This window comes from Bufo gargarizans, chromosome 1, assembly GCF_014858855.1.
Source record: "Bufo gargarizans isolate SCDJY-AF-19 chromosome 1, ASM1485885v1, whole genome shotgun sequence".
Lineage (NCBI taxonomy): Eukaryota > Metazoa > Chordata > Amphibia > Anura > Bufonidae > Bufo > Bufo gargarizans.
The window spans coordinates 490371038-490443126 of NC_058080.1; the positions used below are offsets into that span (position 1 = coordinate 490371038).

The 72089-nt window shown below is 45.0% G+C and overlaps 1 protein-coding gene across 4 annotated transcripts; it reads right to left on the reverse strand.

Moving 5' to 3' along the window:
• Positions 1-1559: 1559 nt before the first annotated feature.
• GCNT1 (glucosaminyl (N-acetyl) transferase 1) lies at positions 1560-25405 on the reverse strand. Of its 4 annotated transcripts, XM_044273889.1 has the most exons (3): positions 25131-25390; positions 15612-15680; positions 1560-3631 (listed from the first exon to the last, which is right to left on the reverse strand). In XM_044273889.1, the coding sequence occupies exon 3, from the start codon at positions 3515-3517 to the stop codon at positions 2231-2233; it is 1287 nt and encodes a 428-aa protein (XP_044129824.1). In that variant the 5' UTR covers positions 3518-3631; positions 15612-15680; positions 25131-25390; the 3' UTR covers positions 1560-2230. The 4 variants fall into 4 exon arrangements, 3 of the variants coding, with proteins under 3 accessions (XP_044129824.1, XP_044129817.1, XP_044129809.1); XM_044273882.1 differs by lacking the exon at positions 15612-15680; XM_044273874.1 differs by lacking the exons at positions 15612-15680; positions 25131-25390 and adding an exon at positions 23121-23223.
• Between the last annotated feature and the right edge of the window lie 46684 nt (positions 25406-72089).

The window sequence follows — 72089 nt, forward strand, 5'->3', positions numbered from 1 at the left end:
ATGCCCCAAGAAAATAAATTCTTCATGTTACTCAATAACATGAACCTCTGCGCAGGGGAGGCTTGCTCTATTAAAATGGATTCTTATCTTAAAAATAAGTTAAACAGTAATTTACATTTTAAATAGAAGTTCTTCTCATACAAGTCTAACATATTCCTGTTTTTCACTTCTCCAAATAGAAATGAACTGTGATTGAAATAGATTAAATAGTATCACACAACATAGGACAACACAAAGAATGACTCCGCCCGTCTTAGGCTACTTTCACACCTGCGTTTGGTGCGGATCCATCTTGTATCTTCACAGACGGAGTCACACCAATAATGCAAACGCTTGTATCCGTTCAGAAAGGATCCGTTTGCATTATATCAAGACTAATCAGTCTTGACTTACATTGAAAGTCAATGGGGGACGGATCCGGTTTCAATTGCACCATATTGTGTCAGTGAAAAACGGATCCGTCCCCATTACCTTACATTGTAAGTCAGGACGGATCCGTTTGGCTCCGCATTGTCAGACGGTCACCAAAACACTGCAAGCTGAGTTGGAGCCAACTCTGCAAATGGAGCCAAACTGATGCATTCTGAACAGATCCTTATACATTCAGAATGCATTGGGGCTGAACTGATCCTGAAACGGATCTCACAAGCGGACCCAGAATCGCCAGTGTGAAAGTAGCCTTACAGGCTAGGGCCGCGCTAAAGCCTGCCCATTAGTGCCGGTGACATCAGGGGGCTCACTGCTGGGCGGAAGCCTCCGTCTACCAGTCCCTATGGAGAGCCCCAGTACGTCACCGGATCTTCTAAAAAAGCCTTTGCACTGCGCGATTCAGCGCAGGGCAAAGCAGAGCACCGGAGCATGAAATGCTCCAATTTTCATATCAGGGGGGCCTGGAGGGGTCAAGGTGGGGATATGGACAACCCCTTTAAATGAAAAAGTAGAAAGTTGTGTGAATTTCTTGGCACTTACAGCCTAAGGCTACATGCACACGACCGTATGTGTTTTGCGGTCCGCAAAAAAAAACAAAAAAACGGATGATGTTCCGTATGGCATCAGGTTTTTTTTTTGCGGATCCATTGTAATAATGCCCATCCTTGTCCGCAAACTAGAAAAAAAAATAATATAGGAAATGCACTATTTTTTTTGCAGAGCAACGGAACTGACATACTGATGCGGACCCATTGAAATGAATGGGTCCGCATCATATCCGGAAAAAAAACCCGGAACGGACACGGAAACCAAATACGGTCGTGTGCATGAGGCCTAAGGCTGCCTTCACACGCGGCAGATTTTGTTGCGGTTCCTGTGACTGAACATCACTTCCATTCATCTGAATAGGACTTCAAGAAATCCATGTGCTTGCTGCCAAAACAACCTTATTCAGATGAATGGTGGCAGAAATTTTCTGCAACAAAATCTGCTGCGTGTGAAGGCACCCTAAGGTGTGGAATATGTATGGTTTTTCCACAAAAAAAAAAAAAAAAAAAATTACAGTACCAACAAAGCATATGAGATTACACTAATCACATGTACATTTTGCGCATTTTTTCAGTGTGGAAATTGACCTGCATTGTGGTTATCAAATTTAATAGCATGTCAATTTTGCTTGTGTTTTTAGCTGCGGATTTCACCCTTTTCAATGGAAGGGTCAGATCTACGGCAAAACCGCATCAAATTCGCACCTAAAACCTCTGTCAGATATTGTGGATTTTTGGTGCAGTGCGGATATGGTGCAGAAACGCACGGAAATTCATCCGGATCTTATGTGAATTCAACCCACCCCAAATAATGGTTACAGCTAGTACTGGTGTACCTGCAAAGAACTGCTACTAAACATGCCAAAATACTAAGGCCCTGTGTGTCCTTCATGGGCACTGAAGTACTTAGTATTTGCAGCACTGTGAACAATACAAAAATGTAACAGGAAATTGTTGACAAGGATAGTAGAAAATATGCATGGCATTCAGATGGATTGGCAGCGGTCCCGTATCAGGTGCACAGTAAAGAGGTTAGGTATCACAGAGAAGGCACTTATGTTGAGACGGGAGTAATAAAGCAGCCGGGTAATTATTGCACGACAACTCCTACGGAGTTAATAGCTCCCCAGCTGTACTTCACTGTACACTGCACAATTCTTGGAATACATTTTCTAAAGATACTCCTGCAGTATACAAAAAAAATACTGTGCAACAACAATGTGTGTATTCAGAGCATCACGGCTGTCCATAGATCACCCATGTATTTCTGGATACAGCGCTTTGTGCCTAAGATGTTCCTCTAGGCACTGAATGGCAACAGGATCCACATTAACGTCAAATTTATTAGCAAACAAGTGATGCTTCCCCAGCATGAACTGCAAGTCCCCTGCACCAAACACACAAACGGAGCGAACGTGAGTTCCACTACACGGTGGGTATGGGGCTCCTTTAGTGACATCTCCTTCCAAGTACACCCACTTCACAAACCTGGCGATGGAATTCATGTCCGAAACATCGTATTTACTATTGGCTGGGACGGACCCCGGCATTTCTGGAAATCTGTGCAGAGTGGCCCATACAAACTCATCTGGACTGAAAGTGTCCTTAGACCAATCGAGAAACGTTCTGATTTTGTCATCTTCCAAGACATGGATAACAAATGCTCTACTGAGCACAAAATAGGCACTGCCAGAAAACACTGAGATTGCAAATGGTGGCGGCGCCTTGTCAACCTCCGTTTTCTTGATACCATCAGCAACTATCTCATAGTGCTTCTTCCAGCGGACCTCCTTGTGTGGCGGCATCTTTTCTGTTTCCAGGCTGTTTTCACCTTGCAATGCTTTTAACAGCTGTACCATTTCTTGGTTGGTTTTCATTGGAAAATCCATGCCACAGAGGTTTATTAAGTATTTCCACGGGGCATCGGCACGGTGAAGATCTTTCATGCAGTTGAGATCAGCCTGCACGCGACTCCATGATGCGTATACCACATTCTCCAGTTGGGAGGCTATGAAGACATTTTCAAAACAGGAGGCAATTCCTTTTACTGCGGCCACAAAAGCTTCTGAAGACTTCTTGTCGACATGGATGCAGTAATAATTCTGAGGCATGTATATTGTACGTAAAAGCCTTTCCAGCATATCAATTCTATGGTGGACCACTATGGAATAGGCTATGGGGAATTCCCGCTCTTCATTGCTAAGTGGATATAAAATATACTTGCGATCTCGGGTGAAAGAGTAGCAGTCTTTGGTCATATTTATGTAGTCATTTTCAGTCAGACTTTGCTGTTGTTTCCTATTTTTCACAGTTATGAGCTCTAATTTAGCCCCCTCTAGCGCCTCATTGTCACCTCTTAGGATCTTTGTACAGTTCACATTGTTACTGGGGCTCTCCCCTCCAAGTTCTAGGTTTCTGGTGGTAAAACCTGACGTTTTGCTGTGGTTCTTCACCACTGTCAGGGTTGCTACAGTGAGTACGACAAAGAGCAAAAAGGCTATGCGTCTGACTTTACAGTGGCGTATTTTTCTTTTCAGCATCTCAAAATCTTGAGCACATTTAACACAGGAGATGAAAAATATCCCTTTCTTTCTGTCATTCAGCAGAGGACGGCCGCAGTTATGGGATTCTTGGCAATATGGACCATATACATCCTAAATAAAGAAAAGGACAGATCAGACACGTGTGACCACAGAGAACATATTGTACTGTGCTAATAGATACAACACTATAGTAGCTAAGCATATAATTGACTGCACACTATATCCTGTAGAACGCCTCGCCCATTGCAGTTTGGTAGATAGCACATTATAAAGATATTGTCCCCTTTACAACCAGATTCCAACTTTCATTTTTAGAGAAAACCATAAAATACAAGAGATGGTCTGACTGGTTCGCTAACAGCACTAGTTTGGTTTTTTTCACCCCAGCTTCTACACAGACCAGCTGGGTTTACCATCAGTTAGAACCCAATTCCATCAGTAATTCATTAGCATGCATATGTTACTTAAAAAGTTTCATATGGGGTATGGACACACATGGCAACAAGTGCTCGCAGCTAGTGTTGAGGCAACTTGTGTCTTCAAGTTTGGCATACAGGATTCGGGTGATCTATGAATTCCTTGATGGATTCCGCTTCCACGGACCATAAGTTATGGTACGTGGTAGTGGAATCCTTAACTGAATTCTTAGATAACCCGAACCTTGAAGACACAAGTTCTCTCAACACTACTCGCAGCTGAAACCTCACCCACAGGATTTTGAAGTGAGTCGGCCTCACACGCTTGTTGCATCATGTGTACTGAGCCTAAAAACAGTAGGGATAGTCATCAGAGGAAACAGCAGCAAGAAAATCCGATTTTACAGAGTGGCTGTGCTGCGACTGTCCGCAGAAAACCAGCACTTTTTACAGGGCCTTTAGTTTTTGAATGGAAAAAACGGAGAGGCTGTGGTGACGACCATCAGCTCTATCCATTCACAGAATGCAGGCTACCCTAACATCTGCCGATGAAATCTGCAATGTGGTCTACGCAAAGTGCAGAGAAGCTAAAGGCAAAAGTGGCAGTAACCGCCACTTAATAGGGGCAATTTCTGCAGACTGGCGTTTCACACGCTAGTGAGAATAAAAAGTGTCCTGGAGAAAGGCATGGCAAGTTTTATGAAGAGGTGCATGGCAGACCCTGGACCAGAAAAGGCTTGAGCTATAATTGATGTCAGTTTCTAGAAATTCTAGTAAATCTGTAAGGGTGTGGGGTCTGTGCGCTGGTGTTGGTTTGAGTTTCGGGTGCATAGAGTGCCAAATTTATTAGGAGGCATCTACCCCTTAAAGTAGCACTCCTATGACTGCAATATTAAACATTTGTATAACACTCATCCATGGGCTTAAATACTGCTTATAAATGACTTAAAAGTTTCATTTTTAAATCATTATGGCTGGTAATGCAAAGGTGCATTCTCTGAGGCCAAAAACGCAGTGTTCCATGCAGCTAATTGGCACATGGCAAAAGCTGACATTCTGTCACCTAGGACACTACAGATGCCATTTTGTGTGTGGGCATACACCCTGGCTAAAATACATCTGACATGACAATAGCTCAGACCAACCGTCCCAAAAATAATACTGAAGCAAGAGAAAGCCATGGAACATCGAGCCCCCGTTACTGAACGGCATTAGAATACTGCAGAGGGAAATCAGGGTGGTACGAGCTGGGCAACATGCGGGTGAGGTGTCCCCAGCCCAGAACAGCTGCATTATTCACTTCTAAAAGCATGCAGCCAGCCAGCGGGCCGGTATGAAAGCAGGGCTTTATGTCAGCAAGGAAAAGGGCTTTTTTTCAGCACTAGCTGAATATGTGCTGCCTTTCTGCAAAGTGTAAGGTTACCTAGTAACTTAATATTTATCCAGATGTGAAAGGCAACGTTCCTTAAAAAGGCTTTCAATTTAATAGTGTTTCTGCTTTCCAACAAATTTTCAGATTCCTCAAAATATGGGGGGGTATTCAAAATTTTAAAACCACAAATCCACAGTATATGTCCATATAAAAAAAATATATATAAATAATTACATAATTATGTGGAAAGCTCTGCTGCTACAGTGTCAGGCTAAGGCCTTGTGCACTTGGCCACAATACAGTCTTATCCACTAGCTTGGGGATTGGTTGGGGTCCAACTGCTGGGGCCCCCATAGATCCCATTAAAATGCACCTGTCATATCAATCATGCAGTCTGATCTGCAGGCAAAATGTCAGAGAAGGAGCTGCGCAGATCAAGTAATATTTCTCCACACAACTGTTTGGGGCTGGGATCTGGACCCATTCACTTCAATGGGGTCGCAAAAGATGCGGACAACACTCAGCTGTGCTGTCTGCATCCACTGCTTCTGTGGCCCCGCAAAAAAAAAAAAAATTAAAAAATAAATTGAGTATATCCTATTCTTGTCCGTTTTGCGGACAAGAATAGGCATTTCTATCATGGTCACACAGCCGGCATCTGCTGTGTTTTTTGGATCTGCAATTTGCAGACCCCATAGCACGGTGAGGTCGTGTGCATGAGCCATAACTCAGTTTGAACCTCGGCTTGGGAGTCCCATGGGTGGTCCTACACAGTGACGGACCTCTCTCTCTGCGCACACACAGTCATAGAGGAAAGCTACCAATTACAGAGTAGGACCACCCACTGGACTCCTAAGTAAAGGAATTAAAGAAAATCAAGTTATTCTCCTTTGATCTGCTCAGTGCCTCTTATTCAGAGAAAGGACAGCGGGGTCCAATGTGGCTGGCTATCTAAGGTAACCTCTGCACCACCAATGCAGCCCTGAGGTGTACCTTACTGCACCATTACATGCAGGCAGTTTTACCGTAATTTATTCTTAAAGTTTAGTTACAACTTTCACACTTGCGTTCAGAGCGGATCCGTCTGAGACGGATCCGCTCATATAATGCAGACGGTGGCTCCGTTCAGTACGGATCCGTCTGCATTATATTGTTAAAAAATTTCTAAGTGTGAAAGTAGCCTCAGACGGATCCGTTCCAGACTTTCAATGTAAAGTCAATGGGGGACGGATCCGTTTGAAGATTGAGCCATAGTGTGCCATGTTCAAACGGATCCGTCCCCATTGACTTACATTGTAAGTCTGGACGGATGCCCACGCCTCGGCGGACATCCGAACGCTGCAAGCAGCGTTCGGGTGTCTGCCTGCTGAGCAGAGCGGAGGCTGAACGCTGCCAGACTGATGCATTCTGAGGGGATCCGCGTCCACTCAGAATGCATTAGTGCTGGACGGATGCGTTCGGGGCCGCTTGTGAGCCCCTTCAAACGGAGCTCACAAGCGGACACCCGAACGCTAGTGTGAAAGTAGCCTTACTGTGACTGTGCTGCTTTTATGATGAAGGATATGATGTGGGTACATTTATTCTGGGACACTACAATACAGTATGTGTTGTACTAAATCTGCGAAAGTATAAAGAAAACTAGCACATGAGAGGTTAAGCCGCATGGTAGGTTTCATAACATCAGATGCAGCTTTGACAGGTTTCCACCTTCCTCCTCATCTCTCTTCAGTTTCCTAATTAAATGCCACTATGTCAGCTAAGCAACTGATTGCAAAATGTGCTCTGGCATTCCTACGCACTCATACATAGGTTACAATAGCATACTGGGCTTGAGATAAGGGACACAGTTCTTGTCCTGTATTATCTAGTCTAATGGCATTCATACTATGTGCGTGGCCTACACTCTGGATTTTCTAGCAATGTCTTGATGTGGGCCATTATGCGCTACACCGGTGAAGGAGACCCTTCAATGAAGGATATGATATAAGTGACGAGTTTCCTACAGACAATTCCAGGGACCGTTCTCAGACATGCTAGCTGATTGTACCCGTTGCAGTGTATGTTTAAATAGCGGCCTTAGCTAGCATGTCTGAGAACAGTCCCTGGAAACTTTCAGTTTCTTCACACACAGAATAGGGAAGGGGCGGTGTTGGACAGTTTGCACCTCTGGTAGGCAGGGCAATTTTCAGTTTTGACATGTGCAAATGAAACTTAAATTACATATAAAAAAAAAAAAAAAAAAAAAAGGCTACATTCACACGACCGTAGGGTTTTGCGGATATTGGCCCATGTGCACTTCGCAATTTGCGGACCACACATGGCTACAGCTATCATGGAAAATGCCTACTCTTTTGCGGCCCCACTGAAATGAATGGGTGTGGAAGGGATGTGAACTCATTCATATAGTCGTGTGCATGAGCCCTAACCCACACACCAAAATACCACTCAGCACTTTATACACACAGACACCGTCAATTTTCATCAAAATGGCATTTTCACAAAAAATGGCATAAAGTGTGACCCAAGCACAAAGTCATATCGACCAACCCTCCTTAAAAAGGTTCATACATAGAACTTAAAGGGGTATTCTCATCACATACAATGGGGGCATATAGCTAGGATATGCCACCATTGTCTGATTGGTGCAGGTGTCCCCTCTGGGACCTACACGGAGAATGGAGCTGTGGCTGGAGCACCACCGTCCACTGCCAATCGCTGCTCCCATAGAAGTGAATGGTAGCGCACATGAAGCCCCTGCTCCCATTCATTTCTATGGGGCAGCGGAAATAGCCGAGCCAGCGCTCGGCTTTTTTCGGCGGCCCCATAGAAATGAATGGAGGGCGGCTGCGCATGCATAGTGCACCCTCCGGCCATTTCCCCGCTCTGTTCTCATTGTAGGTGCAGGTCCCAGAGGTGGGACCCGTACCTATCAGACAATGGTGGCATATCCTAGGGCAAAACCCCTTTAATACTATAATTACAAGCATGTATTTTCATGAAATCACCAAAGCTGGACAGACCAAAAAGCTGGTAATCTGTAAGTTACTCCTTGAAAAGTAAGTATGTCCTCAAAACCTATATCTCTGCTGAAAGCAGACCGCCTTATTACTGTGGTTGCCTTGATGGGGTGCTGACAACCAATGCCCACCTCCATGTAACTTTCTGACAAACAGAATTTAAAAAATGCATCAAGATAAACATATGAAGCTAAAACTCACATTAAAGCAGAGGTTTGCTCATATATAATGTACGAGGGCTCTAAACACTAAAGACAGTGAGACAAACCAGTAATACTTCCTGCAGTTCACCAAAAAGGCCCTATATTACACCCCTCTAAAAGCCTCTGAATACACATTAAAGTGAATGGACGCATGGTGGTATACATTTGAATACTGTCAGGTATTCAGACACACACCCCCCCTAAGAAAAGCCTGGCAGTGTTAAAATGCCTAGGGGGAATCACATCCCTTTGTTTTTTATTATCAGCAAGGAATCCGTTTTTTCGAAAACCTGGATACATTCCAAAAATGGCACCCATTTGGATGTTCTTTCCATTTTCAGATTTATTAGTTATTTTTTACTTTGCTGGATGGAATATTGTAGTTGTTACACCAACTATACAAAGTGTATGCACATTTGGTATGGTTTTTCGATAGAAGCCTACGTATCTGTTTAACGCATTCATTGTAACACGGCCTACGTATCTGTTTAACGCATTCATTGTAACACAGCCTACGTATCTGTTTAACGCATTCATTGTAACACAGCCTACGTATCTGTTTAACGCATTCATTGTAACACGGTTCCTCAGTAAAAATGGATATGTTTAAAGGAAAACAAAAACTGTTGTCTGAAAGTGGACTTTTAAAAAGGTGGATGTGACATTGATGTGGTAAGGTTTGTGGTGTGTTCACACTTTGCGGTAAGCTGTAGCACTGAAGAAGTTCTACGGCCACATTGCGTTTCCAGCGCATTGTGCGTTCAGAGGATAATTATCTGCATATTACCGTGATGCAGCACGAGGCTCAGGACTAGAGGAATCAGCCTAGTAATAGTTTCCATAGCAGGTTCTCATTAGGCAAGCCCAAGACACCGTTCCATGGCAGCAAGCGGTATACGGCCAATGGGCAAAACACATACGGCAACGCTACAGAAATGACAGATAATAATTACAATCCAAGGGAATTCATAGACGGCTGTCTTTCCAGGCAGTTCTAGGAAGAGATCACTACAGCTTTTCCCCACTGTCACTTAATTAAGTGTGACCAGAATAGAAGAGCTCTTGGTATTATATTCTAGCCAGAAACTTAGATGCAGGTGTAATTAGGCCGGGTTCACACGGTCTGTCACCAGCACCCTCCCTATCTAGCAGTTTGCATAGTCTTTTCTGCCAGACAGAATAGCATGGTAGACCTTGGTTATGTTGGTAGATGCTCACATTAAAGAGGACCTTTCACTTGTATAAACTATGTGAACCGAGCATGCTGCCATATAGAGCAGCGCCCGGGGATCTCACTACACTTACTATTATCCCCGGGCGCCGCTCCGTTCTCCCGTTATAGGCTCCGGTACCTTTGCTCCTTAAGTTATAGTAGGCGGGTCTTCCCTTGTCCTGTGGGCGTCTCCTTCTAGGCTGCACCGCTGGCCAATCGCAGCGCACAGCTCACAGCCTGGGAGAAAAAAACCTCCCAGGCTGTGAGCTGTGCGCTGCGATTGGCCAGCGCTGCAGCCTAGGAGAAGGAGACGCCCACAGGACAAGGGAAGACCCGCCTACTATAACTTAAGGAGCAAAGGTACCGGAGCCTATAACGGGAGAACGGAGCGGCGCCCGGGGATAATAGTAAGTGCTGGGAGATCCCCGGGCGCCGCTCTATATGGCAGCATACTCAGTTCACATAGTTTATACAAGTGAAAGGTCCTCTTTAAGGGCAATATTTTTCTCTACAAAAGGGGTGAGGACACAAGAAGTAGAGCATCAAATTACTGGCATCTGGACTCAGACTGATTTAGCCTTTTTTGTTTTGCTGCTTTTGTAAAGATATGTGCATGCAGACAAAAGGCTTTTCCAAGACTTTAATCCTGATGATCTTTCCTTAGGTTAGGTAATCAGTATCTGATCGGTAGGGTTCTGACACCCGGGGCCCCCACCGATCAGATATTTGAGAAGACACTCCTGTGAGCGCCGCGGCCTTCTCTCAGCTCACCAAGCACAGAGCTGTACATTGTATAGCAGAGCTGTGCTTGGAATCGCGCTCAACCCCATCCACTTCTACAGGGCTGAGCTGCGCCTAGGCCACATGAACATGTCATCACTCGGCCTAGGAAAAGCAGAGAGAAGGCCGCTGCCTTCTCCAACAGCTGATTGGCAGGGGTCCCGGGTCTAGGACCCCCACCAATCAGATACTGATGACCTATCCTGAGGATAGTTCATCAGTTCTAAAGTCTCGGAAAACCCCTTTAAGTGACACATATGAACGTCTTCCACTCAGGTAATACTTTTACATGTTTTGTCAAGTAGATCGATCTATCTTTTTACATTAATGTTTGGCTAAAATTCAGTAGACATATCTAGAATTTTATTTATGTGATGAGACACTTTTTTGCCCCCAGAAAATGTATGGGCATTGGGGTAAAAGTTTAAACGTTCTATTAAAAGAAACCAGGGTGGATAAAAATCAATGACTTATAAAAAAATAAATAAAAATAAAATAATATAATATAATATATAAAAAAAATTTTTTTATAAAGATATTTTTTTTTATAAAATGCTTTTTGAGGAAAATATATTACCATCCAAAGGTTATTCAATCATGAAATAAAGATTAGTTTTTTAATTATGTAGAATAAGGCTGTATATGTTATATAAATAAATTCCATTCACAACGGTAGGGAAGAAATGCAAATGAGCTCTTAACAAGCTGTGCCTCTAATGCCACCAGATGTAAGGCAGCTATCCTATAAGTCAATGTTCAGCTCTTAAAATAAGGCCTCATGCACACGACCGTTGTGTGCATCCGTGGCCGTTGTGCCGTAGGTTGCTTTCATACAGACGGATCCGAAGAGCCGTCTGCATAAAAGCTTTTTCAGATCTAAGTTTTCACTTCGTGAAAACTCATATCCGACAGTATATTCTAACACAGAAGCGTTCCCATGGTGATGGGGACGCTTCTAGTTAGAATACACTACAAACTTTGTACAAGACTGCCCCCTGCTGCCTGGCAGCACCCGATCTCTTACAGGGGGATATGATAGCACAATTAACCCCTTCAGGTGCGGCATATCCCCCTGTAAGAGATCAGGGCTGCCAGGCAGCAGGGGGCAGACCCCCCCCCCCCCCCTCCCCAGTTTGAATACCGTTGGTGGCACAGTGTGCGCCCACCATCGCCCCCCCCTCCCTCTATAGCAGTAACAACATTGGTGGCAGTGTGCGGCCTCCCACTCCCCCCATCATTGGTGGCAGCGGAGTTCCGATCGGAGTCCCAGTTTAATCGCTGGGGCTCCGATCGGTAACCATGGCAACCAGGAAGCTGCTGCAGCCCTGGTTGCCATGGTTACTTAGCAATAGTACAACAGTAGAAGATTCATACTTACCTGCTTGCTGCTGCGATGTCTGAACGGCCGGGAGCTCCTCCTACTGGTAAGCGACAGTTCTTTAGCAATGCGCCGCACAGACCTGTCACTTACCAGTAGGTGGAGCTCCCGGCCGGACACAGACATCGCAGCAGCAAGCAGGTAACTACGAGTCTTCTACTATTGTACTATTGCTAAGTAACCATGGCAACCAGGACTGCAGTAGCGTCCTGGTTGCCATGGTTAACGATCGGAGCCCCAGCGATTAAACTGGGACTCCGATCGGAACTCCGCTGCCACCAATGATGGGGGGGGGGAATGGGAGGCCGCACACTGCCACCAATGTTGTTACTGCTATAGAGGGAGGGGGGGCCGATGGTTGGCGCACACTGTGCCACCAACGATTTCTAACATTAGAGGGAGGAAGGGGGGGCCCGATGGGGGGCGCACACTGTGCCACCAACGATATTCAAACTGGGGAGGGGGGGGGTGGGGTCTGCCCCCTGCTGCCTGGCAGCCCTGATCTCTTACAGGGGAATATGATAGTACAATTAACCCCTTTAGGTGCCGCACCTGAAGGGGTTAATTGTGCTATCATATCCCCCTGTAAGAGATCGGGTGCTGCCAGGCAGCAGGGGGCAGTCTTGGACAAAGTTTGTAGTGTATTCTAACTAGAAGTGTCCCCATCACCATGGGAACGCCTCTGTGTTAGAATATACTTTCGGATCTGAGTTTCACGAAGTAGCTCATATCCGACAGTATATTCTAACATAGAGGCGTTCCCATGGTGATGGGGACGCTTCAAGTTAAAATATACCATCGGATTGGAGAAAACTCCAATCCGATGGTATAAAAGAACTCCAGACTTTACATTGAAAGTCAATGGGGACGGATCCGTTTGAAATGGCACCATATTGTGTCAACATCAAACGGATCCGTCCCCATTGACTTGCATTGTAATTCAGGACGGATCCGTTCTGCTCCGCACGGCCAGGCGGACACCAAAAATCAAGGAAGACCCACGGACGAAAAAACGGTCACGGATCACGGACCCACAGACCCAGTTTTTGCGGACCGTGAAAATAAACTGTCGTGTGCATGAGGCCTTAGCCTGAACATTGACTTATAGGATAGCTGCCTTACATCTGGTGGCATTAGAGGCACAGCTTGTTAAGAGCTCATTTGCATCCCTACCCTCCCAGAATTCCAGAGGAGCATGTATGGCCTATAAGTCTCCTCACACTGATTAAGGTGCTCTCTCCCTAAGGAGAGTTACCCTTTGTCCATTCACAATGTCATGCTCACCCAGCGGTTTTTGTAAGATTATTGGGCAGTTTCTCTGCCTACAAGATGTTATCACAGATGCTTGGTTTACTTTTGCAGTTCTCAAAACTGTATTTGACTCAGCAGAGATCACATGCCTCTTCTTCACAGCAACAATGTTATAACATTGACAGAGTTGGGAAAAAGACCTTAAAGGGAACCTGTCACTGGGATTGTGTGTATAGAGCCGAGGACATGGGTTGCTAGATGGCCGCTAGCACATCCACAATACCCAGTCCCCATAGCTCTGTGTGCTTTTATTGTGTAAAAAAAAAAAAAAAAAAAACACGATTTGATACATATGCAAATTAACCTGAGACGAGTCCTGTACGTGAGATGAGTCAGGGACAGGACTCATCTCAGGTTAATTTGCATATGTATCAAATCGTTTTTTTTTTACACAATGAAAGCACACAGAGCTATGGGGACTGGGTATTGTGGATGTGCTAGCGGCCATCTAGCAACCCATGTCCTCAGCTCTATACCCAAAATCCCGGTGACAGGTTCCCTTTAATCCTAACTTCTACAAACCTATGAATACAGAATCAACCTAATACGAAAAGTTGTTATTCTAAAAATTTTCATCTACTTGCATATTATAAGTTATACCAGCAAGAATTAGTCTTTATGTAGAAAACTGATTTAAATCAAGCCTGACTAGCGATTTAAATCAAATCCACCCTGAAAGAAACACATACAGTTTTTGTGGCAAAATACCTGCAGTTTCGGTGCGTTTTCTTCACGCAGCAGACTCAAGTTACTGGAAGAAAACTCACCATAAGGCTACATTCACACGTCAGTATTTTTCTATATCCCGAATTTCGGTCCGTTTTTTGCGGATCCGTTGTTCCTGAAAATGTTTCCGTATGTCATTCGTTTTTTGCGGATCCATTGACTTGGTATTGTACCAGGATCCGATTTTGCGGACAATGAAAGGACAAGTTTTATATTTTTTCGGACATGCGGAATGGAACAACGGAAACGGACAGCACACATTTTTTTCAGGACCCATTGAAAATGAATGGGAACGCAACTGGTCCAGATCTGTTCCGCAAAAAACGGAACAGATCAGGAAAGAAACAACGGACGTGTGAATGGACCCTAAAGCAGGTATGTGCTGTCATACAATATACTGGGAAATTAGATCAAGTTCTCTTTTTTCCACCTGCCTTCTGTTTCCTAGACAGAAAACAGGCTGCTGGAGGCCACTTGTAAGATAATGAGCAGGAAGGATATAAGCTGTTGACCAAGGTGCTGTCTTTTAATAACTAGTTTGCTGTAATTGTATTTTGTAGGTGGAGCAGCAATTCAATTAAGTCCCAATGTCTTCTGGTAGAATAAGAGAATGCTGTACAATCCCAATGCCAGAGAGTGCAGCTATTTTCCACTGCGGATTAAGTGGTCCTCTTGTCAGGCTGTTCACACTCTGGGTGCGAGTTACTCAAGGAGAGAGGAGGATGGAAAAACGATGTAATATGAAGGATGTGCACATCACTTCTAGGGATGAGCGAATCGACTTTGGAAGTACATAATACTTTGTTTGAATGCTGTATGGAGCGAGCGCTCCATACAGTACTAGAATGTATTGGCTCCTATGAGACAAAGTTAGCACTTTGCAAAGTCTCGAAAGACTTCGCATAATAACTTCAGAAATCGATTTCTACTTAAAAAAAAAAAAAAAAAAAACTATTTCCCGAACTCTGGTTCAGTTTCAAGTGGTACCTTTGAACTGAACCAGAGTTCTGAAAAAATATATATTTTTTTACAGTAGAAATGTATTTCTGAAGTAATTATGTGAAGTCTTGCGAGACATTGCGAAGTGATAACTTCAGCTCATAGGAGCCAATACATTCTAATACTGTATGGAGCGCTTTCTCTGTACAGTATCAAAGTATTATGCAAATTGACTTCGGATGCTCATCCCTAATTACTACCATCACGTGTGCACAGCACAATATACTGCTTTAGTAGCTACTGTATTTCCTAGGAAATATACACGCTCATAGGCTGTAAAGAGGCATATATGGGAGACATTCTACCTACATATTACAGCATGAACTGGAGCACAGCGCTCAACGATCTCCAGAATTCCCACAGAAATTAAAAGGGTAGCCGCACACATGCATGACCAGCCACTCTGTTCATTTCAGGAGGCTGCAGGGGGTACAGGGGCCCCGCGTTTTCATGATAGGTTGGGGGGGGGGGGGGGTCTTGGCAGCAGGACCCCCACCAATCTAATAGTTATCCCCTATCCCTCAACCGGAATACCCCTTTAAATATGAAATTGGTGGATTACGGAGCTACATTAGCCGTTTATAGATCATAGATTAAATAAGAAATTTACAAATTGCAGGGATACGTTAGAGAAACAGCCATAAAGATCGAAAGCTGACTAGAGGCAAGGTGGTACCTGACAAGACTCCACCTGAGGAACATCCACAAGTATGATCAGTGACGAACCATGCTCACGTGCACAGACCTATTGAAACAAATGGGTCAGGATTCAGTTGAGATGCAGATTTCAGGTTCACAACACGCATCACATCCGGACGGAAAACAATTGCTTGTGTGAAAGAGGCCTAACGGCAAGCTGTATTACATGTGTCCTTGGCAGTGAATGGGTTAAAAGTGCCATTGTCAAATGACAGGCTGCAAAGATGCTGCTCATATTTTCAAGGCTTCCAGCCGACATGCCAAGTAGATTTTTGATCCTGTCAGAATATCTAACCAAAATAAGCGAGCAAGATGCCCTGGCTCCATTCATTCCGCACACCGTATACATCACACCATGCCAATATAGGAAGGTCGGGTATCATACTGGTAATAGGCCTATGTCACAGAACACTGCAAATGTATGACTATCATTTCCTTACTAAGAAGTGTGCGGTGCACTGACAGATGACAATTTCCGCTGCTAGGAAAGAGGATGCCAGGGCAGGCAGCAAAAGGAAGTGAGTAAAAATAAAGGAAGCAACAAAGACCTATATGAAGCAATAAAAAGATCCTCAGTCTATCCTAATAACAGGCAGAAAAATCCAGTCATTACATTATGTGCAGATGTAGTGGGAGATTTCCTAAAGAAACTGCTATACGTGTGCTCCATGGGGTGACTTGGTATACTGTAAAAAGCTATACAGCGCAGTATGCCCTGCGGAATAAGAGTAGCAGATATTAGCAAGCAATAACTTCCATGCTAATGAGCCCAGAGACATGGTAGTGGAAGGCTAGGGCTACACAACGCCAAAAAGGTACAACTACACTGCGAACTGTGCTGCGCAACTTTATTTTATGATAGTCTATGGTGGATTTTTGTGCGACACCATAGACTATCATTACAAAAGAATGGCACACAGCATTACTGTGACACATAGTCACACAACTAATGTGGTCTTGTAGCCCTAGCCTGAAGTTTCATTTATTTCTTTTATTATATAGTTTATCTAATGCACCTTATTAGGTAATTATGTTAAGTTATATTAGAAAGCAGCTTGTAAAATATTCCCTTAGCAGCCCTCTAACTGAGCATCACCAAGAAAATGCTGTCTCCGAAGTCTACTGAGGTCTGCAGAGGCTTCTCAGCCTGCCTTTTTTATCTTGCCCCAACAGTAAGGCCAAGTTCACACAAGATTTTAAAAATGCCTTAAAACAGCCGTCATTCATTTTAGAAGCAAGCAGCACTTTCCGCGTGGAAAGAAGCAACATGCCTTATTCTGGGGCGGAATCTGCACGCTGCATGTGTCCGTGCATTTAAAAATGCCCATTCTTGGGGCAGATTTTTGAGGCATTTTTTCAGAATCCATCATGTGAACATATGGTAAGTATACAGGGGCATAGTGCACCTACTGCCAGCCCAGCTTCTTTCCAGCTAAGGACTCATGTACGTGACTGCAAATAGCGGTCTGCTACGCATGGGCTTCCGCTGCGTGCCCACAGTTCGCGGATGCAGACCCATTAACACTCCATAGTGCTTCAGCTCCGTACCTCTGCATCTTGTGGATTGCAGACCCATTCAAGTGATCTGGAGCGCACATGGCCGGTGCCCGTATATATTGCAGATCTGCCGTTTGCAGGCTGCACATGTTCACGTGCATGAGCCCTTACAATATGCTATAACGGTAGAGGGGAGCACTGTGGTCAGTGTTGCAGCATAGGAAATACCGTATGGAAACAAAGATGATTATTTTTTTGTAAAAATAAAATTAGACATGCAAGGGTAGGGAGGCAGAAGAGAAGAAGCGGTGGTGCCCTGCAGCTTACAGTTATCAGTCTTTAATGTAAAAGGCACCCTTAAAGGGCTTCTGTCACCCCACTAAAGTGATTATTTTTTTTTGGGCTAGTGAAATTAGTTATATTGCGATATATGACAATATAATTGTGTTACTTACTTTGATCCAGCAGTTTCGGCAAAAAACGAAGTTTTATAATATGTAAATTCGGTCTCTAACAGCAAGTAGGGCGGCTACTTGCTGGTAGCTGCTGCAGAAATCCGCCCCCTCGTCGTGTTGATTGACAGGGCCAGCCGGGATCTCCTCCTCCGGCCAGCCCTGTCGGCATTTCAAAAATCGCGCGCCTCTGTTGATTCGGCGCAGGCGCTCTGAGATGAGGAGGCTCGTCTCCTCAGCACTCCCTCAGTGCGCCTGCGCCGATGACGTCTTCTATTTCGGTGATGTCATCGGCGCAGGCGCACTGAGGGAGTGCTGAGGAGACGAGCCTCCTCATCTCAGAGCGCCTGCACCGAATCAACAGAGGCGCGCGATTTTTGAAATGCCGACAGGGCTGGCCGGAGGAGGAGATCCCGGCTGGCCCTGTCAATCAACACGACGAGGGGGCGGTTTTCTGCAGCAGCTAGCAGCAAGTAGCCGCCCTACTTGCTGTTAGAGACCGAATTTACATATTATAAAACTTTGTTTTTTGCCGAAACTGCTGGATCAAAGTAAGTAACACAATTATATTGTGATATATCGCAATATAACTAATTTCACTAGCCCAAAAAAAAAAAATCACTTTAGTGGGGTGACAGAAGCCCTTTAAGGGCCTGTGTGTGAGCGCGATTCCCCATTCTGGACACTGCTCGTTTCTCAGCAGCTCACGGTATAATAATGATTTATAATGCTGTGTGTCGGACCACATTATGCCAGTATAACTCAGTATAATACCATGCACTCCTCCCAAACCAACAGTGTCAATAACAGTGAATCATGCTCTCACACAGAGACCCTGTCTGCTGCGCAACCAAAGATCATCGTGTAGCAGGGAAGTCACGGACCTGATTGGGTCACAGGGTGACTCACTAGCTAATCACCACAGAATCGCAAACATGATGAAACATGGTCAGGAATTCTTATTCTCATCACCTGTTCCTCCATGCCAAATGATTTCTATTGTGAAACGTCTTCTGATTTCCTGCTTTGCTCTGAGCACGTAGACGCCCTAGCACTTCCAATAATTGTCTTTATACAAAGCAGTACTGTATTTTATAAAGTGCTCCCCACTCTGTACCCTGCTACCTTGGGCCTGCAGCAATAAAGGAGTTAGTACTAATTAGTTTCTATGAGGAGGCAAGTTCTGGATTTGACAGCGGCGAATCAATGGACTGGACTTCTCCCAAGCATTTGACACTGTACCACATAAAAGGTAAGTATATAAAATGAGAATGCTCGGACTGGGAGAAAACATCTGTATGTGGGTAAGTAACTGGCTGAGTGATAGAAAACAGAGGGTGGTTATTAGTGGTACACACTCAGCTTGGGTCACTGTCACTAATGGGGTACCTCAGGGGTCAGTATTGGGCCCTATTCTCTTCAATATATTTATTAATGATCTTGTAGAAGGCTTGCATAGTAAAATATCAATTTTTGCCGGTGACACTAAACTGTGTAAAGTAATTAACACTGAAGAGGACAGTATACTACTACAGAGGGATCTGGATAGACTGGAGGCTTGGGGAGAGAAGTGGCAGATGAGGTTTAACACTGACAAATGTAAGGTTATGCATATGGGAAGGAATAATGCAAGTCACCCGTACATACTAAATGGTAAAACACTCGGTAACACTGACATGGAAAAGGACCTAGGAATTTTAATAAACAGCAAACTAAGCTGTAAAAACCAGTGTCAGGCAGCTGCTGCCAAGGCCAATAAGATAATGGGTTGCATCAAAAGGGGCATAGATGCCCGTGATGAGAACATAGTCCTACCACTTTACAAATCATTAGTCAGACCACACATGGAGGACTGTGTACAGTTCTGGGCTCCAGTGAACAAGGCAGACATAGCAGAGCTGGAGAGGGTCCAGAGGAGGGCAACTAAAGTAATAACTGGAATGGGGCAACTACAGTACCCTGAAAGATCAAAATTAGGGTTATTCACTTTAGAAAAAAAGACGACTAAGGGAAGATCTAATTACTATGTATGAATATGTCAGGGGTCAGTACAGAGATCTCTCCCATCAGCTATTTATCCCCAGGACTGTGACAGCCTCTGCGTCTGGAGGAAAGAAGGTTTGTATACAAAAATAGAAGATGATTCTTTAAAGGTAAGGCTGTGGGACGCAATACACAAACACCATCTGTGGGGCAGCAGATCGCGGACCCATTCACTTTAATGGGTCCGCAATCCGGCCATTCTGCAAAAAGATAGGACATGTTCTATCTTTTTATGGAATGGAAGTACGGGACAAAACCCCACGGAAGAACTCCGTAGTGCTCCCGTAGGGTTCCGTTCCGTATCTCCGGATTTGCAGACCCATTGGCTTCTACCTCACAGTTTTTTTTTTTTTGGCCTTCCTCTGGATCAACATGCAGGATAACAGGCCGAACTGGATGGACAAATGTCTTTTTTTGGCCTTATACACTAACTATGTTACTACTGCAGATAAGAAATCCAGAGTGCCATTTTTTATTTTCCTAATGTCCACCCATACTCTGGCTGTCAGGACTGCTGTGCCATACTAACCCAATGGAGGGGTCTCACGGGCACATAAACACCAATCCTGATAATATTTTGTGTCAGGACGGACCCAGTACCATTAACTAACATTGTTTTTGGTGCTGGATCTGACTTCTTCAGTTTCCCGTGCCGCATGCAAAAACACTGCTTGGTTTCTTCATTTTCAATATAATACAACCGGATCCATTCAGAATAGATGCAGCCAGTTGCGTTCGTATAACGGAAGCGTTTTGCAGTGGTTTTGAAATCCCCTGCCGGATCTCAAAACCAGAAAGCAAAAGCATAGATGTGAAAGTGGCTTAAATTCATCAGTAGTATCAAGAACCTGTTTTCATCACTGAACACTATTGCTTGCTACTGATGGCGGTATCGGATTTTGCAGGAGGACTGGAGAGCGCCTACTCACGTCATGTGTAGCACTAAGACACGCAGGACCAACACCAGGTGCCATGGTCTGGGATGTCTTCAGTATATCCAGGACATCGAAGAGACAGTTCTACTGCTTTTTTTTATTGTTTTTACTCAGGAGGCATGTAGATCCAACAAGATAACGCCTGCCCCTGATACACAATGTGCTCTTCAGAGTATCCAGCAGCGCCAGGAATGCCTTTACCCACTTACCCGCTGATGAAGGTCCATCGTGACCAAAACGTCCGGTCAGAAATATTCTGTTATTGATATGTACCACTGGGCAAATGGATGATGCAGATTGATGTAAAATGAAGCTATACTTTAACTGCAAAACCTTAACCTGAGTGCCTCAATACTTCCTCACTAGCATGAAGTTGATGACAGGTTCCCTTTAAAATACTCAACCCTTTACAGCATTAGACTTGCGCCTACTGATGAGTGCTGGAGGTGTATGACGGAGTCAGGAACTGTGTCTCACATTTGGAGGCTATGTGATAAAATCAAGGTGTTTTGGAAGAGTGTTGAAGACACTATCAATAAAATTTGTAAGAGGCCTTTAACCCTCAGATCGGAACTGGTTCTACTGTGGAAACCACAGAAAGATTTTAAACCCAAAGCCAACTGCCTAATTACACACTTGATTGCAGCTGCAAAATATATCATACCCACCAAATGGAGGGATTCAGAGCCCCCTACCCTAAATGAGTGGATAGACAGAGTTCACCAAATCCGTCTCATGGAAGAAATGGTGGGATGGGATAGGGGATGCAGAAAAACCTTTCTAGCAACATGGCAACCTTGGCTAGACTTTTATAAAATGGAAACACAAACCTACAGATAACTCAGGTTCATGATATTCCTTATTTATATTTTTTATGTTTTTCACTTCTGCCTATATACCTATGTTAGCACCCATGGTGTAAAACGTATCTAACTTTTGACTCATTTTATGATCGCCCATACTTGTCAAACAATATTAACCCGGAACTTCTTATCTGGCTCGCCCTTCCAGAGAACAATAGATATATTATAGCTCTCTAAAGGGAAGGTCTTAGATGCTATATGATGACCCTAGTTCTTGTTCTGTTTTTGTTTTAATTTATAATACCTTATTTCTTTATTTTCACGATACACAATCCTTTTGGTAACCTCTCCAGGGGCATCCACTATAAAGATGAGATCTTATTTAAAAGGTACCCTCATGCTAACTGTAGTTATATTTGTACTGGGTGTGTATGTATTGGCCTCAACTTTCATACTCATAGGAATAGGCTTCACATGTACATACTACTTGTAATTGCAACATGTGCCTTAATATGAGATGCCGAAATATTCTTTTGTATCAATCTGTATTAGACCAAAAGTATATGTATCACTGTTACTTTAACTATGAAAATTCTCTCAAAATAAAGAATTTACAAAAAAATAAATAAATACTCAAAACGGATCCGTTTGGAACACCATTAAAAGTCAATGGGGGACGGATCCGTTTTCTATTGTGGCAGATTTCTTTCTGCCTGCCAGGACGGAAAGAAAACCGCAGCATGCTGCGGTTTGCTTTCCGGTATGAGAACGGAATGGAATGCAAATGCATTTTGGAGCATTCCGTTCACTTCAGTACAGTTTTGTCCCCATTGACAATGAATGGGGACAAAACTGAAGCGTTTTTTCCCAGTAATGACGGATCTCAATACCAGAAAACTTTAACACTAGTGTGAAAGCAGCCTAATACACACCATTATGTTAAAGGTGTTGTCCCACAAAAATATTCTACATTTTTTTAAACCAGCACCTGGATCTAAATACATTTGTAATTGAATGTAGTTAAAAATTTTGTATAACCACTTGAAAGCTATCTGTATAGCGCCACCTGCTGTTTGTTCATTTCCTTATTTCTCTGTCCACCTCACATGCTCAGTTTCATCCTTCAATTAAATGCCACCAGCTCTATCTGTTACAGGGAGAGAGCTGCATAAAGGCGGACACGTCCCATGAACTACCAGCTTTAGGCTACATGCACACGAACGTTAGGACTCCGTGCCCGTGCTGTGGACAGCAAATTGCAGAGCGCAATGCACGGCACAGACCGTGGGGCAGCCAAATGCGGATCGCGGACCCATTCACTTGAATGGGGTCCGCGATCTGCATCCGATAGTCCGCAACGCAAACAAGGTAGTGCATACGCTACTTTTTTGTGGTGCGGAGGCACAGCCAGAAACACCACGGAAGCACTCCGTAGTGCGTGCCTCCGTTCTGCATCTCCGTGATTGCGGACCCATTCAAGTGAATGGGGGGCACACGGTGCCACGGGGGGGGCACACGGTCGTGTGCATGTAGCCTTACAAAAATCTAACAAAACAATTGGAGCAGTGACTGGGGAGATCTCTGGATCCATGTGAGGTACAGGGCTGGTTCTAGCTTTGTTAGAAAGAGGTTGTCATGTACTATATGATGTCTGATTTTCATTTCTTACATTCGTCATCAAATAAACCTTTAAATATATGGATCTAAAAAGACACTGCTCTCCAGTCTAATTTCTACCTTTTTCTGTTTTACTCACATTATTAAATTTGTGTAAAGTAGATTCCATTTTATTTTTCAGAGCGCAGCTGATGGCACGGGAGGGGGCGCAGCTGATGGCACGGGAGAGGGGCTCCCTGGATGTAAACTTCCCGTTTGACGTCGCCCCAGCAGTGACCTGCTCCCCTTGCATTATATGGCCATTTGTCATGACACAAGGGGAGAAAGTCACAGCTGGGGTGACGTCAAACAGGAAGTTTACATCCAGGGACCCAGCAGAGCAGCGAGTGAAGGAACGGGCAGCCTTCATTGATCTGCCCAGGAGAGGAAGTTTGCCAACCTTAAGAACTGAAGCAATGTTTGGAAGGGTCCTGTTGCATCTTCTATGGATTATACAAAAACGGAGACCCCTGTTATGGACGTGTCCGTGTACACACATGTATCTAGAGTGAGGCTAGGGGAGGTATAGGCTCCAAAAAGATTTTGTCCTGGCAACCACGGGAGGGCAATAGGGTGGGGGTATGGCTGCATGAGAGACTCACGTGGAGGAAGGGCCCTGAAAGGGAGAGAGAAGTCAGTCAGATAAGAAGGCTGGGAGCTGCCGGACGTCACTGCGAGAGAGCGATATCAGAAAACGGAGTGGAGATAAACACATTTCCTGAGCAGCCGATCGGACTAGTGAGAAATAAGGGCGATGGCACAATAGCCAACATCACAGTCACTGTACCCCTCCATAGAAAGGGACAGGTCACATTGTCAGGTCTGCAGGCGCGGTGTTATAGAGCAGATGTATGCAGTATGATGGGAAAAGATTCAGTATAGCGTGTAATTCATACATTTAACCCCTTCCTGTCAAGGCCATTTTCCATTTTTCACTCCCCACCTTCCTGGACCCATAACATTTTAAATTTTTCCGTTCACATAGACCAGTGATGGCGAACCTATGGCATGGGTGCCAGAGGCGGCACTCAGAGCCCTCTCTGTGGGCACCCGCGCCTTGGAAAAAGTCTATGGCGTACCAATATGCTTTAGACTTTTCCTGCCATTCATCAGCACAGGACGTACTATGAACAGCACAGGCAGCGCACTGAATGTAGGCTATTAAGCTATTATAGCTAAATGATAAAGTACATGGAAGATATACTACATTGGTATTCAGGTTACATTGCTGTGTTGGCACTTTGCGATAAATAAGCGGGTATTTGGTTGCAGTTTGGGCACTCGGTCTCTAAAAGGTTCACCATCACTGACATAGACGCTTGCAGGATTGTTTGAAGGACAGGGACATTTCAGCCCAAGTTTCCTCCGGTTTTCCCTAAATAACGTATACCTGTGGCCTTACTCCATTGACTTTAGTGTAAGTCGTGTGCGACTCCTCTATAGACCTGTGATTTCTCCCAAAAAATTAAAAAAGTCGCAGGTGAGTCACTTGTCGCAATAGGAGCATTAGTCACATGCGACCTGCAGCACATCAGGTCCCTGAGGCAGTATGTCGGGTGGCCAGCACTATGTCACCGGGCTGTCCCTCGCTACCAGATATTGCTTGTACAGTTTTACTCTAGAAACGTGGTACAAAACCGCGCATCTCAGCAAGCCAGAGAACAGCGTAGAAACCCCACCTTTACGACGGTTTCCAGACCAGACACAACAGTCAATTTGGGCCACTGTGTAAAAAAATAAAAATAAAAAATAACTGAAAAAAAAAAATATTAGAAATAGCAGGTGGTAAGAGATATATATATATATATATATATATATATATATATATATATATATATATATATATATATACCTAATTGATGTGTGTGGGGACCCAAACCTTAAAGCACAACTCTAAAATGGTTTCAACAGTAAAGCAGGGATATAGCACTACAGTCCTCAGTGTCCTGCGACATATTCCTCCCGTACTGAGACATTTACCTCAGACAGGCGCCACGACTATGCCAGCAGCACGTTCTAACGGGCACTGTCTCCTCAGGACCCAAGAGAACATGTCGCTACACCGGGGCACATAGAACTGTCCCCTCAGAACATGCTCCATCCATCTTACCTGGCGGCACGTCCATGAGGTCAGCCGTGTAGCGAAGTGCCGCTAAAGTCCCCCCGGCGCAGACGCTACTAGTGAGGAGAGCGCTGTCCTCCCCAGCCCGCCCTCTCTGCCAGCATCCACTCACAGCAGGCGCCTCCCTCCATGAGCTACCTCCAGGCAGAGCCGCACCTAGAGTCCCGCTCAGGACTAGATACGTCCGTACTCCTTGGGTGTGATGTTGCCTTGGTGCTGGAGTGGGATTACTAAAGCGTCACCCCGGGACGGGCGCCCGGAAGGGCTTGTTACATGTCTGCCTTGTTGTGTGGTTAAGAAAGAACCTATGTGACCAGCGCCACCCCGTGGCCGTCACTGGTAGCTCAAGAACAAGCATCGCGCGCTGACCGGAGCCAGGGATAGATGAGGAAACCTTTACAATGGTGTAAAATAATAAAAGACTGTTTGGAGCCTGTCTTGTAGGGATAGATAAGGAAACATTGACAGTGGTGTAAAATAATAAAAGAAGAAGTAGTAGTCACCTCAGCAATCTGCTTCCTGGTCCCTGTCCACCTGCCCCCATGAGTGGTCACATTACTGGAAAGTGAGGGAGCAGCAGCAGATCAGTAGGAAGTCCTGTATAAATATATATACTGTAAGGATCGGCAACCTCTGCCCTCCAGGTCTTCTGAAACTTTACTCCCAGAGTGCTCCATTCACTTCTATGGGAGTTAGAAGAACAGCCGAGCATGTTAGCATGCTGGGAGTTGTAGTGTCACAGCAGTTGGAGTGCTGAAGGTATTAGTTGTAAGGTATTAGTTGTATTATGTTAAGACCTCAAGCACACAACCATTGTTTTGGTCCACATCCAAGCGAATGTTTTTTGGGCTCACTTCCAGACATCCCAACCTGCAAAAACTCATTTCAGGGAGGTGCACTTCTCATTTCAGGGAGGTTTTATTTTTTATTTTTTTTCACGAACTTTTTATTACATTTTCCAAACATATGAAGTATCTGCACACTTTGCTCTATGGTGTGGAGGATCGGGCTCATTACCCTGCCCCAAATTATCATATTTATATATATGATTAAAGCATCCAGGGGGTGTGAATTTAACACTGGGGTAAATAATATAATTAAAATGGAGGGTTAAATGTGTAAATGTATTTTTTTTAAAAATGCATCTCTCTCAATAGTTATAGAGCTACTGAATGAGACAGAAGGGATGCCTTTAACATATATATCTCCTTGAGAAGCCAATTTGACCCTAAAGGGTTAATTCAACCTGTAATGTAAACTCTGTCCTGTCACTTCTCTTATCTCTCTGCTCTGCTATCTGACTGAGATAAACCTTTCCGGGAGATATTGTTTCCCATGCGGGTGTCAGGGAGCCGCTATCTAATAGCGGGAGACTCCCTAACCCTCCGGGAGAGTTGAGATCCCTGCACTTCAATAGGGCCGCAAAATATGAGGACAGCACACGGAGTTCCGCAGCCTTGCAAAAAAAAATTAAATAGAACATGTAATGTTCTTGTCCGTTTTGCGGACAAGAATAGGCATTTAGTAACAGTATATAAGGCTGAAAAAAGACATTTGTCCATCCAGTTCGGCCTGTTATCCTGCAAGTTGATCCAGAGGAAGGCAAAAAAAAAAACTGTGAGGCAGAAGCCAATTTTCCCCAATTAAGGGGATATTTCTATCATAGGGCCGGATGTTCCGTTCCGCAAAATGCTGAACACACACGTCTGGTATCCTTGCTTTGCGGACCGTAGGATATGGTACAGTCGTGTGCATGAGACCTAAAAGGGGTTTTCCTGGAGTTCAGTATGGATGATCATTAATATCTCATCTGTGGGGGTCGGTCATCTGGAAACCCCACCAATCAGCTGTTGGAAGAGGCCAATCATCAATCACATGCTCTATTTGCCACTCAGTCCCATTCAAGTGAATGGGCCTGGGCTGCAATACCACGTACAGCCACTATGCAGTATATGGCGTTCTGCTTGGTAAGCTGTGAGGAGGCCGCAGCGCTCACCAGAGCACCGCGGTTCTCTTCAAACAGCTTTGGACACCCCCCCCCCCCAATCAGCGGATAGGTCATCTGTAACCAGGGCACTGGGGCTGGCGCGCGTGCTCCTCCATAGGCAGCACCGCTGGCGTACAGTTGCTATGGATACCAGGACAGGCCTCTGAAAGCAGGAGCGCCAGGCAATCAGTGATTACGCCAGGATGGTGAGGTCAGTAGTCACAGGATGACTCACATATCAAGTGTCCCGTAGCGCGGCCTATTTAAAACAGGCAACTGCTGCACACCGTTGCCTGTGATTTGTGTCATCCCTCTGGCTCCTCACCTGCCCTGTTCTGTCGGTTTATTCCTATTGGATTCCAGATGTCTGCTTTGGACCTAGATGCTGACCCTCGACTGACAATTTAGACCCTGATGTAACATTTTGGTATTGACCCTTGGCCTGGTATAATTTCTAATTATTGATCTCTGACCTTTTCCTGTCTGTTTCTCCTGGTCTTGACTTTGGTGGGGTTTAGGTTCTGGTTTGTGTCTCCTGATCTGGTTCTGTTTGTCTCACCTGGTCTGTCCCAACTAGTCTGTTCTGCCTAGTTTTACATTCAATTTCAATTTGTTAGTGCCTATTTGTCACTTGTTTATTATTTTACCTTTGAGGTTCCCATCCGTTATAGGCCCAAGCACTTAGATAGGGAGGGATTGTCGACCAGTTGTGGACCATCAGTTAGGATGGATTGTACAAGTAGGTAGGGACAGTGGCAGTTTCCAGGTAAAATTTCTCTCAGGGCGAGTGTCAAAAAAACAGTGTAGCGGTATACTGTATATTGTGTGGCACAGTGTAGAGTATACTGTATATTGTGTGGCACAGTGTAGAGGTATACTGTATATTGTGTGGCACAGTGTAGAGGTATACTGTATATTGTGGGGCACAGTGTAGCGGTATACTGTATATTGTGTGGCACAGTGTAGAGGTATACTGTATATTGTGGGGCACAGTGTAGAGGTATACTGTATACTGTGTGGCACAGTGTAGAGGTATACTGTATATTGTGTGGCACAGTGTAGAGGTATACTGTACATTGTGTGGCACAGTGTAGAGGTATACTGTATATTGTGGGGCACAGTGTAGAGGTATACTGTATATTGTGTGGCACAGTGTAGAGGTATACTGTATATTGTGGGGCACAGTGTAGAGGTATACTGTATATTGTGTGGCACAGTGTAGCGGTATACTGTATATTGTGTGGCACAGTGTAGAGGTATACTGTATATTGTGGGGCACATTGTAGAGGTATACTGTATATTGTGTGGCACAGTGTAGAGGTATACTGTATATTGTGGGGCACAGTGTAGAGTATACTGTATATTGTGGGGCACAGTGTAGAGGTATACTGTATATTGTGTGGCACAGTGTAGAGGTACACTGTATAGTGTGGCACAGTGTAGCGGTATACTGTATATTGTGGGGCACAGTGTAGAGTATACTGTATATTGTGGGGCACAGTGTAGAGGTATACTGTATATTGTGTGGCACAGTGTAGAGGTATACTGTATAGTGTGGCACAGTGTAGAGGTATACTGTATATTGTGCGGCACAGTGTAGAGGTATACTGTATATTGTGTGGCACAGTGTAGAGGTATACTGTATATTGTGGGGCACAGTGTAGAGTATACTGTATATTGTGGGGCACAGTGTAGAGGTATACTGTATATTGTGTGGCACAGTGTAGAGTATACTGTATATTGTGGGGCACAGTGTAGAGGTATACTGTATATTGTGTGGCACAGTGTAGAGGTATACTGTATATTGTGTGGCACAGTGTAGAGGTATACTGTATATTGTGGGGCACAGTGTAGAGTATACTGTATGTTGTGAGGCACAGTGTAGAGGAATACTGTATATTGTGTGGCACAGTGTAGAGGTATACTGTATATTGTGTGGCACAGTGTAGCGGTATACTGTATATTGTGTGGCACAGTGTAGCGGTATACTGTATATTGTGGGGCACAGTGTAGAGGTATACTGTATATTGTGGGGCACAGTTTAGAGGTATACTGTATATTGTGTGGCACAGTGTAGAGGTATACTGTATATTGTGTGGCACAGTGTAGAGGTATACTGTATATTGTGGGGCACAGTGTAGAGGTATACTGTATATTGTGTGGCACAGTGTAGAGGTATACTGTATATTGTGGGGCACAGTGTAGAGGTATACTGTATATTGTGTGGCACAGTGTAGCGGTATACTGTATATTGTGTGGCACAGTGTAGAGGTATACTGTATATTGTGGGGCACATTGTAGAGGTATACTGTATATTGTGTGGCACAGTGTAGAGGTATACTGTATATTGTGGGGCACAGTGTAGAGTATACTGTATATTGTGGGGCACAGTGTAGAGGTATACTGTATATTGTGTGGCACAGTGTAGAGGTACACTGTATAGTGTGGCACAGTGTAGCGGTATACTGTATATTGTGGGGCACAGTGTAGAGGTATACTGTATATTGTGTGGCACAGTGTAGAGTATACTACTGTATATTGTGCGGCACAGTGTAGAGGTATACTGTATATTGTGGGGCACAGTGTAGAGGTATACTGTATATTGTGGGGCACAGTGTAGAGTATACTACTGTATATTGTGTGGCACAGTGTAGAGGTACACTGTATAGTGTGGCACAGTGTAGAGGTACACTGTATAGTGTGGCACAGTGTAGAGGTATACTGTATATTGTGCGGCACAGTGTAGCGGTATACTGTATAGTGTGGCACAGTGTAGAGGTATACTGTATATTGTGTGGCACAGTGTAGAGGTATACTGTATATTGTGTGGCACAGTGTAGAGGTATACTGTATATTGTGTGGCACAGTGTAGCGGTATACTGTATATTGTGTGGCACAGTGTAGAGGTATACTGTATATTGTGGGGCACAGTGTAGAGGTATACTGTATAGTGTGGCACAGTGTAGAGGTATACTGTATATTGTGGGGCACAGTGTAGAGGTATACTGTATATTGTGGGGCACAGTGTAGAGGTATACTGTATATTGTGGGGCACAGTGTAGAGGTATACTGTATAGTGTGGCACAGTGTAGAGGTATACTGTACATTGTGTGGCACAGTGTAGAGGTATACTGTATATTGTGGGGCACAGTGTAGAGGTATACTGTATATTGTGGGGCACAGTGTAGAGGTATACTGTATATTGTGTGGCACAGTGTAGTGGTATACTGTATATTGTGGGGCACAGTGTAGAGGTATACTGTATTTTGTGGGGCACAGTGTAGAGGTATACTGTATATTGTGTGGCACAGTGTAGAGGTATATCTCAGGCGCCACTTCCACACTTTGGCTGGGGGCTCGTGGAGCTGATGTGTTTTATCCTAATGAGAAAGATTTCATAATAAGGATTAGGGGGCTGAGGGATAGCAGAGCAGAGAGAGGCTGGTGCTGCTACTAGGGGTCATACCATGGGTGAGTAATAAAGCCCACCATAATGGCCCCCAGTAGAAATAATTCTCCTTATAATGTGCAAAACATACCCCCTTGTAATGCCCCCAGTTGAGCTAATGTTCCCATAATATGCCAATATAAAATACCCCTTCTCAGTGCCCCGTAGATGACCCCATAGTGCTCCTCTCCCCTCTTCCCCATAGTACCCACCATAATGTGTCCCAGTATAAAATGCCCCTATACAGAGCCCCCATATAAAATACCCCTTCTTTTTAGCCTCTGTAGATGTCCCTATAGTGCCACCCAATAATATGCCAGTAATAAGTGCCCCAATAGATTCCCCCCAATCATGTACCAGTAAGATGTGCCCCCATATTATATGCCAGTAAGATGTGCCCCCATAGATGCCCCCCAATCATGTGCCAGTAATAAGAGCCCCCACCATCATGTGCCAGTAGCCTGAGTGCCCCCCTATCATGTGCCAGTAGCCCCCCTATCAAGTGCCAGTAGCCCCCCTATCAAGTGCCAGTAGCCCCCTATCAAGTGCCAGTAACCCCCCTATCAAGTGCCAGTAGCCCCCCTATCAAGTGCCAGTAGCCCCCCTATCAAGTGCCAGTAGCCTCCTATCATGTGCCAGTAGCCTTCCTTATGTGCCAGTAGCCCCCCTTATGTGCCAGCAGCCCCCCTTATGTCTGTGCCAGAAGCCCTGCTTATGTGCCAGTAGCCCCCCTTATGTCTGTGCCAGCAGCCCCCCTTATGTGCCAGTAGCCCCCCTTATGTCTGTGCCAGAAGGCCCCCTTATGTGCCAGTAGCCCCCCTTATGTGCCAGCAGCCCCCCTTATGTGCCAGTAGCCAGTAGCCCCCCTTATGTGCCAGCAACCCCCCTTATGTGCCAGTAGCCAGTATCCCCCCTTATGTCTGTGCCAGAAGCCCCCCTTATGTCTGTGCCAGAAGCCCCCCTTATGTTCCAGTAACCAGTAGCCACCTTATGTGCCAGAAGCCAGTATCCCCCCTTATGTGCCAGCAGTCCCCCTTATGTCTGTGCCAGCCCAGCAGCCCCCCTTATGTGCCAGGATTGTCATTTTTACATATAATAAAAAAAAAAAAAACGTATACTTACCTCCTCCAGGATCGGCCTGTGTCCCTCGCTGGCTCAGGCAGCGCAATGACGTCATCGCGGCCCGCCTGCACCGGCCTCTGATAGGCTGCCGGCCTAGTGCTGGCAGCCTATCAGAGGAACAGGGAGGGGACACACCTCTCCCTGCCCTGCCGCATTACAGACATTTGTATTGCTATCCCGAGGACGGAGATACAGATGAGATGACTTTGGAGATGAGTGAGCGCTTCCACAATGGAAGCGCAGCGCTCATCTCCTGCTGTGCCCTGCCGGCGCCCCCCTTCTGACAGCTCCCCGGGCGGCTGCCCGGCCCGCTTGCCCCAAGAAACGGCCCTGGACAGTGGTTGTGTGAGGGACGAGGTAGATTTTTTGCAAATCTGACATGTGTAACTTTGGAATGCTTTTACTTATCCAAGCCATTCTGAGATTGTTTTCTCGTGACACATTGTACTTCATGATAGTGATAAATTTGAGTCTATATATTTCACCTTTATTTATAAAAAAAAAATCCAAAATGTATAAAAAATTTGAAAAAAATTCACAATTTTCCAAATTTCTTTTTCTCTGCTTTTTAAAACAGATAGTGATACCTTATAAAATAGTTATTACTATACATTTCCCATACCTCTACTTTATGTTGGCATAATTTTGTAGATGTCATCTTATTTTTTAGGACGTTTCACATTTCTAAGTAAATTTCCAAAATCCACTTTTGTAAGGACCGGTTCAGTTATGAAGTCACTTTGAGGGGCTTACATAATGGAAATTACCCAATTTTAGAAACCACACCACTCAGGTTATTCAAAACTGATTTTACAAACTTTGCTAACACTTTGGGTGTAGGGCGGCCCCTACAGATGCAAACACTTTATTTTTTTCTAAAATACCCCTCCCTTACACCACTGCCCCCCCTTCCTGTTTTTGGTACCTGATATGTTAATTTAGAGTATCGGTACAGGGAAGAGGAGACATTTGGTTTTCTCAAAGGGCGTCTCCTTCTCCCTGGCTGGGACGTCGTATGCTGCGATTGGACGGCATCACAGCCAGGGAGAAGGAGACGACGACTGAGAAAACCAAATGTTTCCTCCTCCCTGTACCGATGGTCTAAATTAACATATCAATCACCAAAAACAGCGGGTGACACAGCAGCAGAACTGAGGGGTATTTTAGGGGGGAAAAAAATGCTTGCATCTGTAGGGGCCACCCTATCTGCTTAAGCATACCAGTTTCTAACACACAATCCCATGAAAGGTCCTCTTTAAAGGGGTTGTCTCACTTCAGCAAGTGGCATTTATCATGTAGAGGAAGTTAATGCAAGCCACTTCCTAATGTATTGTGATTGTCCGTATTGCTTCCTTTGCTGGCTGAATTCATTTTTTCATTACATTATACATCATTCGTTTACATGGTTACAGACCACCCTGCTATCCATCAGTGGTGTTCGTGCTTGCACACTATAGGAAAAAGCGTTAACCTTTCTGGTGGTCGGCACCAAGGGAGCTCACATAGACTAGTGCTTTTTACTATATTGTACAAGCACAACCACCCGTGCTGGATTGCCGGGTGGTGGTAACCATGGAACCAAGCAGTGTATAATGTGATGGAGAAACGAATCCAACCAGCAAAGGAAGCAATATGGATAATAACAGTATATTAGTAAGTTGCTTGTATCAACTTTCTCTACATGATAAATGCCGCTTACGGAAGTGAGACAACCCCTTTAATTCATTTTTCCTGTAATACAGCAAGAGATAACAGCTAGTGTTAATCGAGGACCATAGTGCTCGGGGGCTCGGGCCAAACATATCGGGATGTTCGGGTGCTCTACCGAGCACCCGAGCACAATGGAAGTCAATGGGAGAACCCGGGCATTAAACCACACCAAAAATTACAAGGAACCGGCACTCCAAAACACCCTTTATTACACATAAAGGAGGGCATCATACACACCCTTAAAAAATTATGATTGAAGGCCTGCAGGTGACCCTCAAAAACATTTGGAGCAAGGGCCTACTTATCTGACCATCGAAAAAAGATTATGGGCGAGGGCCTGCTGCCGCTGTGGTAACTCTAGATAACCTGGGCCCGATCGCACGTCCCCGTGACGGCGACGATCCATTCGAATGTCTGCCCTATCAACTTTCGATGTTATTTTCAGCACGAACCACGGTGACCATGGGTAACAGGGTATCAGGGTTTGATTCCAGAGAGGGAGCCTGAGAAACAGCTACGGCTACCACTTCCAAGCAAGGCAGCATGCACGCAAATTACCTATTAGGTATAATTAGGTGAGGGCCTGCAGGTGATCTGACCCTCTAAAAAACTATATGCGAGGGCCTGCTGCTGAGCTGACCATTTAATAAATTATGGGAGAGTGCCTGCTGCTTAGCTGACCATTGAAAAAATTTACAGTGTTCAAAGCAGGCCGGGTCGCCTCAATACTTTAGCTAGGAATAATAGAATAGGACTCTGGTTCTATTTTGTTGTTTTTTGGAACTGGAGCCATGATTAATAGGGACGGCTGGGGGCATCCGTATTGTGCCACTAGAGGTGAAATTCTTGGACCAAGAATGTTTTCATTAATCAAAAACGAAAGTCGGAGGTTCGACCATAAACTATGACATCCGGTGGCGTTATTCTTTGGGTTCTGGGGGGAGTATGGTTGCAAAGCTGAAACTTAAAGGAATTGACGGAAGGGCACCACCAGGAGTGGAGCATGCGGCTTAATTTGACTCAACACGGGAAACCTCACCCGGCCCGGACACGGAAAGGATTGACAGATTGATAGCTCTTTCGAATCTATGGGTGGTGGTGCATCGAAGTTCTTAGTTGGTGGAGCAATTTGTCTGTTTAATTTCGATAATGAACGAGACTCCTCCGTGATAACTAGTTACGCAACCCCCAGCGGTGAGGATTGTGTTGACCAAACTCTTGGATAGTGAGCCTGGACTTGTAGGTGAGGGCCTGCTGGTGAGTTGACCCTCTAAAAAATTATATGCAAGGGCCTTCAGGTGAGCTGACCCTGTAAAAGATTGTAGGTGAAGGCCTGCTGGTGTGCTGACCCTGTAAAAAATTATATGCGAGGGCCTGCTGCTGATCTGACTCTGTAAAACATTATATGCGAGGGCTTTCAGGTCAGCTGACCCTGTAAAACATTGTAGGTGAAGGCCTGCTGGTGAGCTGACCCTGTAAAAAATTATATACGAGGGCTTGCAGCTGAGCTGACCCTGTAAACTATTACATGTGAAGGGCATATATGCAAAGGCATTATGTGCGACGAATAAGCATGTTGATATGATGGAAGAGGAGAAGGAGGATGAGAAAAGGAAGATTCAACCATATACCCTTGTTTGTGGTGTAAGGGGTGCATGGGAATACAGTCTATTCAGTACATTATAAACAATACATTTAAAGTGCCTTTATGTTCATCAGCTTTCCTCTGGTGGAGTCGAGAAGTCATTGTCGATCCAGACCTTGTTCATTTTTATAAGGGTCAACCTGTCAGAATTTTCAGTTGACAGGCAGATACGCTTATCTGTTATAATGCCACCAGCACTAAATACTCGCTCAGACAAAACGCTGGCGGCAGGGCAGGCCAGCACCTCCAAGGCGTAGAGCGCCAGTTCGTGCCACGTGTCTAGCTTGGACACCCAGTAGTTGTAGGACACTGAGGGATCATTGAGGACACTGACACGGTCTGCTATGTACTCCTTTACCATCTTCCAAAATGTTTCCCTCTGTTGGAACTGCTATGTGTTCCCCTTGTCTCCCCTCCTCGGTTGGCCAAGGAACTACGGACTCTGCCGCCAGCATTGTCAGATGGAAATTTTTGGAGCAATTTTTCAACAAGGATCTTCTGGTATTGCACGTCCTCTCCATCAGAGGAATGAGAGATGAGAAGTTCTCTTTGTAGAGGGGGTCAAGAAGGGTGAACAACGAGTAATCCGTGTTGTCTAAAATGCGTATAACGCGCGGGTCGCGGGAAAGGCAGCCTAACATGAAGTCAGCCATGTGTGCCAGAGTACCAACAGGCAAGACTTCGCTGTCATCATCAGGAGGATCACTCTCAATCTCCTCATCCTCTTCCTCCTCTTCTGAACACCCACGGTGAACAGATGGAATTAAACTTCCATGGGTACTACCCTCTGTAGCGGAGGCAACCATCTCCTGCTCCTTCTCCTCCTCTTCATCGTCCAATTTGCACTGAGAAGACGAACAGAGGGTGGTCTGGCTATCACCCTGTGTAAAGTCTTTCCCTATTCCCACCTCTTTAACATGCAAAGTGTCGGCCTTAATTGTGAGCAGTGAGCATTTGAGTAGACACAGAAGTGGGATAGTGACGCTGATAATAGCGTTATCGCCGTTTACCATCTGTGTTGATTCCTCAAAGTTGCGTAAAACCTCACAGAGGTCAGACATCCATGCCCACTCCTCGCTTGTGAATAGCAGAAGCTGACTGGAAAGGCGACGACCATGTTGCAGCTGGTATTCCACTACTGCCCTCTGCTGCTCACAAAGCCTGGTCAACATGCGAAATGTGGAGTTCCAGCACGTGCTCATGTCGCACAACAGCCGGTGAGCTGGCAATTTCAAGCGCTGCTGCAGCATTGACAGACCGGCTGAAGCTGTCGATGACTTTCAGAAATGTGCACACACGCGGAGCACCTTTACCAGTAGCTCAGGAAAATTGGGGTAGGTTTTGAGAAACTGCTGAACCACAAGGTTGAACACATAGGCTAGGCATGGGATGTGTTTGAGCTTACCGAGCTCTAAAGCCGCCACTAAGTTACGGCCATTATCAGACACAACCATGCCTGGCTGTAGGTTGAGTGGCAAGAGCCACAGCTCAGTCTGGTCTCATATCCCCTGCCACAGCTCTGCGGCGGTGTGCTGTTTGTCCCCTAAACATATCAGCTTAAGCACGGCCTGTTGCCACTTCCCCACTAAAGTGCTACACTGCTTCCAGCTGCGGACTGATGAATGACTGGTGCTGCACGCGGATAAATCAGAGGTGGAAGTGGAGGAGGAGGAAAAGTGGGGTTTGGAGCCACTAAGGTAGGTGCTGGTGGAAACCTGATCGACGTAAGGCGTCAGAAGCACCTGTGCCATCCCAGGGTACCACTTGCTCCCGGCCTCCACAACATTCACCCAGTGTGCCATCAGGTAAATGTAGCGTCCCTGGCCGAATGCACTTGTCCATGTGTCCTTGGTTAAGTGGACCTTCTCAGTAACTGCATTGGTCAGGGCACATGTGATGTTACGGGACACATGTTGGTGTAAGGCGGGCACGGCACACCATAAAAAATAGTGGCGGCTGGGGACTGCGTAATGCAGGACAGCCACCGACAGGCTGCGGAAGGCCTCAGTATCCACAAGCCTAAATGGCAACATTTCAAGGGCCAGTAATTTGGAAAGCTGCACATTTAGTGCTATGGCCTGTGGGTGAGTGGCTGGGTATTTTCACTTGCATTCAAAGGCCTGGGGTAAGGACATTTGGATGCTGCACTGGGACACGGAAGTGGATGTGGTCGCTGATGGTGATTGTGAATGTCCAGGTGCAGGGCGGGAGGTATCCGGGCCTGCGCCTTTGACAGGGGATTGGCCTGCACGTAACATAGGGGGAGAGGAGGCAGTGGTGTGACCCGCAGACACAGATTGTGGACCCAGGCGTTCGTCCCACTTATTACGGTGCTTGGATGCCATGTGGCAGATCATGCTGGTGGTGGTAAGGTTGCTAGTGTTCACGCCCCGCCTCATTTTCGTATAGCACAGGTTACAAACTACTATCCTTTTGTCTTCCGCACTTTCCTCAAAAAAGAGCCATACTATGGAACATCTACCCCTTGGCAAGGGAGATTTTCGCAAGGGGGTGCTCCGTGGAACAGTTGAGGGCCTGTTTGGTGTGGCTCGCCTTCTCCCTTTTGCCACCCTACTGCTTCTTCCAGCCTGTTGCGGTGCTGCAGTTCCCTCCCCCTCTGTACTGCTGTCCTCACTTGGCTTTCCACCTTCCCAGGTTGGGTCAGTGACCTCATTGTCCACCACCTCCTTTTCCACTTCCTCACTCTGATCATCCTCCTGATTTGTTGACCTAACCACAACCTCAGTGAATTACAACTGTGTCTCATCCTCTTCATCAACCTCTTGAGATAGTAATTGCGGTTGACTCATTGGCAACTGTGTCTCATCATCATCCACCTCATTAAACATTAATTGCTGTTCCCCACCGTCATGTTCTTGTGACTGTGGATGCTCAAGAGGTTGAGAATCAGGGCACAAGATCTCATGTCCCTCTTCAAGCTTGCTTGGCGAGAGGGCCAAATCAAGTAATGGCGATGAACAGAGGTCCTTGGAGTATCCGAGTGTGGAAATCACTTCTTTGGCCAGACTGTACATGGTGGCAGGAAGGATAATCAGGGTGAGGATTGTGTTGACCAGACTCCTGGTTACTGAGACTGGACTTGGTGGAAGACAGGGTGGTGCTTAACCGACTGGAAGCATTATCTGCTGCAATCCAACCGACCACCTGGTCGCACTGGTCTGACTTCAAGAGTGGTGTCCTGCGCCGCCCTGCAAACTGGGACATGAAGCTAGGTATCGTGGATGATTATTTTTCTTGTGCTCTGGCAGAAGGCACAGTTTCTCCGCGCCCAGGGCTATGGCCTCTGCATGCACCATCAGCATCACGACCACTTCCCCATCCCTTACTGCTCGCCTTCTTCATTTTAAATGTGATATATGCTTGAAAGTATGTCACACGTACAGTAGGGATGTGCACACTTTAAACAGGAGATGTGGCGCGGATAACTCAACTGTCCGCAGCGGACACCGTCTGCGGAAAAAGTGTACTGGATGTCACTGATATTTTAGGGATGCGCACACGTTAAACAGGAGATGTGGCGCTGATAATTTAACTGTCCACAGCCGACACCTTCTATGGAAAAAGTGCACTGGATGTCACTGATATTTTAGGGATGAGCACACTTTACACAGGAGATGTGACACGAATAATTTAACTGTCCGCAGCAGCCTATTACACGGTATTTAGCGCAGGATGCACCAAAAATATATATTGCTACTGTCACACACAATAGTCCTTAAAAGGACTTTTGGGTCTCTGAAAAGTTTTTTGTATAAAAATCTTCCTATTACACTACCTACACTGTCTGTCCCTTCCTATGCACAGCTCTCCCTAAGGCCTCATGCACACGACCGTGCCGTTTTTTGCGGTCCGCAAACCGCGGATCCGCAAAAATCGGAAGGAGTCCGTGTTGCCTTCCGCAATTTGGGGAACGGAACGGGCGCCGGCAATATAAATGCCTATTCTTGTCCACAAATCGCGGACAAGAATAGGAGATGTTATATTTTTTTTGCGGTGCCGCGGAATGGAGTCACAGATGCGGACAGCACACGGAAATGAATGGGTCCAGAAATGAATGGGTCCGCGGCTTGGATGCGGACCCAAACAACGGCCGTGTGCATGAGGCCTTACACTGAGCAATTTAGCGCAGGTTCCGCTACAAACATATATTGCTGCTGTCACACACAATAGTCCTTACAAGGACTTTTGGGTCTCTGAAACATTTTAGCCAAAAAATAATAATTCAATTACACTCCCTACACTCTCTGTCCCTTCCTATGCTCAGCTCTCCTTGACTACGAATGAGCCGAACATGCGTCATTGGGTGCTATATAGCACTCGATGACTCGTTCTGGCCAGCCAATCAATGTTATCTGAGTAGCTAACATGGCTACTGGCATTGCAGTGAGGGCAGTACTCACCTGCACGTTTCTTGGCTGCGTAGTGGAGAGGAGATTCGAGCATGGCGCTCGAGCACATGCGGTACTAGGCCGAGTACTGCCATGTGCCGAACATAGAGATGCTCGAGCCGAACAGGTGTTCGGCCAAGCATGCTCTATCATCACTAATAACAGCCAAACAAAACTCAATACAGTATATTACTCTGATTCTGCAGTTTACAGAAACACCTCATACAGGGGTGTAGCTAGAATTGACTGGGCCCCACAACAAATTTTTGTATGCCCCCCCCCCATGACCATCCTGGCATCGCTTGTGTGCATATGTAAGGGTGGGTTCACATCAAGTTTTTGCCATCCATTTAACATATACATTGGGAAAGAAGGGATAGAAAAGTGCTGCACACCCCACTTTTGTATCCTGCAGAGTCTGGTAAAAAAAATGCACCTGGTGATAAGTGGTGAGAATTGCATTCCCCAAGGCTCATTTACGCCATTTGAAAATACAGGGCACCCTACAGTATAATATACAGTACTGGATTCTATATACTTTTACTAGTATATACTATATATTAGGCCTACTCCAAAATAATAATACATTTACTAACTATATATTAGCAACATACAGAGACTAAATAACACCGCCAGACTGTCCTAGTAGCTCGGATGAGGGGAGGGTGCCTGGTTCATAGGATAAGGTCTGAAAGTGATGGAAACACCTCTAAAATCGATCAGGAACAGCAGGGGGACCATGTCTGGATTCATCTTGGACTCCAATGTCGCTGCTGGGAACCATATTGTACGCCACTTTTACAGACCCACCCAAAAAAAATAACGTTTTAGAGGAAAAATTGTTAGGAAACATTCTTTCCTGTATATTTAATTGTATATACAATGTAAGTGCTGCCAAAAGTTACAAGGAAGAAGCACTCCGATACAGCCTGTATATCACATAAAGGAGGGCCACATTCACATTGTTCAGGTACACTGCTACACTCCTAAAGCCTATGCACTAAGTGAAAGGGCTGCAAAATATTTCATGGAACCGGCACTCCAATACACCCTTTCTTACACATAAAGGAGGGCATCATACACACCCTTGAAAAATTATCCTTGATGGCCTGCTGATGACCTTCCAACATTCTGAGAGAAGGAATGCTGGTGACCCTATAAAAAATTAGGGGCCTGCTGCTGAGCTGACCTTCTAAAAACATTATATGTAAGGGCCTGCTGTTCAGCTGACGCTATAAAACATTATACAGGTGAAACTCAAAAAATTTGAATGTCGTGCAAAGTTCATTTATTTCAGTAATCCAACTTAAAAGGTGAAACTAACATATGAGATAGACTCGTTACATGCAAAGTGAGATATTCCAAGCCTTTATTAGTTATAATTTAGATGATTATGGCTTACCGCTTATAAAACCCCAAAGTCTCAATTTTGAGGTACCCTTTGCTCAGGGGGTATGGATTAATTAGCTGACTAGAGTGTGACACTTTGAGCCTAGAATATTGAACCTTTTCACAAAATTAAAATTTTAAGCTGCATTAATGCAATTCCTTTAAATCTGCATTACTGAAATAAATGGACTTTTGCACGATATTCTAATTTTTCGAGTTTCACCTGTATGTGAGGGCCTTCAGGTGAGCAGACCGCATAAAACATTACAGGTGATGGCCTACAGGTGAGCAGACCGTATAAATCATTAGAGGTGAGGGCCTACAGGTGAGCAAACAGTATAAAACATTGGAGGTGAGTTCCTGAAGGTGAGCGGACCCTATAAAACATTGTAGCGAGGGCCTGCAGGTGAGCAGACCGTATAAAACATTAGAGGTGAGGGCCTACCGGTGAGCAGACCGTATAAAACATTAGAGGTGAGGGCCTGAAGGTGAGCGGACCCTATAAAACATTGTAGTGAGGGCCTACAGGTGAGCAGACCGTATAAAAGTTTAGAGGTGAGGGCTTACCAGTGAGCAGACCGTATAAAACATTGGAGGTGAGGGCCTTAAAGCGAGTGGACCCTATAAAACATTGTAGTGAGGGCATGCAGTCAGGTCCATAAATATTGGGACATCGACACAATTCTAACATTTCTGGCTCTATACACCACCACAATGGATTTGAAATGAAACGAACAAGATATGCTTTAACTGCAGACTGTCAGCTTTAATTTGAGGGTATTTTCATTCAAATCAGGTGAACGATGTAGGAATTGCAACAGTTTGCATATGTGCCTCCCACTTGTTAAGGAACCAAAAGTAATGGGACAGAATAATAATCATAAATCAAACTTTAACTTTTTTATAGTTGGTTGGAAATCCTTTGCAGTCAATTACAGCCTGAAGTCTGGAACGCATAGACATGATGCTCTGCCAGGCCTCTACTGCAACTGTCTTCAGTTCCTGCTTGTTCTTGGGGCATTTTCCCTTCAGTTTTGTCTTCAGCAAGTGAAATGCATGCTCAATCGGATTCAGGTCAGGTGATTGACTTGGCCATTGCATAACATTCCACTTATTTCCCTTAAAAAACTCTTTGGTTGCTTTTGCAGTATGCTTTATGTCATTGTCCATCTGCATTGCGAAGCGCCGTCCAATAAGTTCTGAAGCATTTGGCTGAATATGAGCAGATAATATTGCCCGAAACACTTCAGAATTCATCCTGCTGCTTTTGTCAGCAGTCACATCATCAATAAATACAAGAGAACCAGTTCCATTGGCAGCCACACATGCCCACACCATGACACTACCACCACCATCTTCACTGATGAGGTGGTTTGCTTAGGGTCATGAGCAGTTCCTTTCCTTCTCCATACTCTTCTCTTCCCATCACTCTGGTACAAGTTGATCTTGGTCTCATCTGTCCATAGGATGTTGTTCCAGAACTGTGAAGGCTTTTTTAGATGTTGTTTGGCAAACTCTAATCTGGCCTTCCTGTTTTTGAGGCTCACCAATGGTTTACATCTTGTGGTGAACCCTCTGTATTCACTATGGTAAAGTCTTCTCTTGATTGTTGAGTTTGACACACATACACCTACCTCCTGGAGAGTGTTCTTGATCTGACCAACTGTTGTGAAGGGTGTTTTCTTCACCAGGGAAAGAATTCTTCAGTCATCCACCACAGTTGTTTTCCGTGGTCTTCCAGGTCTTTTGGTGTTGCTGAGCTCACCGGTGCGTTCCTTCTTTTTAAGAATGTTCAAAACAGTTGTTTTGGCCACGCCTAATGTTTTTGCTATCTCTCTGATGGGTTTGTTTTGTTTTTTCAGCCTAATGATGGCTTGCTTCACTGATGGTGACAGCTCTTTGGATCTCATCTTAAGAGTTGACAGCAACAGATTCCAAATGCAAATAGCACACTTGAAATTAACTCTGGACCTTTTATCTGCTCATTGTAATTGGGATAATGAGGGAATAACACACACCTGGCCATGGAACAGCTGAGAAGCCAATTGTCCCATTACTTTTGGTTATTTAACAAGTGGGAGGCACATATGCAAACTGTTGTAATTCCTACACCGTTCACCTGATTTGGATGTAAATACCCTCAAATTAAAGCTGACAGTCTGCAGTTAAAGCACCTCTTGTTTGTTTCATTCCAAATCCATTGTGGTGGTGTATAGAGCCAAAAATGTTAGAATTGTGTCGATGTCCCAATATTTATGGACCTGACTGTATGTGGTTTTTCTGTAAACTACAGAATCAGGGCCATAAATATTGAGTTTGGTTTGGCTGTTAACCCTTGCTTTGTAACTGGAAAAAAATTATTAAAATGGAAAATCTGCCAAAAAAGTTAAATTTTTAAACATAGAAACATAGAAACATAGAATGTGTCGGCAGATAAGAACCATTTGGCCCATCTAGTCTGCCCAATATATCTGAATCCTATGAATAGTCCCTGGCCCTATCTTATATGAAGGATAGCCTTATGCCTATCCCATGCATGCTTAAACTCCTTCACTGTATTTGCAGCTACCACTTCTGCAGGAAGGCTATTCCATGCATCCACTACTCTCTCAGTAAAGTAATACTTCCTTATATTACTTTTAAACCTTTGCCCCTCTAATTGTATCTCTATTTTCCATTAATTCTTGTGGAACACCTAAAGAGTTAACAAAGTTTGTAAAATCAGTTTTGAATACCTTGAGGGGTGTAGTTTCTAGAATGGGGTCATTTTTGGGTGGTTTCTATTATGTTAGCCTCGCAAAGTGACTTCAGACCTGAACTGGTCCCTAAAAATTGGGTTTTAGATTTGCATCTAAACTTCTAAGACTTGTAACATCCCCCAAAAATAAAATATCATTCCCAAAATGATCCAAACATGAAGTAGACATATGGGGAATGTAAAGTAATAACTATTTTTGGAGGTAATACTATGTATCATACAGTAGAAGTAGAGAAATTGAAAATTTGCAATTTTTTTAATTTTTGGGGTAAAATTGGTATTTTTTTTATAAATAAAAATACATTTTTTTGACTTCATTTTACCAGTGTCATGAAGTACAATATGTGATGAAAAATCTCATAATAGCCTGGATAAATCAAAGTGTTTTAAAGTTATCAGCACTTAAAGTGACACTGGTCAGATTTGCAAAAAATGGCCTGGTCCCTAAGGTGAAATAAGGCTGTGTCCTGAAGGGGTTAATTGTGTCAGAGACGGGGCCCTGTCTCCAAATGTACTTTATGTTTTGGACACTTTTTTACTCATTGTATATTTGATCAGTAATTTGCATGATTATTTGAAACCCAAACCAGAAAAGGATACAAAGAAGAGAAATGTATATCTCTCCATTATAGTTAATCTATTATGTGGACCCACTCCTGGTTTTGCTTCAAAATACTGATGCAAAATACCAAATATACAATGAGTAAATAAAGCCTTAATTTTCAAATCTTATTTAGAGAAAGGTATGTGGGTACAATTTCATACATTTCCTCTGATTTGTTAACTTAAAATGCCTTGAAATTCTGCAACTCTGCAAGGACATTTCTGAAAATATTTCCTGAGTCTGAAGCTGCAGGGAGATCGCCAATTGTCAGAGTAAGCCAGACTACCACGCAGTCAGGTTTCCTGATACAGTTTTGGAAGCCAAAACCAGAAGTGAATAAAAAAAATAAAAGTTGTATCTGTCCTTTATAGTTTTTCTCTTTCTATGGTGTGGGAGTATGCAAAGAGAGGTGGTAAAGTCTGGCTTGTTTGAAGCTCCATATATTGAGGAGCACATTGCACATTGTTTCATTCAGATTGCTTCGTCCTAACAAGAGTTACTACAGAATATTTGGGGCCTCTTTCGAGTGAATCTCCCTGTATATGTATTTACAGTATAAATGTCAAACTCAGCTTGTTAACCACCTCAGCTCCCCTAGCTTAAACCCCCTTAATGACCAGACCACTTTTTACAATTCTGCACTACACTACTTTCACCGTTTATTGCTCGGTCATGCAACTTACCACCCAAATGAATTTTACCTCCTTTTCTTCTCACTAATAGAGCTTTCATTTGGTGGTATTTCATTGCTGCTGACATTTTTACTTTTTTTTATATTAATCAAAAATGACCGAAATTTTTGCAAAAAAAATAAATTTTTCACTTTCTGTTGTAAGTTTCACTTTCTGTTGTAAGTTTACGCACCTAGGCTGCAAAAAAGTGTCACACATGTGGTATCGCCGTACTCAGGAGAAGTAGGGCAATGTGTTTTGGGGTGTCTTTTTACATATACCCATTCTGGGTGAGAGAAATATCTCTGTAAATTGACAACTTTGTATAAATTTTTTTTAAAAGTTGTCATTTACAGAGATATTTCTCTGTAAATGACAACTTCCAATGAGTACCTTTTAGGATTTCACAGGGCATTTTTTTACGCATTTGGATTCCAAACTACTTCTCACGCTTTAGGGCCCCTAAAATACCAGGGCAGTATAAATACCCCACAAGTGACCCCATTTTGGAAAGAAGACACCCCATGGTATTCCGTGAGGGGCATGGCGATTTCCTAGAATATTTCTTTTTTGGCACAAGTTAGCGGAAATTATAATTGTTTTTTTACATGAACTCGCCATGCCCCTCACGAAATACCTTGGGGTGTCTTCTTTCCAAAATGGGGTCACATGTGGGGTATTTATACTGCCCTGGCATTTTAGGGGCCCTAAAGTGTGAGAAGAAGTCTGGAATCCAAATGTCTAAATTTTTTTAAGCATTTGGATTCCGTGAGGGGTATGGTGAGTTCATGTGAGATTTTATTTTTTGGTCACAAGTTAGTGGAATATGAGACTTTGTAAGAAAAAACAAAAAAACAAAAAAAATCTATTTCCGCTAACTTGTGCCCAAAAAAAAAAAAAATCTTCTATGAACTCGCCATGCCTCTCAAAAGTGATCTTTATAGCGCCGCAGCGATTTTACTGTGTTTTTGCAGTGATCAGAAAAAAAAAATTCTGTCACAACGGTGGGGCGGACTGAACACAAGTGTGCGCACAAGATCAGGCCTGATCCACAATTGCGGACGAGAAATGGCATTTTCTATATAGTTCTGGCAATGTGCGGATCCGCAAAATGCGGAAAGCACATTGCCGGTGTCCGTGTTTTGCGGATCCGCAGATCCGTGAATCCGCAAAACACATACGGACATCTGAATGGAGCCTTACAGGGGGGTGATCAATGACGGGGGTGATCAGGGAGTCTATATGGGGTGATCAGGGGTTAATAAGTGACAGGGGGAAGGTGTTGTGTAGTGTGGTGATTGGTGCTACTTACAGAGCTGCCTGTGTCCTCTGGTGGTCGATCCAAGCAAAAGGGACCACCAGAGGACCAGGTACCAGGTATATTAGACGCTGTTAACAAATGATCGCCGCTGGCAGGCTGTAGATCAACTAGTTTACCTTGCGATCCTGTGAATGCGCGCTCCTGTGAGCGCGCGTTCACAGGAAATCTCGCGTCTCGCGAGATGACGCGCCGATGCGTCAACGAGGAATAACCCGGCCGCCCGCAGGACGCATCCCTGCGTTAGGTGGTCGGGAGGCGGTTAAACAGGAATCCTTAGGGTACGACCAAATGATGCGGTTGTGTCATGGTTATGATGCGACTGTTCTTCATTCGAATAACGCACGGCCAACAGGCCCTAGTAGGCTCAAATTAAACAAATGAACACTGCACTGTTTAGTGGGTCTGGGTTGTATGGCACCTTCAATACTGTGCGGCCATTAGCAGTACAGACCCGTTAAAAAGTGCAATGTTCATTAGTTTAATTAGAGCCCACTGCAGTCCTTCTGGCCACGTGGTACTTGAACACTCGAGCAGGGTTTTATCATAACCACGCCATGTGGTCAAACCCTTATATAAATCAATTTGTTCTACTACTTCTGAACTATATTAGACTATGGGGCATGTTTCCAGGCTGTTGTTGAGGTAGTTTGGATGATTTATGCCAAATTGTTAAAAAGAGTAATTTTTACAACGAGAAAATGAAATCTATGACGTATAGTAATAATAGTAGTCTAAACTACTTCTCCTTTGGAAACCAGGCCAATTTTTCTTGTTACTTTTTCAAATTTGGCAAAGTCGCCAATTTTATAAGTAAAATGTCATGCATCATTATTTCTGACATTTTACACTGAAACCCGGCGGAAACTGCTTACCGTAATAAATACAATCTCATTGTCTCAACAGCTCTAAAACCATTGATAAATCTGCCCCTTTGTTCTTTGAGGAAAATGTCCCTCTAGAATTGTTTCTCAATATGTCCAGTTACTAAGCTCAGTACACCCTATTCAAATAAACTACAGTAAAGTACCCGTATGGCTACGATCATACAATGTGATCAGTGTGTGACTAGGTGCCTTGAGCTCGCAAACAGAACTGATCTGTAAAATTACCTGTTCATTTTAAGCCTTCAGGAAACAGAGGTTTTCTTTACAGTTTTTTCAACGCAATATTTCAAGAACCAGAACATTTTAATTTTACCCCTGATGTGATCATATGAGGGCATGTTTATTTCAATGGAAAAGTTTGGAGGTACGTATCAGTAACCCCTAAAAAACTGTGCCAATTTTTGTTTTTGCATTTTCGTTTCTTCCTCTCTGCCTTCCATGTGCCATAACTTTTTTCCATTCGCATGGCCATATGAGGCTGAGCCATATGAGTGTAGTGGCAGCCTTCCATGCCCGCCACCTTCCTGCTATCAGGGCCAGGCACAGGTGTTACATCACAGACCAAGCTTCTGCCGGGCCACTAGAATCCTGTGTTCCACGCTGCAGACCAAAGTTCATTCCATATCCTGTGTTTAACTGCTTGACTAATGTGCTCACCAGTCTTCCTATATAGCTGTGCTGCTGACATCACTTTCTTGCATGAGAAATTTGGTCTCTACAGATCCTGGTAGGTCTCTCTAACTTGTCAGAGCTTGTAATCCATTTGTCTAGAAGTGTACCAACTGCTGCCTGTTTTCTGGATCCTGACTCTCTGACACCTGTCCTGACCTGTGGCTGTTCACTATACTGATCCTGTGCCACCTGCTCTGACCTTTGTATTGTTTCACAGATTTGCATAAACTCTGCCTGCCCTGACCTCTGCCTGTTTTCTGACTACGTGTATTGCAAGTGCCACGAACAAGTGTCTCTGATCCCTGTGAGTCAGCAGCCAGCCACACTGGGACTACTCCAAGAAGTAGCAGGCACGTGGCTCCTCTGCAGCGAAGGCCAGATCCCTGTATAAGGCTTAAAGAGTGAAAACTTGGGGACCACCAGGATAACGCCTTCAGGACTAGCCCAAAATCTAACCAGTTGGTTTGTACCCTCACTGCCCGTAACAATTACATGGCCTCTGATTCAGTGTTTTAAGAGCACATGCTCTTGTTGATGTATATGCTTGTGGTACAGGTATATAGTATATGAGCTTTGCACACCTAACATGTTATTTTTACATTGTTTTTGTGTGTCAAGCTCTGCTTGGATGTGTGTTTTAGGTGCAAATGTTTGTTTTGATGCATTTTCTTAATTATTGTTTGTCACAAAGTAACATAAAGAAGGACATGGTTGTCAACAGCCGATCAAGGCAACCACAATAATCAGGTCGTCTATTTTCAGGTAATATATAGATTTTGAAGGCGCACTTCGTTTTCAAGGAATGTATCCCTATATTTATAAAATTCTAGCTAAAAAACGGGTTTTTGGTCTTTCCAAATCACTGTTCTGGTGATTTTATGAATATATGTGCTTGTAATTTTAGTCCTAAGTGATATGTATTAACTATTTTATTTTCAGGAGGTGTGTTGCATATAACTTTTAGCTTGGGTCACACTTAACTAGAAATATCAACTTTTAGGCATTTTTTAATGAAAAATGACATTTTAATGCAATATTTTATGACGGTGCCATGTGTATAAATTGTTGAGTGGTATTTTGACAATATTCTGGTTGTCTGGGTTAATATTGTGTTTTTATTATAATTTTAGTTTTCTTTGTCCATGTCAAAACTGTCAAAGGCAACTTTCCTATTGGTTGCTAGGGATGTTGCTAAGCTCAGACAAAGACATTGCAGCCTTCTCATTGGCCCACAAGCAAGAAAGGAGGTTACTGATGAAAAAAATAAATCTAGAATATTCGAAATTACGAATATATATCACTATATTCTAAATATTCGCGAATTCTCAAAGTGCCGATGTTCGCAATTTGAATATTCGCGGCCAACACTATTCTTAACCCAATTTTGATCATAAAATGAGAATTTATGTCACTCACTGGATTCCATTATACTCCTTTGTTTATATTAAATATTGTTTATTCCCAAACAGTGGGAGATAGATCAGAGGAGGGGGGCCTGATTCATGTGGCATGGTCTAGTCTTTATATTAGAAACTATTTTATTACTGTGTTAACTATGGTGCAATTGCAAAGCAATATACACTACTCACAGAAAGTTAGGGATATTTAGCTTGTGGGTGAAATTTCAGGATGAACATAAAATGCACTCTAACCTTTACAGGTGAACTTAATGTGACCTTCTCTAAACTTTTGAATGCACATGTCCAACTGTTCAATGTTTCTTTTTGCTTAACTTGCTGTTCTCTAACAAAGAGCTTAAAATTCAGGTGTTTGATCCATGAATCTCCCAATAAAGATCAACAGTACATCAACAGTACCTCGCCATTGCAAGGCTTTAAGCAGGATGTTCTCAGATGAAAGTGGCTACTGAGCTTAGAGTGTCACAGAGTGTCATCAGCAGGTTGCAACAGAAATACAGAGAGACTGGAAGAGTCACAGAAAGGCATAGAAGTGGATGTCCTTTGGCCACATCCCACACTGATGACCGCTTCATTGTGAACAATGCCCTGTGGAACTAGATGATAAATGTCACATAACTACAGGAACATTTACAGGAGGTGAGAGGCACCCAAGTGTCACGTCAGACCATTAAAAAACATTTACATCAGCATGGGTCTGCATGCTAGACAACCTGCAACGGTACCTGACCACACCACCAGGCACAGACATAATCGTTTTGCATGGGCCAGGGAGCATCTACACTGGACGAGGGACCAGTGGGCCTCAGTGCTGTTCACTGATGAAAGTCGATTAATGCTGAGCAGAAATTATGGCTGGTGTCACGACTGAGGATGGGGAAAACCCTCAGCCGTGCGATGACAGAGGACAGTAGTCACAACTTGGCCAGAACCACAGAATTAGGGAGCAGGTCACCTCCTATTGCTTCCCTAATCTGACCCTAACTCCTAGCGACATGAGCCGACCTTGAAGGTAGGAGGGCTCATGCTCTGTAACCTCGGGTCCTTACTAGCCCTCCGCAGGTCCCTAAGCTAGGAGCTAGGTAGACTACCTGTTCTTCCTGGACATGGAGCAATAGGAGTCTAAGATGGCCAAACTATAAAGACAGGGGAAACAGAAACAGTCGTATGGCAATGGCAGGTAAGTGCATCTTATACTAACACCTACCTGCCACAGACACAGAGCCTGGGACCCAAGTAAAAGTGCTGCTGTCCACAAACACAATAGACAGAGCACACACACCACACAGGACACCAGGAAACCGTACACTGCAATAAAAGACATGACACACAAACACATCCTCATACATCGTGTATAAACAATACATAACAATTTGTTTTATGACCACAAGAGTGGCCCCCACTGGCAGATGGAAATACCAGGAGGGTGTCTCCAGCAAAGCATGGCTGAAGAACCCCCCAGCTTCTGATCTCCAAAGAGGCTTTATAGCCCAAAGTGGCCACACCCACACAGACACACACAGGAGAGGGAATTAACCCTTCCAACACTAACCAGGGAGTGAAACCACTTAAAGGGGAAGTGTCCAAATGAAGATCACACTGCAGCTGTTACCGCAGGCAACGACATGGGTGGCAACCATGTCCTGGGAGTCAGCCAGACACTGCCACCACATGTACATCAAACCAAACGTTGCCACGGGCAGCCACAGTGAAGGGAAGTGTCACAGTGCACACCTAACATAACACCTAGTGCACACCAGACATACAAAGTGCATAACATACACACACACCTAACAGAGAGGTTGCTAGGTGCAACCGCATGAACAACATTGCCGCAAGCTGCCTAGCACTAGCTCAGGCTGCTATACTGAGACAATACCAAACTTGTGCCCGCGGCAACCACAAGTGAGGCCTCACACTAGCGGCCCTCACCTGTGGTTGAACAACCAAACCAAACCGTAGGCAACCGCATGCGGTTCAGGAGTCACGACCATGACCATGTCCGTGACAGTTGGAGGCATCAAGAGCGCTATGCATCACCCACAATTGTCACCAGACGAACCTTTGGTGGTGGTGGTGTTACAGTGTGGGCAGGTGTGTCTAGCCAATACAGAACTGCCCTACACTTTGTGAACGGTACAGGGACAAGCCCATACTACTTCAATAACATCATTAATCCAGTCATTGTGCCTCTGCATGAACAACACAGGCCTAATTTCATTTTCATGGACGACAATACACCAGTTCATCGAGGTCTCATCATTAGGGAAAGGCTGCTGGAGACTGGGATACCTCAAATGGAGTCGTCTGCACTTTCTTCAGACCTGAATCCCATTGAATACCTATGGGATCAGTCGCCGTATAGAGGCTCGTTACTCTGTAGCTCCAGAAACTCCACTACCTAAGGGCCACCCTTCAAGAAGAGTGGAATGCCATGACTCAGCAGACAATAAGTTGACTTGTGAACAGCACAAGACGTTGTTATCAAGCTGTAATTAATGCTCAAGCCCCTATGAGAAGTTATTGAGACATTGATATTTGTGTGAGGGTATACCCACCACTGTTGTTGGCTTTTGTTTCAATAAATTGTTTGAGATGCGGAAATCACCATTGCATGCTTCTACTTAAATGCCCTACTTTCATAATACACTATCACTGTAGCATAAATCTTTTACGTTTTGCTGGCCAAAACCCTTTCTGTGTATCACCAGCTAACTACACAGTATGGTGTCCCTTTAATATCCACCCACTTGCCCACATTTTCACACAAATTAATAGTTTTTACCTTAATGTAAAACATTACACCACCCAGAGATTCCTCTGGCTTATCTGGACTGAAGACTGGGTGGAGAGAGAGGGGGAAGGGTGTCACCAAAACTGAGTTGACAGCTAGACAGGTACAGGATACTCTGTCTTGTCTTGTGACAACCCCCTTTAGTGGCTGTTTTTTCTTTTTCACAATATTCGGACTCCCACAGCAGGTTACATAAATATTAGTGCATTAAATATGTACAGTATATGTACATGTCTATACTTAAAAACTGCAATATAATCATCATATTTTATTAAATATATTAAAATGAATTAAAGTAAAGTTACATGGTACAGTACATCATTGCTGTCACAACAATAAAACTAGTTGTCCAACATCAAGGAAACACCTAAGAAAGATAAAATCCAGCATTTTTCTGCAATGGAAACTAAGGGTCCATTCACACATCCGTAGTGCATTGTGGATCCGCAATACACCCGGCCGGCACCCCCATAGAAATGCCTATTCTTGTCCGCAAGTCCGCATGTTCTATTTTTTTCGGGAGCTGCGGACCGGAAGATCGGGGGCGTGCTCCAGAAATGCGGATGCCATAGAGAATGAATGGGTCCCTATAGAGAATAAATGGGTCTGCACCCGTTTCGCAATTTGCGGAACGGATGTGGACCCATTATTTTGGATGTGAGAATGGAGCCTTAGCCTACTAATACACCCTATCACTTGGACTGTACAGATCACTTTACTGCAGTTATCTGCTGATCATTTCAGGCAGGATTACAATTACAGCTATCACCTATATATACAGATAACACGTGATTCATCATTCACAATAGGTGATTGTCTACTTCTCCCAGACCTCTACACAGGTAACAGATCTCAGATGTCTAGAAAACTCTTCAATAGACGTCAGTGAGGTCCCCTCGAGACCATCGTGTCTATGGTCCATGTGGCTGTCAAAAGGAATGTGTCAATTAAAATGTTTTCTCCCAATTCCAGGGTTAGGTTCCGGACGGGGGCCCAATTAGTGGGACACCCCGTGGCTAGATCTAGAGGTTTATTGTAGGGCTGCGAGGGCCAATTAGGGACATTAAGGAAAAACTTTCATTTGATCCCCTTCACAGTATCCTCCAACTGCCGCAACGGACCACCCTGTCTGACAAGACCGAAGCAAAGAGGTGTCCCGAGTATCCAAATTCTGTACGGTAGGACACCTGTTTTTTTCAAGCGGTGCCGCCGTGCACCTTAGGCCCCATGCACACGGCCGTTGTTCAGGGCCGTGTGCGGGCCGTGGAACCGCGGCCTGGATCCCTCCTGTGAGCTGGAGCGCACGGCGTCACTGGTTGCTATGACGCCGTGCGCTCCCTGCTGCCGGCACAGTACAGTAATACACTGGTATGATCTATACCAGTGTATTACTGTACTGTGCCGGCAGCAGGGGGCGCACGGCGTCATAGCAACCAGTGACGCCGTGCGCTCCAGCTCACAGGAGGGATCCAGGCCGCGGTTCCACGGCCCGCACACGGCCCTGAACAACGGCCGTGTGCATGGGGCCTTATGCTGTGGATGCATCTGTGTATACTGTGTTACACGGATTTCTTTGCACCCATGTCATTCTTGTGTTTTGTTTGTCGCTGTGCATATGTTTTGTGTTGTGAATTACTTGTTATATTGTACGTCCGCTATTGATGCATGGGATGCTGGCGCAATTATATGCCATCATTCCAACTATCCTGTGGCTTGGATACTAAGATACACCGTTCTAGTCACCTTCAGGCTTTAGGGCACTATTGTACAAGTACACCTGCTACCTTTTTGCCCAACATCATTTGCATCATTGTGGACACTTTACTATTGCCTTCAGTAAAAGTCCCTTTTCTAATTTAAGGGACAAATCTCATTTATTTTATAAAGCTATAATAAAAGCTAAGTATTAATTAACCCAGATCACTAAAATATGACTTGTATGATTTATGCGAGTGATTATATGTGAATAATTCATATTCAACTTCAATTGATTAAAACTAGATAAGCAGCACATATTCTTTTTTCTAATGTTTTTATTATTATAGATTTTTTTTATTCTATTTCCTGAACATGATTATGGAGGCTGCGATAATGCCTGGGCTGTTGTTAACAGCATTTAGAGATATGCTTTACAGCTGCCACCATGGGCCATAGACAGGAGGGGACCTCATTGACTTCTTTAGGAGTTTTCTAGCCATATTCTGTGACGTGTATAGGTCAGGAGGGAGAAGATAAACTGTGTTGTGTATGGTGGACAACATGTATGTGTTATCTATACACAGGTGGCATCTGTCATTGTAATCCTGCCTGTGATAATAAGATAACTGCAGTAAAGTGATCTGTACAGACAAAGAACTGGAACCAATTATTAGGCTTAGTGGCCAGGATGTTATGTGTTTTTATTGACATGGAAAATAAAAAAATAATATTCTATAATTCATATTATATGTTTAACATAAAAACAGTATTTAAGCAATAGGTCATTTTCTGGTGACAAATTCCTTTAATAACTACTCAAGTAGGATAGTTGCCCCTATAATTATGTCCAGGAAATAAAAAAATAAAAACTAATTAAAACAAATGATATGTGTCACTATCTGGTTTTAACTGTCAGAAAAAACTAGGAACACATTTATTAAGACGAGTGTTTTAGAGGCCGGTCTTAACAAACCCCTAAGCTGGCGGTGTTTCCACCGAAGTTATGAGGAGGCGCAGGCCTCTACAAAACTAGGCCGGATCCTCTGACAGTTCTACATAGAAGCCAGCTTCCTTGCTGTCTTATGTTCCCTGCTTAAACAGGCGTAAAATATGGTAAATGAGATGGGCCTACCAACCCGTCCCCGCCCACTTTTTTAAACCTGGCATGAGCGGGGAGAAGTCGCAATCTGTGCCTGAAATACACCTAATATAGGCGTATTTCCACTTAATAAATGACCTCCCTAGTGTTGAGCGAAGCAAAGCGTTCAAAGCTGAATTTCCTCGCGCATCGTGGTAATGAATCAGGTTTTCCTAAAATGGTGGACGCATGTGTTACAAAATGAAGCCCAGGAATAGGAGATCAACCATAAGGCTGTGCAGTCAGCCAATCCGCTGGTAGCCATCCCCTGTGATGTCATAGACCGCAAGGTATCCGCCATTGTCCTGTGAGCTGACCGTAGGGAGAGATGTGACAAGCACTCATGCACTAGGGACAGTGTTGAAAACAGTTTGGATGAAGAATATTGGAGAGGGAGACTGCAGGGAGGGTATATCGCTGTGTGCATCATGTTCTAGTGCACTGACATTCAGAGTGAATATGGGATTTTAGTGACGCAGTTAGTGCGCCTCAGTATTAACGTAAGGTGTCATATATCGCCGTGTGCATCACTGTGCAGTGCACCAACATTCATAGCCAATCCCTTCTGTTAGCTGTATGGAGCATTATGATACTTCCATATTACGAGCAGGTGTAATTTATCGCCCTGTACATTACTGCACAGGAGTGAAATTTATCATAGCTAATCTATTCTGTTACCTGTAGTGTTACGTTAAAGGGGTTGTCCGGGATTACAATTATTTTAAAAAACATGTTATCTCACCATATATAGCTTGATTCAAGGCCCCCCATGATGTTTTTATGTATTTTTACCACTTCTCCAGGGCTCCGATGTTCCCCAATCATTACGTGTGCGGTAACTTCCTGGCGCACTGCCTTGTGGATCCTAGCGCAGCTCAGCATCGCGTTGATTGAGCTGTTCATCATATTACTAACAACTCCTCTGTGCATTCGCCCCCCTCATTGACATTCCGCCTCCTGCCGCACATATCCCCCCTATACCCGCCTGATCTTACGCCTGCACGCTCAGTCCCTCCCTTCTAACACACACTCAATGTGCTCTGCATAATTAGCTTCTGTGCCAGTGATGTCACCGGACCAGAGGGGCGTGGCTTAGAGCTGTGTGTTGCCACCTAGTTACCACCCTCCGTGCACTCTGTATAATGAGTGCGGCTGGCAGTGACATCACCGGGCTCATTGCGAAGCGGGAGAAGAGGCTTCGCTTCACACAATGGGGCCCGGTATGTAACTCAGTTTGAGAAAATCTTCACTTCCGGCTCCGATTTTTCACATGTGAAAAAGGGGCATCAGAAAATGCATATAAAGGTAGGACACGCATGTATGGACTGTTTAGGTGTCTGGGGTCCACTTAAACCAAAGTCCCCAATCAACCCCTTTAAGTCCGTATAATGAGCAGGAGTAATTTATTGCCCTGTATATAACTGTGGATTGGAGCAAAATGTATCATAGCTAATCCCTTCTGTTAGCGATACAGTTGTTATAAACTATGACCAACAGACAGTTGCCTGGGCCCTCGAAAGGAACGGGCAGTGGTAAAAATGTTGCTGTAGCTTGCACAAGTAGCAGCAGAAGAAGGGGGGGGGGGCAACAGGTCAAAGCTGCCACTGTCATCCAGAGGTCATGCTTTGACCAACAATCCAGCTCTACTGCAATGGTTGACTTGCTCTTCAACATCATCTCAAGTGACAACAGATACACACAGCCAGTAATCGATGGGTTCCTCTGACACCGCACTTAGGGCCCATTCACACGACCGTATGAACGGATCCGTATCCGTTCCGCTTTTTTGTGTATGGTATGCGGATCCATTCATTCCTATGGGCTCGGAAAAGATACGGACAGCACACCGTGTGCTGTCCGATTCCGTTGTTCCGTTCCGCGGATCCGCTAAAATAAACTCACATGTCCTATAGTTGTCCGCATTAAACGTTCCGTAGCCCCATTCAAGTCTATGGTTACGTTAAAAAGCGGATCATACGGGAGTGATTCCATATGTTATCCGCCAAAATACGGATGAATGTCTGCTATTTACATATCCCTGCCCCCAATAAAAATTGATACTTTTTTCAGACATGTCTATGTGCCCCTCACAAACATCAGATAGAAGAGCTATATTTGTCTGACAGCAAAGATGTCTTTCTCTGTAGAGCGCTTGATAGTATTAATTTAAGAAAAGCCAGAGCTGTGGGATACACGCTCTGATTTGTACCACGACCGTGTCCATAAGGATAGGTCGTGGTACCAAATTGCTGAGGAGCTTCTAAAAATGTATAAAAAAAGAAAAAAAAAAAGTTGTATAGGTTTTATTGTAGTGTAGCATGCTCAGAGAACTTTGCAACTGAGCCTCCACAGCATGTTATCTATTGTAGTGTAGCATGCTCAGAGAACTTTCCCTGAGCCTCCACAGCATGTTATCTAAGTGCACGTGCATCATGTCATTTGCTTTTAGTGTACTTGCATGTACTTTTTTTTTTACATTTTGAAATTGTATTGTGACCTTAAAAAATTGACACTATATTATTATTATTATTTTTATTAATTTTATTTAAATACAGTCCAAAACTTGAAAACAAGATGGCACTCTTGCCGTGATCAATTTCGTCGGGAGGAGACGACAAAAAAAGGACGCAGTGGCGATAGTGGTGGAAAAAAAAAATACAAAACATATCTATACACCAAGCAACTTCAGTTCCTGAAGCCCATTTTTGAATTGCGGCCGTAAGTTTATTTAAGTTATTTTTTTCTGAAAAAAAAAAACATTCTCCAAACTTGAAATTATTAATTACAAAATCTTGTTTTATTCCTTATTAAGAACTGTCGACAGTCTGGATGAATGTCCATCAGAAACGCGGTCTGTGGATAGTAATCCGGTGATGTCACCTCCGGACCCCTGCTCTCCAGCGCGTACACCACCGCAGCCTTCAACTCCACCAGCTGACCTTCCGGATGAACCCCAGACTAGCAGAGCATCCAGGAAGAGGAGACGACAGAGTCCCCCTCCCCAGCCTATTTCGGGATCAAATACTCATATTTATCCCGAAACAGGCCGGAGTGCCAGGAGGACTCTATAATGCTAGGACTGGGACCTTTTCTACAAAGAGTACCACGGTCAAGGCAGCATATGTGCGTGTCGTCATTGACTGCTGTCCTTGAATTATTTGCAGGGCCAATAATGCCCATGAATATTTTTAATTATTTAAATGAGGCAAGAAAAAAGCTGCATGTAACGGCTGACCAGCCAACGTTTGAGCCAGTATTGAGCCAGCCTCAAAGGGTCACACGAGTTTACCCCCCCCGCCTCTACCTCCTCAACATGTTAGGGTTACTCTTTTACCCAAGACCTATATGAGTTATGATTCAAAAACATTTTGGCCTTTTTCATATTGTTTTATGAATTCAGGTAACTCTAGACTGTGTCCAATGAGCTAGAGCAAGGTAATGTAAGCTCTTACACTACATTGTTTGATAAAAAAATGTTGCAGCAGTTTTTTTTTTCTAATTTAAGTGTTCATCAAACTGCGGCCCTTCAGCTGTTGGAAAACTACAACTCCCACCATGTCATGTAGTAGGCTGATAGCTGTAGGCAGTCTGGGAGTTGTAGTTTTGAAACAGCTGGAGGGTCGAGTTTGGCCATCCCTGGTCTAGCCATTCAGTAATTTGAGGCCTCTAATTACACACGGCCATTGGGCGGCCATGGCTGTATTGTGGACCACCAATGGCCGCAGGGCAGGGGTCAGCTCTCAAATCTTTACTATGGGTCCACGGAACTTAGCATACTCTATGTCTGTGCGCCTCATAGTAAAGATTTACTAATGTTGCTGGGCAGGCGCTGTGCAATCCCATTTAAATTTAGTGGAGCATTAGGAAGCTCTGGCTAGGAGTGGGCTGACCCTTGAAAATACCTTAGCACAATTTTCCACACTCTATTCTCCATGGAATTCAGACTACGTAATTAACACTTTCCAGAAAAAAGGATCAAACAGGATAAAACGTCTGTCGGATACGTCAAGCGTCAAGTGTGAAATTAACCTATGTCCTAAAGTAGCATACATTATGCGCACAGTATCATATGATGCTGTGTGCATCGGTCCGCCGGTATGGTACTATTGTACTGTAATTATAAATGATAAAAAATAATAATCCAGCAGCTAGCCCGCTGGGAAGAGCATCATTGTAATCTATGATACTGTGCACTGACATACGCACAATGTATGCCACTCCGGGACATATTGGCCGCCCCCAGACCAAATGTGCCTGACTACATTCAGCCGTGATATAGCATAAATTTTGTTTCTATATCCCAATGAGGTATTAGTCCGTTTTTTGCAAAATCATTCATTAAATGTTTTAATGATTTTCCAAAATACCTTAGCTCGCAAGCCAACGTCAAGGCTCCTCATTATATTGCGAGTCCCTAATCTAATCTAACAATATGGGAACTACAGGTCCTTTAAAAAAAATTAGCATATTGTGATAAAGTTCATTATTTTCTGTAATGTACTGATAAACATTAAACTTTCATATATTTTAGATTCATTACACACCAACTGAAGTAGTTCAAGCCTTTTATTGTTTTAATATTGATGATTTTGGCATACAGCTCATGAAAACCCAAATTTCCTATCTCAAAAAATTAGCATATTTCATCCGACCAATAAAAGAAAAGTGTTTTTAATACAAAAATAGTCAACCTTCAAATAATTATGTTCAGTTATGCACTCAATACTTGGTCGGGAATCCTTTTGCAGAAATGACTGCTTCAATGCGGCGTGGCATGGAGGCAATCAGCCTGTGGCACTGCTGAGGTGTTATGGAGGCCCAGGAGGCTTCGATAGCGGCCTTAAGCTCATCCAGAGTGTTGGGTCTTGCATCTCTCAACTTTCTCTTCCCAATATCCCACAGATTCTCTATGGGGTTTAGGTCAGGAGAGTTGGCAGGCCAATTGAGCACAGTAATACCATAGTCAGTAAACCATTTACCAGTGGTTTTGGCACTGTGAGCAGGTGCCAGGTCGTGCTGAAAAATGAAATCTTCATCTCCATAAAGCTTTTCAGCAGATGGAAGCATGAAGTGCTCCAAAATCTCCTGATAGCTAGCTGCATTGACCCTGCCCTTGATAAAACACAGTGGACCAACACCAGCAGCTGACATGGCACCCCAGACCATCACTGACTGTGGGTACTTGACACTGGACTTCAGGCATTTTGGCATTTCCCTCTCCCCAGTCTTCCTCCAGACTCTGGCACCTTGATTTCCGAATGACATGCAACAGTCCAGTGCGGCTTCTCTGTAGCCCAGGTCAGGCGCTTCTGCCGCTGTTTCTGGTTCAAAAGTGGCTTGACCTGGGGAATGCGGCACCTGTAGCCCATTTCCTGCACACGCCTGTACACGGTGGCTCTGGATGTTTCTACTCCAGACTCAGTCCACTGCTTCCGCAGGTCCCCCAAGGTCTGGAATCGGTCCTTCTCCACAATCTTCCTCAGGGTCCGGTCACCTCTTCTCGTTGTGCAGCGTTTTCTGCCACACTTTTTCCTTCCCACAGACTTCCCACTGAGGTGCCTTGATACAGCACTCTGGGAACAGCCTATTCGGTCAGAAATTTCTTTCTGTGTCTTACCCTCTTGCTTGAGGGTGTCAATGATGGCCTTCTGGACAGCAGTCAGGTTGGCAGTCTTACCCATGATTGCGGTTTTGAGTAATGAACCAGGCTGGGAGTTTTTTAAAGCCTCAGGAATCTTTTGCAGGTGTTTAGAGTTAATTAGTTGATTCAGATGATTAGGTTAATAGCTCGTTTAGAGAACCTTTTCATGATATGCTAATTTTTTGAGATAGGAATTTTGGGTTTTCATGAGCTGTATGCCAAAATCATCAATATTAAAACAATAAAAGGCTTGAACTACTTTAGTTGGTGTGTGATGAATCTAAAATATATGAAAGTCTAATGTTTATCAGTACATTACAGAAAATAATGAACTTTATCACAATATGCTAATTTTTTGAGAAGGACCTGTAACTAACTAAAAAAATAATTTTAATTAATTTAGATAACCATAACCCAAAAATTAACGACGAGTACCACGGATGCTGTTCAGCTGCCATGATAATGCACCCTCTCTACTAATGAAGTAATCGGCAAAGAGTTCTCGAACTGCTAGTCCAGCAGATCCAGGCCTTCCTTGCGGATTATGGTCTAATCCAACAGATGTGGTTGGTGGAAAAGGGGCCACTTTAGGTTCCAAGGGTGCATCATGAATCCTGAAGTTGTGTAAAATCACACATGCCTGTATCACCAGGGTGGCATTTTGTGGACTCATTTGCAAGGATGACATGAACACTCTCCATTTATTGGACAGTATCCCAAAAGCACATTCTACATATCGACGTGCACGAGACAGACGATAATTAAATATGTGTTTTCGGCCATTCAAATCGCGTCTAGGAAAAGCTTGCATTACATGTTGAGATAATGCAAACCCTTCGTCTGCCATGATTACAAATGGAGCGGCTGAAACAGAAGATCCGGGTAGTCGTTTGGGCTCTGGCAAGGCAAGTTGGTTGGAGCGAAGCCGTTCACCCATTCTGGAAGAACAGAAGATGCTTGCGTCTGCTGTGCTTCCATAGGCCCCAATATCAACAATAATAAATCTATAGTTACTGTCAACTAAGGCCAACAGCACTACAGAAAAATATTGTTTAAAATTAAAATACTGGGACCCTGAGTGAGGCGGTTTCTTAACACGTATGTGTTTGCCATCCAATGCCCCTATGCAGTTTGGAAACTGCACAGATTGATAAAACCCATCAGCAATTCTAAGCCAATCTTCTGCCTTGGGTTGGGGCATCACCGCATCTTTGAGTCGCTGCCAGATAAGTTGACATATGTGGCAGACGATCCCAGATATCGTTGAGATTCCCAGCAGATACTCATAATGCAAAGATGCAAAAGAGTTCCCAGTCGCAAGGAACCTGTGAAGAGAAAAATGACATTATTAAGTTTCTGGTTTTTAAAAAAAAATTATTTTTACTAAATAATAAAGGATAGACTAATAAACTTACCTCAACGTGACTAGAAGTCTTTCTTCAGGTGAAATGCTGCGCCTCATGTTGGTGTCCTGGAAAGTGAGCCCAGAACGGAGAGACGCGAGCAACATATCAAATGTCTGTACAGACATACGGCAGTAACCCTGGAATTTATCAGGGTGCTGCCGTAAGTCAAAGTATAATTTGTGAAAGTGGCCCTTCTGTAGACGCTGCGAGACAATGGGATGAACCCACCACCTCCTCTTCCTCTGTTCTTCAGAAAGCATTGCTGGCTGCTGTCCAAATCTGCGAGAAATTAGCCAGTACAGAAGAACCTCTCGATGATTAGCCATGATAGACCAGAAATATAGCACGAAACAGATGCCGACCAAGCACAAGTCTCACACTAAGCTCTCGGTGCAATCAAAGCTAGACAAAATGGCCCTCTCTAGCTATCTGACAGGAATTATTTATATCCCTTTTTTTTTCTGCACAGAGATCTTTATATAAAAATTACAAAGACACCTTCCGTTTTTTAGCGGATCCGCCAAAGCGGATGCCACCCTCGCCCCCTGATGTTGATGATGCATATTTGCGGATCCGTTAAACACATACGGTCGTCTGAATGAGGCCTTAGTTGTCATGACCCAGGAACTGCCTCTATGCCTATAGGTTAGGGATGGGCACAAGAGACAGGTGAGGGTAACACAAGTGACAACCAAACATTTGTAGATTATGATGTAGCTGATCGCATGTGAGAGCCGGATGAAGAGGAGGCATCATCATCAGGGGGCGAGGGTGGCAGCATGCCCGTGAGCCGGCAGGGTAAAAGGGTACCCATGAGGCAGCAGGGTGGAAGCAGTGGGAGATCTGTAGCAAAGTGCAGGAAGGTTACACCATCTGCTACCTGGGAGGAACACACCAGCAGTGCACGGGTTCATAAAAGCAAGGGAAGGCCAGCATCATGCAGTGGTAGAGGGAAAATGCCAGACTTGGCAGTGTGGGAATTTTCCACCAAGTCACTGGTGAATGTTTGCGTGGCGGTATGCAGGATGTGTGGGCAGAAGGTGAGGAGCGGCCAGGGAGCGATTGTTGGCACGATGGCCCTGCGTCACCAAATGGAGCATCACCATAAAGCGGCATGGGAAAACCGTGTTTAGTGTTACAATCCGATGCAGCATCTCCCACCGGCCCGCACCCCTCTCAAGCAGTCATGGATCATCAATGTCAGCAGAAGGAAGCTGTCATTCCTTCCTATCAACTTCAATGTTGTCTGATGTTCCTACTCCTCGTCACTTGTTTCGACAGCAACCGATCACCAAGGCAATTGCAAAAAAACAACAGTATGCAACTGGCCAAGTTGCTGGTACTACAGTCCCTCTCTTTCCATGTAGTCGACTCTGCACATTTCAGAGAACTGATGGCTTGTGCAGCCAAGGTGAAGAGTCCCAAGCTGACATTATGTTTCCAAAAAATCTGTACCAGCCCTGCAAACGTACGTTGAGCAGAAGGTGGGCCGGTCTTTGGGCCTTTCAGTGTCTAGTAGAGTTCATGCCAGCACTGATGTATGGAGTTGTAACTATGGTCAAGGACAATATATGTTGTTCACAGCCCACTGGGTAAATGTGGTTTGGGTCCAGGCACACCAGCAACTTGGCCAGGTGATGGCAATGCCACCTCAATTTTGTAATGCTGGGATTTCTGCACCAATGTCCTGCTCTACGTCCTCATCCTCCACCTTGTCCTTATGTGAAAATAAGGGGTAGTAACGTATTAAAACCTAACTTTTATTAGGATAATTAAAGATCCCTATGAGGGGAGGAAAACCCCTACCAGACAAACAAGACACACAACAATAGGGAACCTGTAGAACAGGTCGCCTGATGGTCAGGTCCACGTTCACGTCTCTGAATGGGGCGGAAGGTGGACTGTGTGACCTATAAACATAAACAAAAAAGGAGACCGTGGCCGTCTGCCATGGTCTATAAACATGCCATAAGGCGAAATAAGGGTGGGTCTTACCGGTGGTGGACGGGGGGACCAATAAGTCCAATACCCAGGAGAAGTTGTTCTCACGTCTGGATACGTCCTCCAGTTGGCGGTCACTTTGTGCAGAGGGGCCACAGGGAAAGGTCTGTCCCTGTTGATGCCCTACTTGGCCTATTATGCCCTAAAGTTGTCACGGCTGGCGGTGGGGGAAACCCCCAGCCGTGCGGTGCCAGGAGATGATAGGGTTACCCCTTGGCCGGGACCACAGAGTTAGGGAGCAGGTCACCTCCTATTGCGTCCCTAACGCTAACCCTGTCTCCTGTCAGTATGAGCCGACCTTGGTGGTAGGAGGGCTCATACGCCGGAACCTAAAAGTCCCTACGAGCCCTCAAGTCGGCCCTGAACTAGGGGACAGAGTAAGACGACCTGCTCCTCCTAGACACGGAGGAGCAGGAGTCTCAACGGCCAAGCAACACAGGGGGATACAAAAACAGCTATGGCAGTGACAGGCAAATGGGACCAACACATCACTCACCTGCCACAGACAACAAACCCTGGATCCCATGTGCAGGTGCTGCAGTTCAGACACCAACGAACACAGCACACACCAGACATCCCACAGGAACCCAAGACCACAAGCTGCACTAACATAAAACCCCACACACACCTAAATAACACAGTGAAACATAGAAATTCCCGACAGAGGTTTTATGACCAGAAGGATGGTCCTCACCAGACAGATGGAGGAGACAGGCGGCTGCTCCAGCCAGCATGGCTGAGAGCAACCTACTGAAGCCTGCAAGAGACTCAGGCTATATAGGCCAAAAGGCCACACCCACCAGTCAACCACACCCAGAGACATCACACACACTGGGAAGGAAGTTAACCCTTCCAGCACACAGAAGGGAAAACACCAACTTAAAGGGGAATAGCACACACACTCACTCACCTGTCACCGCTGGCAACGGCATGCGTGGCAACCGTGTCCTGCAGAACAACCAGCAGGCAGAGACCCTGCCACCACATGCACAACACCAGACGTTGCCACGGACAACCGCAGGTGAAGGGAGGTGACCAAGTGCATACAACCAACACAACCTCGTGCACAACAAACAGACCAGGAAGTGCACACAAACACAGACGAAGGACGTGCACACCAAAACACGTTGCCAAGGGCAACCGCACGCATGCCTGTTATTCGCGGCAACCGCACCTGAGGAAAACCACTAAGTGCCCCCAGCTGCGGCTGCGACAACACCAGACCGCGGATAACTGCATGCGGCTCCCAAGGAGTCACGACCATGACCAGGGGTCGTGACAAAAGTGCCTCCTAACACGGGGTCGTATCCCCGCAAGGGGTGCCCCTGTCCGGAACCTAACCCTAAAATGGATAGCCCTAGGTGACCCTGTGGGGACAGGGAAATGACCCATTTAGGGCCTACAGGCCCGGGTTAACTATTAGGATAGGGGTAGAAAACTAGTATGGAATGATGCTCGAAGGCCCTACGCATTTCGTTAGAGAAAATATCCTACTATATATATCCTACTGTATGGGAAAAAAGGACTACTACCTATGGCAGACCCCTTAACTCATCAGGGGACAAGGGTCTAGGGTAGAGTGCAAACCCCTGCTCACAAACAATCTGTGTGGTTTAGCAGATGCAGGGAGGGGCTATATATTGAAGTGGCGCAGATTTAATAGGACTTGGTAGTCCCAGGCGACTCAGATTCCTACTAAGTAAAAAACATCAATAGGAATACTGTCAGGCTGGGGCGCTTGCTACACTCAATATACTGGCATGTCATGATAGGTTACTCACTGTTTATCAAGAAGATCGCATGGCCTTCCTCATGGGGTGCGGCAGGGCAGATAGGCGTGCCGACCGTCTGCCGGCGTCTGACAGCGCGTATTGGCACGCTGTGTGGTTTAAATGGAAGGGAAGCGGTGGCTCGGCGCATGCGCAGTAGGCGTGGCCACCGCCCACGTGATGAAGTAAGTGTCACGTGACGCGGCAGGTCGCATTCTCGATTGCGCATGCGCAATTGCCGGGAAAGGGCAGCCGCATCGCTGCGCAAGCTCGCCGACGCCACGACACCCCATGAGCGTCATAACATGGGGGCGTGATCGTGAAGGAGCGCCGCGGCAGCTGTCCAGGAGAGGTAGCAGGGGTGGGAGGGGCCGATGTATATGACAATGTGGCTCCTTCAACGAAACCCTTGCAGGTGCTGGGGAGGGTAAAGACCGCCCCCTCCCGAACGGGACCTGAGCGGGGACTTACTTGGCAGTAAGAACAGGGGTGAAGATAGGGTATATTAACACTTAAGGGCACATGATGATGTTCGCTACTCATTCAGATGGAATGATAGCGGCTGGTGGCCACTATTAAGAACAAATAAGAGAGGAGACACGTGGTAGTGTCTGCTCTCATATCAGTTATCGTCCCGACCTAAGACGACCCTTGGCCAGGACAATACACAGAAAGGGAGCGGTGGAAGGGGGGAAGGATGTTTAAATGATGAAAGGGGGGTCTGCAGACTACTATTTACCGCAAAGAGACCTCGACGAACTCGCTGCTTACATGGGACAGCTGCCATCCTGTCCCATTGAAGGGGGGGATTACCGTTGGCCAGTACTTGCGGCTTAAACGCAACTGCTCGGACCAACGGGGATTCACATGTCAGGCAAATGAGCTTAGAGAACGTTTTTGAGCACGGGGATACACAGACAACACACTGAGACAGGCGTATCAACGAGCACGACAGATGACACGCACTCGACTGTTACATCCGACTGAGGGCCACACAAATTAAAGAAATTCTAGGACGGAATTGGGATACGCTCCTGATGGACCCAGATCTGGCCGATGTGGTCAGTCCCCATCTGTGACGAAACCAACCTCGCCACTGTGTTTTGGAGGGGGCTGGTTGCCAGCCTCCTGCCTCAGGATTATGGCCCATACTGACTTTAAAGAAGACAGGCCGGCCGCACAGCTTAAATCTGTCTTTGGAATTGTATTTTGTTATGTGAGGGTACCCAGATGGCTAGTTTAATTGTATTCGTGTGGTCTGAGTGCCATTCGCCTAATGATATGCACTCAGACTTGAGCTATCTGGGAATATGTTAAATGTCTGTGGTTGCTGGGAGGGTGTGACATTATGTGTTTAAATGGTGATGTCTGTCCTGTTGTCTCCACATGTGTATTGGCGATCTCCCCTTTGTCCTGAGAGATAATTGGATTATTCCTCGGTTGTCTCTGGGGCAGAGAGGAGGAAACCATGATGCATTGTGGGGATGTGTTGTATCTGTTCGGTGTGTCGCAGTCTCCATTCTGGTCCCCTGGGGGCGTGTCCACCAGATGGGGACCTGCATAAATACGGGCGAGTAGCCCTCAATAAAGAGTTCCTGTTTTATCCTTCATCATGTTGAGACTGGTGTTTGGATAACTGATCAAAACTGGGGGATTGCTATACGCTGAAGATTTGCTATACTCCCCTGGCATAACTACTAGCTCTTGTAAGAGCTGTTCCTGCTCTCTGGCTGTAGGAGAGGTTCACCCACTGGAGCCTGGAGCCTTGTCGTAGGTCCAGCGTGGGTGGAGGACGGTGAGACCCCAACCAAGCTGCGGCGGTTCGTGGGGTCCGCAGGGCGTACGGTGTCAAGTGGAGTGCTTGGAGTCCTCAAAAAGCACTAGGAGCATCTATCGACGGAGGTACCCGGTCGGGGTACGAGGAGATCCGTTACACCATCCATCGGTGACCTTCAGGAGAGGTACTAACCTAAGAGACCAATTCGTCCACAGCCACTATAATCCTCCTAAAAAAAGGACGTGGCTGCACAGACCAGTTATCGGATGTTTTAAGTGCGGTCACTGTACTTTTTGCAAATTTGTTACGCAGAGTAAATCCCTAACGTTGGACCCCACGGGCTTTACCCACCAGATACGTGACTTTATTAATTGTCGCACCGCAGGGGTCATTTACCTTCTCACCTGCGAGTGCGGTATGAGATATGTGGGTAAGACCCGTAGGGAACTACGGGTACGCATAGGCGAACACATGGGCGATATCTGCAACAACAGGTATACCCCAGTGGCAAGACATGTCCACTTGGCCCATGGAGGACGGGCATCAGCTGTAACATTTCTAGGCCTAGAAATAATTAGGAAGCCATTACGAGGGGGGGATTGGGATAAAAAAATCCTCCAGAGAGAATGTTGGTGGATTTTCAAATTGAAAACCACCCACCACCATGGTCTAAACGACCAGTTACAATTTGGCTGTTTCTTGTGACCCACCTGTGATGCCAATCAACCAAATACACCATATACCTATGCACTTAAAGGGATGGGTGGGTGTGAGTACTATAGGGCAGCTGTATTTTCTCAACGTGCCCTGGTCTCACCAGCCATTTACCCCTTAAATAACATGTGCCAACATTTACCTCTCAAAATCTCATGTGCTAATGGTTCTAAAATAAAGTGTCAGCCGTAGTTACAAACAATAGCGGACACTATCATGTATCTCCGTTGTGATTTATTTATAATTGAGGTGATTCATTTATAACAAGTGCCTCGACTTTACCCTCCACTTATCATTTAAACATCCTCACACCCCTTGCACCGCTCCCTTTCTGTGTGTTATCTGTCCTGGCCAAGGGTCGTCTTAGGTCGGGACCAGATCTGATATGAGAGCAGACACTACCACGTGTCTCCTCTCTTATTTGCTCTTAATAGTGGCCACCAGCCGCTATCATTCCATCTGAATGAGTAGCGGACATCATCATGCGCCCTTAAGTGTTAATATACCCTATCTTCACCCCTGTTCTTACTGCCAAGTAAGTCCCCGCTCAGGTCCCGTGCTGGAGGGGGCGGTCTTTACCCTCCTCAGCACCTGCAGGGGTTTCGTTGAAGGACCTGCATTGTCATATACATCGGCCCCTCCCACCCCTGCTACCTCCCCTGGACAGCTGCCGCGGCACTCCTCCACGATCACGCCCCCATGTTATGACGCTCATGGGGTGTCGTGACCTCGCCGAGCTTGCGCGGCGATGCGGCTGCCCTTTCCCGGCAATTGCACATGTGCAATCGAGGACACGACCTGCCGCGTCACGTGACACTTACCTCATCACGTGGGCGGTGGCCACGCCTACTGCGCATGCGCCGAGCCACTGCTCCCCTTCCATTTAAACCACACAGCAGTTCTGCACCTGGTCAGCTTTGATGAACTGAGCCATACGCGGCCTAGTCAATAAAGAAATCGAACACTAGCTGTCTCCTCGCCAACTGGAGATAGTAACCATGGTTACTGATAATGGGAAGAACAATTTGTCTGCGCTGCATCAGGGAGGGCTGACTCATGCGCCCTGTATGGCACACGTCTTCAATCTTGTTGGCACCCGGTTCCTCAAGTCTTTCACTGAACTGCAAGAGCTGTTAAAAATGTGCACGAAAATGTGCACGCACTACAGCCACTCTTACCGTGCAAAACACGCCCTCCTTGAGCTGCAAAGTCAAAATTCTCTTCCCCAACATCGCCTCTTATGCAATGTTTCACCCCTTTTGGAGCTCCATATGTTAGACTGCCTGTATGAGCAAAGGTCAACAATTTTTTTAATGCTGCAGATGGACAGGTTTACTCCCCAGTGTACTCCCCAGTGTTTACTCCCCACGTTAGCCAGTAGCAGCTCATGCGTGACATGTGCCGTTTGCTCAGACCCTTTGAGGAGGCCATTTTATTTGTCAGTTGGCAGAACTGTGGGATGAATTATGTCATCCCACTCCTTCACATCCTGGAGGTGATGTTGAGAAATCTGATTGGCGAGGGGACAGAAGACGAGGTGCCTACATCTCATGGCCACTGGGACCTTGAGGAAGATGAACTAGCAGAGAAGGAGGAGGACATAAACACCAAGGAAATTTTTATACAACTAGGTGGTTTATCTGGCCAAGCGACAGGAGAGGAGCAGGAGTAGCTGGAGGGTGAAGACGATGACGATGCAGATGACCCCGACAGACTGTGGGAGTATGCAGTGGAGATGGAGGCAGGGAGGCCCAACAAGTCCCTTGAACAAATAACCAGTTCCAAGAAACAAAATTAAATGTCCAGCTCAGGAAAATAAAATCTTGATGCTTTATTGAAAAAATGATTAAAAATCCATCTCCACAAATCCAGTGTACATTTAAGGCAAATGCGTTTCGATCAGAACGGTCTTAATCATGGCATATATCTTGCTGATTGAAACACGTCAGCCTTGAATGCACATTGGATTTGTGGAGATGGATTTTTAATAAATTTTCCAATAAAGCATAAAGATTTTATTTTCCTGTGCTGGACATTTAGCTTTGTTTCTTGGATTACAACCACACTAGCTGGAGTGAGTCCGTGCACGGAGAGCAATACAGATGGTGCTGGCGTAAGTATTGTTTTTTCTTCCTTGCACAAATAATCAGATGCATGCTTTCTTGTCAGGATTTGGCAGAGGGATGACTACTGGCTATCCACATTGTTAGACGCTCACTACTGGTCAAAAATGAGGGGATTTTTTAGACCTGAGAGGGATGCAAAAATGGACTACTATAGAGACATGCTGTGTAGTCAGTTGGTCGCTGCCTACAAGTGCCATCACCCGTCCTCAGGAAGGTTTGACCAGGGGGACCCTCTGTGCTCATGCTCCACTGCCACGACTGGGGGGGGGGGGGGGGGGGGGGGGGAGAGCAGCACCAGATCCATAAGCTGCAACTTAAGTCTGGAGTCTCTGATGAGCAGTTTTCTTCAGCAGCCTTCTGAAGAAGCAGCACAGCAGCAGCAGTAGTTGGACACGCAGTAGAACCCTCTTGCATGTGGTGGCATACTTGGACTGCACCCGGTCACCCATAATTCAAGATCCCCTGGACTACTGGGCATGCAAATGTGAAGTGTAGCCGCAACTGGCCAAGTTCGCCATAGGCATGCTTTCTTGCCTGACCCGTAGAGTGGCATCCAAGCACGTGTTTAGTCTCATTCACCTCTAGGGACATGTGCATTGCCTCAGTAGTCATGTGATGTGTAAGGTGTTTCTTTTTTAGTTATCACATCCTTTCCAGATTCCCTGCAAAGTTTTTGGGTTTCGGACAAACCTTTTAAATAGGGTATGTATGTTTGTATTGTATGACGGTACATATATAGATTCGGCAGAGAGGTTGTTCTTGGAAAATGAACAACTGATCTTCTGTGGATGCAGGCTTGCTCAAATCCTTCTCTCTCTTCATGTCATTCCATACAAAAATAGAAAAATGGCAGCACAAGAATAGAAATAAAAATAAATATGAAAATAAACGCAGGTGCATGCCTAAAGGGACTAGACTATTGCCCAACAAGTAAAAAATGCAAACAGGCAGCGCTCTGAGATAATTGAAATAGGTGAAGAAAATTGTATTCACCCATGTGGATTTTCTTCACTTTTTTTTCAATTATCTCAGAGTGCTGCCTGTTCGCATTTTTTATTTTTCATGTAATCCCAGATAGACTTGATGATGATGAAATCAGAGATCTGTGGGGGCGATGCCATCATTTAGAGCACTCCTTGTTCTTAGCTCTTAATGACATTGACTGGGATCGGAATTGTTTGGGATCTTTGTGCTGTAGAATACATTTGGAGACAAACAGATACCTTCTTGATAGTTTTGCATGCTGGATAAGTATCTGCCTTTATTGAGAATGCCAGTAATCCTGACCAAATACCCAGCTCCATTTGCGTAAATGCAGCCCCAAATTTGCAAGGAACCTCCACCATCCATGATCCCAGACATGCTGCGAACATGCCACAAACCAAAATGTTTTAGATTAGGCATGCTCAACATGAGGTCCTCCCACAATGCCCTGCTGTAGGATGATAGCTGTAGGCTGTTCAGGCATACTGGGAGTTGTAGTTTTGCAACAGCTGGAGGGCCGCAGGTTCAGCATGCCTGGTTTAGACGTAATGTTTTCTATATTTTGCAATAGACGTTAAAAGGAGCCTGTCAACAGTTTTGACTATTCTAAACTGCTGCCAGCACTAGGTAGGGATTGGGGAGAGCAGGACAAATATACTTTTTTTAAGAGTTTTTATCAGGTGTAGTGTAAATATGAACTTTCAATCTGCCTGGGTCTGCTCCTGCAAGTGCCCAGGAGGCAGGGCTTCATTGTGAGCCTCTTCACAGCCTCTCTGCTCCCCTCTGAGGGGCAGCTGTATCATCCAATCATGAGACCACCACTGAGAGCAGGGAAGAGACTGTTCATATTCACACGAATAT

Coding starts and splice junctions, on each gene's coding strand:
- GCNT1 (XM_044273874.1), bottom strand. CDS start 23,150: ATGGAATCTACTTTACACAAATTTAATAAT. Junction 3,632..23,120: donor CTTTACACAAATTTAATAAT/GTGAGTAAAACA, acceptor TTCTTTATTTAG/GATGTATATGGTCCATATTG.